Below are 67411 nucleotides of genomic sequence, written 5' to 3' on the forward strand. Positions count from 1 at the left end.
TATTCTATGTAAACAGTTTAATAATAACAAGAGAAAAAGTATATAAATCCTAATTTTTCCCTAACAGCATGTCATTCAATCAAATGCTATGTTTTCTTCAGACCCAGATTCTTTAAAAGTGATGCTTTTTCAAGATGCTTTTGAGGTAGCTAATCCTCTTGGATCTGCCAAGCAAAAGCACAAAGTTTTAGCTGTTTACTTCACTCTGGGAAATTTCCATCCACACCAACCATCAACTGTTGATCACATACAGTTGGCACTGCTCTGCATAGAGAAAGACTGTAAATATTTTGGAGTGGACAAAGTTTTCAGTGAACTTGTGTCTGACTTGTGTGAGCTGGAGGAAAAAGGCATATCCTTTGAGAATAAGACATATAGAGGTACTGTCGCATGCATAATGGGAGATAACCTGGGCTCCCACATGATTGGAGGGTTTACAGAAAAATTCAGCTTTGCTGAGTCCTTCTGCAGATACTGTCATGTCACACAACATGCATTTCAGTCCAACCCTCTTACAGTTGTCACTCAGAGAGATCCTGCCAGTTACAATGAGTCTGTGCAGTTTTTGGGGAGTCACCCTGAATTTACTATGCATCAGGGCATTAAAGGCTACAGTCTTTTCAACAAACTTCCATGTGTGTCAGCCTGGACTGCCTCCCTGTCTAGCACATGACACATTAGAGGGGGTTACAGACTATGACTTAGCAATGTGTTTGCAGTTCTTAATCAAACCAAAAAAGTGGTTTAGTTACGAGTTACTAAATAACAGACTCCGATCATTTCCTGGTGAAAGCAACAACAAACCAAACGCTGTTCCCAGCAATGGACTAAAGCTTGGGGGCCATGCAGCCCAGAACAGGCATGTTGTTCAATCTAATACTGTGTTTTCTTCAGACCCAGATTCTTTAAAAGAGCATTTTTCATTTATTTTTTTTTAAATCGACATACATCCATGCCCTGTACTTACGGGGTTAGCTTCTGTTTCGGGCAAAGGGGGGCTTCGCGTTCTCCTTTACCTTGTTATGGTAAGCTACGTTAGCCTCCTTATGCACGCTTCTCAAATGTACTTTCAAATTCGTGGGATTTTTCCCTTTAGTAAATTGTCCACATATCTTACCACCTTCCAATGCAAGGCACTTGCTTTTATCTGATACAAGTCATGTTTCCATCAACGTATTTGTTTGTGCATTTTGAAGTATCGCATCAGAAAATGTTGATGGAAAGGGGAAAATTCAAAAGTTACATCCCATGAACCAGATATGTGATATGTGTTCCTCATATCAATCATATTAAGTTTAATCTCAGACTCCGGCTGCTGCCACTCAGCGGTTAGGTGACTTTTCTAAGCATTTGATCTCGGTCCAATGGGGGCGAGAGAAGCTGCAAAGTCACATTCTGTTCTCCACCTGCTTTGTCTGACAGAAGGATGTAACTTTGGGTTAAACATTGAGATCTCCAACTATGTAGGGAGGTCCTGGAACATGTCTGCCCAAATACACTGTTCCCCATTCATCTGCTGATGGATCTATACTTCTGGCTCTGTGCCTGCTTCCTCTTATAGACACTTGATCAAATGTTGTTTTGTGTTTTGGGGAATGAGGAAACATTAAAAACAGTTGGCTTAAAATACACAGCAAGAATATCTTTACACAATGTCATGACAACCTTCAGTCTGGAATATATGTGGGGCAGATGAAAATGTCTCACAAATGAATTCACCTCTTTTGATTAATTCTATTGAATCGGTATATTCAGATTCATACCAAATTATCCTGATTCTCTCACCTGGGTGACTCCTTTTAATTTGCTGGATGGGTCAATCATTTCTCTGTAGCCTATTGGACAACCACATGAAGAACCTTTACACCATGTGTAGTGGAAGTTTCTCTTGTTGATAGCAATTAGATTAAAAACACAAATAATGAAACTAATAAAAAGTTAATGAGAATGAAACCAAAGTTTGGTCTTTGAGTATTTATTTACATTTGCAAATGCAGAGAAAACAGTTTCACAAGTACTCATGGCACATCTGAAAGGTCTTCTGACCATCTAGACAAAACATACGTCTATATAGGTAAGAACTCACTTAAACCACCCCCCTCGCTACGCAGATGAAAGAACACCATGAAAAGTTATAATGACTTTACTACTTTTCCCCTCTGACCCTGCTTCTCTAGCTAATAGCCTAAATACCTGTTTAAAGCAAGAAACAGAAGGAGGAAACAGTTCAAATGTTATGATCCCTTTCCACCCTTATCTGCCATAAAGGAGAGACTGAGTTCTAAAACAATAAATAACTTTCACAAATAATAGCTTCACCTAGACTCAAGGTTTTACGATGCCAGCTGCTTCTTCTCTTGGAGTCTGAAAGTCTATTACAAAACTAAAGATTATTAGGAAACTCCTGTAAAGTATATAAGAGAATCTTGTAAGATATCAAACTATAATGTTAAAAATAAAATTCCCACTACAATTCCTCCCTTTTGATTACAAAATAATCACACAAAATGAATTTTACTTTTAAGACTCAAACATGTTATAGGAATCAATCACATAACCTAATTTCATCTGTTAAGATTCAAACATATTATAGGAATTAATCATCAAAACAAAGTTTACTTTTTAGGATTTAAACTTATGTATTATACCTCTCTATTGCTTAAATGTTTTTTTTCCAAAAAGGTACAAAATAAAACCTTTTTTTAATAATAGCAAGCATCACATCTAAAGTAAAAGAATAAAAACAAAGTCAATCAGTTTCACACAGTATCAGAAGCATTGTCATCATCAATGTTATAATCTCCAGAAAGACGAAACAAGTCAGAGGACTCAGTGTCCTGCAGTGCTTGATACTGAACCATATTTACCATAAAAATGGAGGAAATCATTTTCTTGATTAGTGGAATGACACAGCAGATACAAATCAGGAACCCAAACAACAAGGTAATTGCTGGTGCAACAAATCTTGCTAACCAAGCCTTCCATCCCCCTTCAAAAGCCCAAGCCCACCAGTCCCATCCTGCATCCTGTTCTGGGACGTCCTGTGCTTTGAGATTAGTCAAAAGTAGGTTTAAGTGGTGAACTGTGTCGGTGATGTTCCCTTCAATGTCTGGAATGAATGTGCAGCAATGTGTTCCAATGATGTGGCAGAGCCCTCCCTGTGCAACTAACAAAAGGTCAAGTCCCATTTGATGTTGCATCAACATGTTTCTCATAGCTCTTATCGCAGGAGGCAATTCGCCAAATCCTGAAATCATTATTGCAGTCAAATCCTCCAGGCTTTCCTGAATTCGATCTATGTTGTGTGCATTGTTAACCGTTCCATACCATGGAAAAATCCCTGCTGCGAATTTGTTACCTGGGCCAGTTACCCCTCGTCTCTGTCTAACTGAATCATCAGATGTGGGCACATACATGGGGTAATGGTGTGTCGTGTGCATGAGAGACGTCATCACGGTGATTGAAGGAGTTAGATATATCACACTACACCTCCCTGCCCATAGTGGAGTCAAAATTTGATACCAATGATCTCCACAAAGCCAAACAAAATCTACCAGAGATCCCGCCCCTGAATCATCAGGCCAACGCATCATGTGAGTCAGAGATGTGTCCAGTACGGAAGCATTAAGATAACCTGGTGTGGAGTCAAGGCATGCGCTAATATCAAAATTACCTGTCGCACATGTACACTTCAGAGTCTGTTGACAACCCGTGGTTACACCCAAGTACCTAGAACCCGCACGGCGCGATCTTTCAAAGCATAGTGCATGCGATAATGTTTTCATCAAACTGTGATGAAATTGTCCAATGCTATCAGACGCTTTTTCATTCTTGGTTGTGAACATAGTACCATTTGGCGCATGCACAGAGCGACTCGCAAAACCCTCACAGGGTGAAGGTTGGTAGGAAGCCAAAAAATACTGCCCCCCCCTCTTCCCTCACATCTTTAAGAGCTGTCAAAGCACAGATAACTTCAGTTAAGTTCAATGAGTGTGGTTTTACTGGAGTAGCCTGTTTTTGTGAGTGAGGAAATAGTGAACAAACATAACAAGATTCATTATAACCCACATCACGCGTGAATTTCTTAACTATGCCAAGCCATACATTAGTAGAAAATGCATCATTTTCATCTGAAAAAGAACTCCATCTATTAGACAAGCTTTCAAAAGTCTGAGTCGCATGTGGTGTATCGTCAGATGTGGAAGGTAAAACTATTTCCAAGTAAAAAGATCCACAGGGAATTCTCCCCAAAGTCCTAATACACACAACGAAATAGCCTTGGTCTGTGTACTGAGCATCGTTCAATGTTAACAATATTGCTGTTGTGGAGTAATCTACTTTCTTTATTGATAGTCTACCAGTCAAATTTGTTTGGTCATTAGGAACCTCATAGCCCCAATTAGCTCTTCCTGTATGCCAAACAGCCTGTTTCCAAGAGGAACATACAGGTCCTCTCTGTGTCTAAAATCCATAGTCTTCTATAAAAGGAACATAGCATACATACACCTCTGCTCCTCCCATCTCCCCTTTGTCATGTCCGCACCACACATAATCACATGGTTGAAGCATAAGAGTAGTCATTGTGTTAGCTATTATAGTAACATTTGCTCTGTGGTACCTGTTGTACCCTGAACACCATCTACTCCTAGACGTGGAAGGTGTTGAACGCGTCACTCGCCGTTTCCCTCCCCCACCATGTTCCTCACTAGTTTCCCTAGTGTGTTTGTGGGTGTCAGTATCATTAGTAGAAGAGGTGTTGGGAGCAATGGTTACATCAATCAGTTGTTTATCATACTTTTCTACAATCAAAATTGTAAAAACCACAAATGCAGAAATGAAAAACATACACATTAGGAATCTGGACCCCCCGAATCTCCTCGGAGGATACCATTTCAGCCTTCTTCTATCCGGCTGCTCCATGTGTGCTTTCACAGCACACTCCTCCTGAGTGTGTGTGTGTTCTCAGAAGTCTCAGAAGAATGTCAACTGTCCTTCGTAAACAAAACAAATGTGCTCTGAGCTGAGCAGCATGTGTGTGTGCTCTTCAGGAATGTGCAGTGACACTCCTGTTGCTGCAAAGAATGTTAACAGTACAATACCAGTATTGTAGGTCTCGCGGTGCCTGTGATGTGTTGAAAGGCAGTGAGAAACTCCAGTTTCCCTGTTGGTTCAGAGATAGCACAGAAACGCCGTCTGTCAGGTTATCTCTTAATCGATTTCTGTCATAGGTGACTCAGCAGGGACCTGCTTGTCACTTGTTGTAGGTTCGGCCAGAACCTGTTCTCCCTCTGTTGGATCTGGGACTTTCCTGCAGTGTGATGCGTGTATCCAGGTAGCTCTCTCAGCTACTTTCACTGCCGTGTGTGTAACCAGGAGAACCTGGAATGGTCCACTCCATCTGCTGGATTGCCAGTTCTTCCTCCTGAAGTTCTTTACCACCATGAAATCCCCAGGTTTAAGCTTATGAAGCTGTCCTTCAGCTGGTTTAGGCAGACCTGCTGAAACCTGAGTTCTTATGGTGGAGAGAGCAGAACAAAGTTGAGTGCAGTATTTCAACATATCATGTTCACATAGGGTTGTGCTTGGGATCCCCACTTTTGGCACTTCTGTACTTACATAAGGAGGTCCTGCAAACAAAATCTCATACGGACTGAGATTGGAGCGAGACCGTGTTCGCATCCTCATGTACATCAAAACTAGAGGTAAAGCCTTTGTCCAAGGAAGGCCTGTCTCTGCGCAGCATTTAGCTAGCTTTGTTTTTAATGTTCTGTTCTCTCTCTCGATTGTCCCTGAGCTCTGCGGGCGATAAGAACAATGCGTCGTGATGTTTATTCCAATAAACAAACTTATTTGTGTTATTGCTGAGTTTACAAAATGAGCTCCATTGTCACTAGACACATGGCTCGGAATTCCCCATCTTGGAATTATCTCTGTCATTAGAGCTTTTGCCACCACTGAAGCTGTCTGTTTTGTGGCAGGAAACACCTCCACCCATTTAGAAAACATATCAACCATAACGAGGCAGTGTTTATTCCCCTCTGATGGTGTCAGCTCCACAAAATCATCAATCATCATCAAGTGTTCAAATGGTCTTGTTGGTGGCTGGTGTGCTGCCTGTTGTGTTACCTTCACTGCTTTGCCAATGTTGTGCTGTGCGCATATAATGCATGCTTTACAAAAATTTTCTGCAAATGTTGTGAAGCCCTTTGTGAACCATGTTTGCGTGATAGCTGCTAACATTCCCCCTTTTGATACATGATCTTCCGCATGTGTCAACTTTGCAAAATGTGGGAAAAAGTGTCTTGGCAAGCATGGTTTAGAATCTGGGCCAACCCAGATGCCAGCGTTAAAGGTGCACCCTATTGCTTTCCACTGTTGTTTTTCCTGTGATGTAGCATGCGTTTGCATAGCACTTACAGACTCTGGAAGTGAGATTTGTTCTGCTGCAGTGTGAGCTAAGGTGTCAAGTGATAGGGGCAAGTGTGCAGCTGCTTTAGCAGCTATGTCAGCACGTGCATTACCCCTAGAGATAGCATCTAATACTCCTGTGTGTGCAGTGCATTTACATACAGCTACCTGTGTTGGTAGTAGGATGGCAGTTAAAAGATCATTGATCAATTGATGATGTAAAATGGGCTTACCATCAGATTTCAGAAAATTTCGGTGTTTCCAGAGTGCACCAAAATCGTTCACCACCCCAAAGGCATACCTGGAGTCCGTGTAGATGGTTACAGATGAACCGTCAGCCAACTTACATGCTTCAGTGAGCGCAATCAGCTCGGCTGCCTGTGCAGAAAAATGTTTTGGGAGAGATTTAGCACTTAACGTAGCTGTGTCAGAAACTACTGCAAACCCTACCTGTCCCTGTCCTGTTTCTGGGCAGCGAGACGCTGACCCATCTACATACAAAATGAGATCTGGGTTTTCCAATGGAGTATCAGAAAGATCTGGACGAGGTGTGCATGTTTGCTCCAGTTCTGCCAGACAATTGTGTGGTTCTCCCTCGTCTGGTGTAGGCAAAAGAGAAGCTGGGTTAAGTACAGTGCAACGTTTAACTGTCACATTAGCCATATCAAGAAGACGTGTGATATCTTAGGTATCGTGCTGCAGACAAATGTGAAGCCTTTTGTTCAAGTAGGATTAGTGAGACTGCATGTGGAACTAACAAAGTGAGTGGAGCATATCCTACAATGTCCCTAGATGCAGCCAAAGCTTTTTCAGCAGCTGCTACAGCTCTGAGACAAAGTGGAAGTCCAGCTGCAACTGGGTCCAGTTTAGCTGAGAAATAGGCTACAGGTCTGAGTCTGTCTCCATGCGGCTGCAGGAGAACAGATGTCATGCATCCTAAACGCTCATCCACTGTCTGAGTGAAATGAAGATTAGAATTTGGCAAACCTAAGGTAGGCGGACTTTGAAAAGCCTTTTTGAGATCTACAAAAGCCTGCTCAGCCTCTGTCGTCCAAGTTATGGGATCGTGTGCAGTCAGATTCTTACCGTGTATTATGTCCATCAATGGTTGAACACGTTGAGCATAATTTGGGATGAAAACACGACAGTACGAACACATTCCCAAAAATGACATCCTTTGTTTTTTAGTCACAGGTTTTGGTAGGGAAACAATTGCCTCAATCCGCGAAGGAGACAAGGTTTTCCCTTTTGCTGAAATGTCATGTCCCAGGAAGTGAACCTCCTGTTTTACAAATTGCAATTTTGTCAGACTGGCTTTGTGTCCCTCAGTTGCAAGATGACACAAAAGCGCAATCGTGTCTTGCTCGCACATCTCTTTTGTGGAGCTCGCAATCAATATATCATCGACGTACTGCAACAAACTTGAACTCGGGCTGAGTGTTGGACTCTCTAGGCTGTCGCGCATTGCGTCATTGTAAATGGTTGGAGATTCAGTGTAGCCCTGACAAAGTCGTGTGAAAGTGTATGGTTTTCCATCAAACAGGAAAGCGAACCAGTACTGACTTTCTTTGTCCACCAGGACACTGAAAAATGCACAAATCGACCACCGAAAACCAGGCAGCGTCACCCCTAATCCCCTATAAAATCGTGTACGGATTCGGTACATTTGGTGCGCGTGCGTGCACAGCTGCATTTACAGCTTTCAAGTCTCGTACAAAACGCCATTCCGTCGGGAGATCTTTAGCCCATATTTTCTTTACGGGAAAAATTGGTGATACATCAGTGGGTAAACCGTCATTTTTACCGTGCAAAAAGGTGTCCGTTGTAGACACAGGTTCATTCAAAATGAGAACACTGCGAATACAAGACACACGTCGGGATAAAAGTTTTCTATAATATCCTGTTGAGGGAGAAAATGAAATACAGTTATCAGCCGTGTCAGTCCAGTCAGTCAGGTTTTCACAAGTCGTCACAAAGTGTCCGTGGTCTGTTCCCTGGTCTGTGGGAGACAAAGAGAGAAGAATGTGAGCTGTAGAGTTTGGAATTCTGAAAAACTTTTTCTGTTTATCAGTCAAGATAACAGCCACTGCACATGTGTGTGTGTGCCAGTAGGCATAAGATAACTCAAGCTCATCTCTGGACTGCTCCAAAAACTTGTCAACATATTCTTCGCCCGGATCCAGTGAGACAAAAGAAATACAATGTATTTCTTGTGGCTCCTTCAGCTTAGCCAAAGGTGACACAATCTGTTTTACTTCAGCCAGGAGATTTATGGCCTGACAAAGAGTAATGTCCCACAGAAATGTGAACGAGTATTTGCTTTTTGATTTTAACAAAAACATGTCATCAAAAGAATGATTTTTATCAAAACGCACAATTTTAAGGCCATTGGGGGTAGGAATTATTCCTATTCCAAAAAGACACATCAGATCTCTGCCCAATAAATTCACAGGACACACAGGTGAGAGCAAAAATGCGCATTTCTTTTTTTTGCAAAATGCACTCTCCTCTCTGGTTCTGGATCTTCAGGATCTGTGTGTACACAAGTCATAGGGGTTGTGGATTTTTCTGGCAGCACCATTCCACTAGCACTCCTAGAGAGAACGAGCCTACCAGAAAGCTTTTGATTTGGAAACAATGATTTTTTCAAAACTGAATTTGTAGCCCCCGAATCAACCAGAAATTCTATATCTCGTCCTTGCACTTTTAACACAGTTGTAGGCAGTTTTTTATACACATCAGACTGATACATTGAATAAGTAGGCACACTCTCTACTAATTGTTTCTTTTCAATATGCTGTATTGCGTCTAATATGATTTGCCTATCATATGGGGGAGGTGTTTGTGGCGTGCAAAAAAGCGTGTCTTCATTGCAGGCTTGAACATCTGTGTGTGTGTGTGTGTTACCCTCCTCAAATGGTGCAGTCATGGGTCCCAGTCCTTCAGTTCCACCACCATGTTCCTCCCCCGCCTCCTGTCAATCTGCATACTGATGAGGGTCACCGTGCTGTCCTTTGGACGAATTCTTTTTGGGATGTGGACAGTCATAGGACCAATGTCCTTTTTTCCCACAGTTGTAGCATGTATCTTTATCTACTGCCGGAAGGTTGTCTCGGCCTCTGCCTCTGCCTTTTCCTCTGTTCCTGCCCCGGAATCCACCTTTGTTGTCGCTTCTGGAAGCTCCTCTCCCTACCCGTGACAGTGTCGTCACTGTTTTCAGGAGAGTCAGCTGTGCATTCGGTTGCATCAGTGCGTGCAATGCCACTGTGTCGGTCGAATATTGCAGCCATCCTGTGTTGGAAATCTTCCACCCCCTCTCCTTTCATCTGCTTGGTGTTTGTCACACGTGTCATGTCGATTTTATCTGGAAACGTGGTTTCCAAGCCGGTGAAGAGTGTCTCCATCAGATCATTGTAATCGTCGTTCTGTCTGCTGGTGAGAGTTGGGTGATGGATGGCTGGATCTTGCTGCTGATTTCCAGGGATAAGAAAATGTCTGATCTTTGCATATTCCATAGGCCCCAGATTTTGCATCAAGAGGCGTCGTATCTCATTAATGGATGGCAGAAAAGTCTCAGTGAACACTCTGAGCAGTTTGGCAAAGTGTGCACCAGAATTTTTGCAGGGGGGGAGATGACTTGTAGCATTTCTAATGTCCATTTCAGTCCAGGGTCTGTACAGCACACCCACTCATATGGGTGTAGCAATCTGAATCATTGGGAATGCATCAGCTTTGCCTTCATTATCTCCCTCTGTTGCTTCTTCTCTGGGGGCCAGGAATGCTGAGAATTCATCGTCGGCAGATGCACCTTGGCTACGGTATTCTTGTTCCGTCCTGCTTCTTGTCCGTCTGTCGCTCGGCTCCGGTGCCTCCCTCGTTCTTTTTCTTGGTACCGGCGGGGATAGATATGGTGGCGGAACATCTAGATCTGGATCCACTGCTTTTAAACTCGGATAGAGAGGAGAAAATGTATCAGTAACAGTTTTCCCATTCTTTTCCTTTTTCTCTATTTTGTTATCTCTATTTTTGGATTCAGTCAAGCTTAACAGAGTTAAATGTTTCTGCAATTGTTTTCTCTCTCTGATCTCAGCTTCTTTCATCCACACATTGAAACACTCCTTGTTATCCTCAATCTGTTTTAAAACCTTTGTTTTAATATTTTTCTTTGCCTTCTGTTTTTTCTCCTCTTCTTCCAAATCTAGCTTTAGCATTCTTAGCTTATTTGTACTGCTGGAAATCCAAATTCTTTAGACCAATATAACAGACATCTCATGCAGTCCGGTCCATTTTTTCCAACCATCTCGCCCTCAATAGGCCCTGATACCTGGCACGGCTTTGAGCTTTCATTACCCATAATAACAGAAGCTAGTATACTATTTCCTTACAATGTGATCGTCACCACAAGGCTCGGTTCTTTTTTCGGCAAACCTTGTAAAAACCCGGTACAGCCTTGCAGACAAAAACCTTTCAGTAGTCAAGAACTTTTTCTTAAACTATCTTATTTCCTTCTGCAGTCTGTCTCTAAATAGACAGGGACTCCCTTGGAGTATGTTAGTCTATTTGTATTTAGGCCTTCTGCCTAATTTTAGTTAGTTTACTTCTTCTAACTCTTGATCAGCCCGACGTCTGTCCCTTCTGTTATTCCCTTGCCACGCTGTATCAGAGAACTAATCAGATATATGCCCGTTTCTGCAAGAGAATGTCACTTCTAACCCAGTTATATTTTTGTCTTTACCAAAATGATCCCAGCAATATAATATTACTCAATTTTCAAATCTCAGAATTAGTTTCACTAATTTCTTGACAACAAAAAATGATTATGATTCTTCACACAATTCGTTTAGAATGTTTGTTCAAAATCTTGACTTCACATCCAATTGAAATTATTTGATTTAGATCTTACCCGTACTATTTGAAATTTCTTCCTGTTCGTTGGATCGGAGTGGAGAAGCAGTCAAGAGTCCTCCGCGGTCTGACCCTCTTGTCTCTCTGAAAATGTCTTTAATCGAGGTTAAAGAGGCAGGCTGATCGTTGATCCCCTGGTTTGCAAGACCTCAGGCCCACGGAGGTCTCCGTCCTGTTTTCACAACCGATCCTGCCGACCAATGCCAAATTGTAGTGGAAGTTTTTCTTGTTGATAGCAGAAGGGTAGATTAAAAACACAAATAATGAAACTAATAAAAAGTTACTGAGAATGAAACCAAAGTTTGGTCTTTGAGTATTTATTTACATTTGCAAATGCAGAGAAAACAGTTTCACAAGTACTCATGGCACATCTGAAAGGTCTTCTGACCATCTAGACAAAACATACGTCTATATAGGTAAGAACTCACTTAAACCACCCCCCTCGCTACGCAGATGAAAGAACACCATGAAAAGTTATAATGACTTTACTACTTTTCCCCTCTGACCCTGCTTCTCTAGCTAATAGCCTAAACACCTGTTTAAAGCAAGAAACAGAAGGAGGAAACAGTTCAAATGTTATGACCCCTTTTCACCCTTATCTGCCATAAAGGAGAGACTGAGTTCTAAAACAATAAATAACTTTCACAAATAATAGCTTCACCTAGACTCAAGGTTTTACGATGCCAGCTGCTTCTTCTCTTGGAGTCTGAAAGTCTATTACAAAACTAAAGATTATTAGGAAACTCCTGTAAAGTATATAAGAGAATCTTGTAAGATATCAAACTATAATGTTAAAAATAAAATTCCCACTACACATGCTTCCTGGAGGACAACAATACGCACCATCGAAGGCTGCAATATTACAAGACACACTTTAACTATGTTCAGCCTGTTGAAATCTCACTTGGGTACAATGATAGAGGGCAGAAGAGGCACTATCATTATATCCCAATACTGCAAAGCCTCAAAGCTAGCCTAGTTTGGGGTCCCTACTCTGTCTCTCTTTCAGCTAAGGGGTCCTTGGCCTAAAAACATTGAAGACCTCTGCTTCAACGAATCTCAACGCTGACAGATTTTCACGACACAACTTCAAACAAATTTCTTCTCTCAAGATGAAACATTACAACTCGCACGGATGTGAATTTGCATCCAATTTGGAAGTTCGAGTCATTTCATTCTAAAACTATTTCAATGTAATTAATGTAATTAAAACATTTGGTGTTTTGGGGGGTTCTGTTCTTATAGTTATTATTAAAAGGAGAGAGGAAGAACATTAATTTAACAAATGATTCCTAACTTTTTAACAGTTTCTACACATGCATTTAAACAATCACGCTCATATTTATGGATTCACGGCTTATTATTTGTTACTTCTGGCTGTTTTTCTTTTCCCTCTACATGCAAACACACACATCTGTAACTCAGCACACTCACACATTCCTCACAGTGTTTAGTTTATGTTGCTATTCCTCTTGTTGTTGTTGTCGTCTCAGTTAAAATGTGTAAATGTTAGTTTGCATGCTCAGATTATCTAATCTAATTATTTTTTTGTATCTTTTCTTGTATGAATGAACTACACACTCAAGACAAACACAGAAGTAGTAAACAGTATGTAATGGGGACAACATCTTTATTAAATAGAGTGGAATGAAACTCAACCAGACAAACTGTGAAAATGAAGCTCCGCCCCTCACAAGACTCACCAGAGATAAAACAGGGAAGCAGGCACACACACAAACCACTACTTCTACTGAGAGAGAATAGCTACAGGAAGGAGTTCTGGGAATACTGGAATACTACACTTCAACCAGCTGCTGAATCCACAAACTGAACGTGAGTTTTATAAGAACAAACAGTCAAAGTAAAAGTAACTTTCAGGGAAAAGTTGAAGTGGCTGAGTTGTCTGTCTGCTGTGTTTCCAGCTTCCCTCAGAGACTAAATGGCTCTCTGCAGTCTGCACGCTGAGAAACTCAAACTCTTCTGTCTGGACCATCAGCAGCCGGTGTGTGTCGTTTGCAGAGATTCAGAGAAACACACCAACCACAGATTCAGACCCATCGATGAAGCTGCACGACAACACAAGAAGAAACTTCAGGAAACTCTGGAGCACTTAAAGAAGTTAAAGGTTTTTGAACAAGTTAAAGTGAAGTGTGATCAAACAGTAAATCACTTAAAGGTCCAGGCGCGACACACAGCGACGCAGATTAAGCAGCAGTTTCAGATGCTTCACCAGTTTCTAGAAAATGAAGAGGAGGCCAGGTTGGCTGCACTGTGGGAGGAACAGAAACAGAAGAGTCAGAGTATGAAGGAGAAGATGGAGGCTCTGAGCAGAAAGATAGCAGCTCTTTCAGACACAGTCAGAGCCACAGAGGAGCAGCTGAGAGCTGAAGACGTCTCATTCCTGATCAACTACAAGGCTGCAGTGGAAAGAGTCCAGCAGTGCCTGCTGCATGATCCGCTGCTCTCAGGAGCTCTGATAGATGAGGCCAAACACCTGGGCAACCTGAGCTTCAACATCTGGAACAAGATGAAGGACATGGTCTCCTACACTCCTGTGATCCTGGACCCAAACACTGCTCATCCAAACCTCATCCTGTCTGAAGATCTGACCAGTGTGAGACGAGGAGCGAGACAGCAGTTTCCTGATAATCCAGAGAGGTTTGATTATTACTACCGCTCTGTCCTGGGCTCTGAGGGCTTTAACTCAGGGACTCACAGCTGGGATGTCGAGGTTGGAAACAGTACAGACTGGGAACTAGGTGTGTTAGCAGAGTCTGTCCAGAGGAAGAAAGACATTCAGTCTGGAATATGGAGCATAGAGTTCGATAACGGTGAATACTTAGCACATTCCCCACCAGATCCAGACACTGATCTCCCATTTAAGAAACAGCTCCGGAGGGTCAGAGTGACTCTGGATTGGAACAGAGGAAAGCTGTCATTCTCTGATCCTGATACTAACACACACATACACACCTTCACACACACTTTCACTGAGAGGCTGTTTCCATTGATTGACACTAAGGAAGAACTGAAGGTTTTACCACTGAAGGGTCTGTGTGACTGTAGAACAGAAAGAGATGATAGATGATGATGATGATGATGATGATGATGATGATGATGATGATGATAATGATGAACATCAATCAGTCCATGTGTTGAATTCTGGGATAGAAAACAACTTTTTTATATTTAGATTCAAAGATTTTAATAACAGCAAATATAAATATAAACTGTCAAAAATCAGCCAAGGAGGTCATATTTTCGATTCGATCTGTTTGTTTGTTTGTCTGACATCAGAATTACAGAATAACAATTTGCCAGATGTTTATATAACTTGGTGGAAGAGTGTAGCATGGACTGATAAAAACCCATTACATTTTGATCTGAATCACAGGGCAGATACACTAAATATTTGTTCATTAACATTGTGAGCTACAGCGTTTATGTTGCATTCAAGTGGTGTAGGAATCATTGGAAAAATTTGTTCCTGACTGGGAAAATTGACACTGCATTAACATAGAGATAAAGCATTCCTTCCTTAAACTTATTAACCCTCCTGTTGTCCTCGATTCAAATATGACACATTTTCACAAAGTTTCTATTTCAGAAATGTGGTTTTCCTTCAACCAAATTTTAAAACAAAATAACGTGGAGGGTTCCCTACAACGCTCTTCACAAGTTAAATAAATGATTAGTTCACTACTTTCATTGAATTTGGGTGTTTTACTAATTTTATAGCATGTCAAGTAAAAGTAATAATAGAACGTTGAAAAACGTAGGAAAAAAATGTCAGAAACATCGGAAAAAGTGACAAAAACTTCGAAAAAAGTGACAAAAACATGGGAAAAGCTTAAAAAAAAGTCAAAAAAAGTGCAGAAAAATATGGACAGAAACTTCGAAAAAAGTGACAAAAGTGTGAAAAAAGGCAACCAAAATGTTGGATATTTTTTTAACATTTTGACCCACAAAAACAAAAAGTTGCTTGTCTGTCGACGGGGAAGGCAACTCCTGTTATGATTTCATACTATTAAATACAATTGAATTGAAAATACAGATATATTCAGTTGTACAGTTATATTCTCTTGGTTTTTATTTTCTTAATCTCTTGGCCCTTTAATGACCTGCAGTGTGTGTTGTGTTGTACTTTGTCTCAATACTTTTAATGTTGAATGTAACATAAAACATAGCATTTTAAATGGCTTTGTTGTTGAAATGTGCCTGGCCATGTTGCAGATTTTGGGTTTATTTAGTAACATGTTTCAGATATCTATTACTGATGTAACAAAATCAGAATTAATAACTCCTGTTTCTGAATAAAAAAAAAAAAACTGTAGATGAAGCTGTGATTGGTTTACCATTAGATCATTGATTATACCTTTAACCCTCTGCAGCGGCGTATTTATATCTAAAAAATAGCTAGGGCACAATTTCAAAAGATGGGCTACATAGCAGTAAAACTACTCTGTATCTCACTCTGTTAACATGTCAACAAACCGTAAGGCTCCACAAAATAGACAGCGTTGTAACGTGAACATGTGTTTTAAGAATTGTTTTGGTGCTTGAAATGAGTTTACCAAAGTCTTTAGGTTCATAAAGTAGTGTGAGTATTTGATAAAAATAGTGAATAAATGTCTGAAATGAAATGTTGTAATATCGCTTGTTGAGTAGGAGTTTTGTCAAACATCGTTTGGACGCGTTGGTGCGTTGTTCGTCGTCAGAGGATTAAAGTGATCCTGATTTGTTAATTGATTTAAATTATTTTTTATTTTATTTCTCATAGAAACCATTCAGTTTTTACTAGAAATACTCTGACTGTGTGTGTGTGTGTGTGTGTGTGTGTGTGTGTGTGTGTGTGTGTGTGTGTGTGTGTTTTTACACTAGGGTACATGTAGTTGGGGGTCCCTACTCTGTCTTTCTTTCTACCAAGGGGTCCTTGGCCTAAAGACGTTGAAGACTTCTGCTTCAACGAATCTCAACACTGATATATTTTCACGACACAACTTCAAACTAATTTCTTCTCTCAAGATGAAACATTACAACTTGCACGGATGTGAATTTGCGTCCAATTTGGAAGAATGTAAATTTGAAAGAATGTAAATTTGAAAACATTTGGTGTTTTGGGGGGTTCTGTTCAAATAGTTATTAAAAGGAGAGAGGAAGAACATCAATTTAACAAATGATTCCTAACTTTTTAACAGTTTAAAAAAAACTTTCACATGCATTTATACAATCACGCTCATATTTATGGATTCACGGCTTATTCTTTGTTACTTCTGGCTGTTTTTCTTTTCCCTCTACATGCAAACACATACATCTGCAACTCAGCACACTCACACATTCCTCACGGTGCTTAGTTTCTGTTGCTATTCTTTTTGTTGTTGTTGCCGTCTCAGTTAAAATGTGGAAATGTTAGTTTGCATGCTCAGATTACTATTTTTTGGGATCTTTTCTTGTATGAATGAACTACACACTCAAGACAAACACAGAAGTAGTAAACAGTATGTAATGGGGACAACACCTTTGTTAAATAGAGTGGAATGAAACTCAACCAGACAAACTGAAAATGAAGCTCCGCCCCTCACAAGACTCACCAGAGATAAAACAGGAAGAAGGCACACACAACCACACACACACACACACACACACACACACACACACACACACACACACACACACACTGAGAGGTGAATAGTTTCAGCTTCAGATAAAAAACACTACTTCTACTGAGAGAGAACATCTACAGGAAGGAGTTCTGGGAATACTGGAATACTACACTTCAACCAGCTGTTGAATCCACAAAGTGAACGTGAGTTTTATAAGAACAAGGACTCAAAGTGAAAGAAACTTTCAGGGAAAAGTTTAAGTGGCTGAGCTGTCTGTCTGCTGTGTTTCCGGCTTCCCTCAGAGACTAAATGGCTCTCTGCAGTCTGCACGCTGAGAAACTCAAACTCTTCTGTCTGGACCATCAGCAGCCGGTGTGTCTCGTCTGCAGAGATTCAGAGAAACACACCAACCACAGATTCAGACCCATCGATGAAGCTGCACGACAACACAAGAAGAAACTTCAGGAAACTCTGGAGCACTTAAAGAAGTTAAGGGTTTTTGAACAAGTTAAAGTGAAGTGTGATCAAACAGTGAATCACATAAAGGTCCAGGCCCGACGCACAGAGACGCAGATTAAGGATCAATTTAAGAAGCTTCACCAGTTTCTAGAACAAGAAGAGGAGGCCAGGTTGGCTGCACTGTGGGAGGAAGAGGAGCAGAAGAGTCAGAAGATGAAGGAGAAGATGGAGACTCTGAGCAGAAAGACAGCAACTCTTTCAGACACAGTCAGAGCCACAGAGGAGCAGCTGAGAGCTGAAGACGTCTCATTCCTGATCAACTACAAGGCTGCAGTGGAAAGAGTCCAGCAGTGCCTGCTGGATGATCCGCTGCTCTCAGGAGCTCTGATAGACGAGGCCAAACACCTGGGCAACCTGAGCTTCAACATCTTGAACAAGATGAAGGACATGGTCTCCTACACTCCTGTGATCCTGGACCCAAACACTGCTCATCCAAATAACATCCTTTCTGAAGATCTGACCAGTGTGAGATGGGGAGCGGAACAGCAGCTTCCTGATAATCCAGAGAGGTTGAATTATTACTGCGGTGTCCTGGGCTCTGAGGGCTTTGACTCAGGGACTCACAGCTGGGATGTCGAGGTTGGAGATAATACACTCTGGGAACTGGGTGTGTTAGCAGAGTCTGCCCAGAGGAAGGGAGACATATGGTCTGGAAGATGGAGCATAGTGTTTATTAACGGTAAATACTCAGCATGGTCACGACCAGATCCAGACACTGATCTCAAAGTGAAGAAGAAGCCCCAGAGGGTCCGAGTGACTCTGGACTGGAACGGAGGAACGCTGTCGTTCTATGATCCTGATACTAACACACACATACACACCTTCACACACACTTTCACTGAGAGACTGTTTCCATTGATTGACACTAGGAGGGAAGTGAAGGTTTTACCACTGAAGGGTCTGTGGGACTGTAGAACAGAAATAGATGATGATGATGATGATGATGATGATGATGATGATGATGATGTTGATGGTGATGATGATGATGATGATGATGATGATGATGATGATGATGATTAACATCAGTTTACGTGTTTAATTCTGGGATAAAACACAACAACTTTTTTATATTTAGAGTCAAATATTTTATTACTGCTCATGCACACGCATTCATTCTCCCTTGTGGGGGGAGGGGCTTAGGAGACCGTTCTGGACTTTGGCAGAAAGGGGGGAGGGACTGAGAAGTTGTCGATGTTCAAATTCTTTGGCTAAGTCCTGGATCTTCACAATCCTACCTACGGCACCTTTTTGAATTGAATTGAAAATAAAGATATATTCAGTTGAACAGTTATATTCTCTTGGTTTTTATTTTCTTAATCTCTTGGCCCTTTAATGACCTGCTGTGTGTGTTGTGTTGTATTTTGTCTCAATACTTTAAATTTTGAATGTAACATAAAACAGCATTTTAAATGGTCTTGTTGTTGAAATGTGCCTGGCCATGTTCCAGATTTTGGGTTTATTTAGTAACATGTTTCAGATATCTATTACCGATGTAACATAATCAGAATTAATAACTCCTGTTTCTGAATTATAATACCTGTCAATGAAGCTGTGAGCTGTGATTGGTTTACTATTAGATCATTGATTATTCCTTTAACCCTCTACAACGGCATTTTTATATCTAAAGAATTGCTACATACCAGTAAAACTACTCTGTATCTCACTCTGTTAACATGTCAACAAACTGCATGGCTCCACAAAACAGACAGCATTGTAACGTGAACATGATGTGTTGTAAGAATTGTTTTGGTGTTTGGTGTTTGGTTAAAGTGAAAGTGTTATCATGATTTGTCTGTAATTCGTCATGTGTTTCTGTGCTGCTGAGAATGAGATTAAAGCTTTTAAAGACTAAACTAAAAGAGGAGTCTTATTAGATAAATTCAGTTAGTATCATTTCTGAAAATAATTTAGTGCAAAAGAAAAAGACAGTTGTAGTTAAGTAGATACACGATTTGACAGAGCTGGAAAGTAACTTTACTTAAGTGTACTTAGTAAAATTTTTGAGGTACTTGTAGCCTACTTTATCTACTATTATGATCTGTCCGTTGTAATTCTTTGTGTTTTTCTGTGCTGCTGAGAATCAAATTAAAGCTTTTAAACTGGAACCTGGAAGAGTCTTATTGAAAATAATAAGTATTTTAAGTATTATTTCTTAAATAATTTAGTGCAGAAGAGACAGACAGTTGTAGTTAAGTAGATACATGTTTTGTCAGTTCTTGAATGTAACTGCAGCATAGCCTCAATTCTAATTAAATCTGTACTGTCAGATGAAGCCTCAGTTTTCTGATAAATATTGTATTTTTTTTTATACTCAAACAATGCTTTACTACAATGGCTACTACCATCACAAGACTAATTATTGTGCTAAATTAATTAACTAAACAGCTACAACATGATCAAATAATCCACCACTATATAAACAAAATAACATGTTTATTTATTTTACAAGAGTTCTTCCTCTTAACGAACATCTCATTACTCATTAACATGAGGTAAGTAGTGAGTTTAAAAGAGTGATTCATAAGACTTGGAACATGCCCCCCTCCCTCATAAACACACACACTAACTGACAAAACATGTATACTGATTGTAAGGACCATACAATCATATGAGCAGGAATCATTTCAATGTGTGCCTGCAAAATGTGTAGTGCAGTACGGAATATTTATTCTAAACTTGAATAAATAAACCAAATATGATCAAGAGAGCAAACATTGTGTCTACTGCTGTCAGAGATAATTCTTACTTAGAAAATACTCACATATGGAGCTAAAGCTTCAAACAGGTCTGAGGTCAGTGCATTGGAACGGAGCATTGTCAATGTTCTGGTCGTAAAACTAGTACAGCAGTATATAAAGTACACCGTTCAGCTGATCCCCATTTAATTTACAGTTTTAAAGTGTGCAATATAATACTTGAAACATCCTCCACCTCCCTTTCAGCTCGATGGTGTTTTAAGCCTCCAACGTCTCCTTCCAGGCACCGCTGCAACCGCTGACTTCAAGCCACCTAACCCTAACCTTAACCCTAACCCTAACCTGCCTGGAAGGAGACGTTGGGGGCTTAAAACACAGATGAACCCCCTTTTACAAACCCATGATACATTATCCTGTAAACACAACATATCTATGTAGAAACACAAGCTGACAAAAAGCTCAGATTAAAAGTGGAACACAACAAATTCTGTTTGAATCAAGGGGTTGTAGCTTTCAGCCCACATGTCTATTAGCATGAACACTGCATGCTGTGTGTGTGTGTGTGTGTGTGTGTGTGTGTGTGTGTGTGTGTGTGTGTGTGTATGTGTGTGTGTGTGTGTGTGTGTGTGTCTGTCTGTGTGTGTGTGTGTGTGTGTGTGTGTGTCTGTCTGTCTGTGTGTGTTTTTTGATAAGAAGCTCAAATCATCCAACGGTTCTCAAAGTTGTTAAGTTGGTACAGACACTTGAGCAGCCTTGATGTGATGTGTGGCTGCTTGGTTCCTTTCCTCTCAGCCTTTGACCCTCGTTCTGGATTTATTCCCAGGAAGACTCTTAAGGAAATACATGAGGCCCCAGGACATTTCAGTATTTTTGTGCGCTGGAGACAGGGCTGGACTGGGACAAAAAATCGGCCCTGGCATTTTTGGCCTCTTAAAATATGCATGCATTCTCTGATATGAGTTGCCTACTGTTCTGCGTTCATGTGATAGTTTGGGATCCTTCAAGAGGGTTCTCAAAAATTATCTGTTGATCTTACACTTAATGTATTAATTCTTAGAGTTATGATTTGTATATGGTATTTATTTATTTTTATTTTTGATATTGTATTGCCGTTATTGTTATTATTACTATTTTGCTTAATATTGGCTGAGCAACTTTTTAAAAACTGTTTACTGTTAATTTTAACTATTGTAAAATTCATATTTTGTCGCTTTGGACAAAAGTGTCTGCTAAATACAATAACCATAACCATAACCCTTCCCAAAAGCTACAATAACGCTGAGAGTAGTATATGCCCTGGAGAAGAGCACCAATACAAGAGAAGCAGTGTACTCACTCACTACAAACTTGGAAAAAACTCTGTAGCTAAAACCTGAACACAGGGTGAAAAGAGGAGCTGCAGCAATGAGCAGTACAACAAAAATATGGTGTTTTCTGATAATTAAACCATGTCAACCTATTCTGGTACAACCTCAAAATACAATTATGAACCTGAAATGAGGATAATATGGGCACTTTAAACTATTAATTGATGTTGATGTTACAAACATTTTATTTTGGTGCTTTAAAAAAAAATGACTGAGTGATGATGAGTGTTAATGGCTAAACCACTGAACAGATTATTTATATATGCTGCGTTGAGTCATGAGCCCTGTCATGCCTCAACAGGAGGGATAGTGTTTTAATAAATAGTGTTCACATCATAAGGATTTTCAAACTACGCTAACATTTTTTGTTTTGTTTTGTTTGACTTGCACTATTTGTGCAAAAACACAACCCTTAAGGTAATCTGAGGCCTAAAAGAGAACAATTTCCAAAACCAGCATTTCCTTTTCAGCACATTTGTATGGATTTTATAGAGTTAAACCAGCATGAGGGAAAGAAATGCTGTTTTATAATTATTGATGTTCACTAAATAAGTAGAAGTACTGTGCCAAACCAAAGAGCCAGCAGCAATGTCCACATGCCCTACCCAAAGCCTTGATGAACATTCTCTGATGAACTGATGACGCTGAAATGAGAAGGCTTCAACCATATGATCCTGAGGCCTGCTTCACCAAACAAAAAGGCACTCAATCCTATCTGGAGGTGTGGACCAACGGCCAGCAGATGGACTGAGAGAAGGAGGGGGGGAGCGAGAGACCGTCCTGATCTGACACATCTGACGCATTGTGAAGGGAAGTAGTGCACAGACTCACATTCTGAAAATACACATTTGGTCAACTGAAAAGTTTTTTTTACATGGGTTAAATTTGACCCTAAACAACAGAAACTGTTTGCAGTGTATCATTCATCTCTTCATGTCTTATAGATTCACAAACAACTGACAATGATTGAGGTCAACATCTGATTAAAAATGTTTAATGTTGATGTAAATGCTTAGTAATGTACATTATGAAAATGTAAGAGTAAGAAGAGTAATATACTGAGAAAATTGCAGAAATGTTATGTAGAATTTTAATCTGATATTCATATATTAATTTACTCATTTAATCTCATACTGCATATCCGTTTTTTCATTTAATATTTACTCTTATATTCATGTGCTTATATATATACTAATTGAAGTTACAAAACGTTTAATCATTTAATATTGTATTTTTGATGATGCAAACGTTTTTTCAGGAGGGAATGTTAGGGAAAAATTATGATTTACATACTTTTTCTCTTGTTATTATTAAACCTTTTACATAGAATAATATTACACTGATTACTCTAAACAAGATAACCATGGAGCCATCGACTGTCCTTGTGAAAGGCACAGGATGCTTCTGAGGGAAGAGCAGGCAGAGGAGATTCCCACACTGAAGATAACAACTGATGTCATTGACTCTTTATTATGACTATAGAATTTGAATCACATTCCACGTTGTATGACAAAAGCTGTTTTAAGAGAGCATTTTGATGGACATTTTCTGTACTATGCTGTAGTACTGTAAACTGGCTCCTTTTTGTGTTTGCAAGTAAAAATGAACATTGATATAACTTCAGTGGTTTCTGTCTATTCTTTGACAATGTAATTATTCTAACACATGCCCGTCAGTGAAATCACGGAGTGTGCCATCTTCAACCAGAAGTGGGTAAAACTCTGCTGAGCTGCACTTCAGCTGCGAATCAGCCGGCTACGTTGTCATGAGTGGATCTGTAGCAGACGAGCGAGTGAAGTCTCTCCTCGAGTCAGGGTAAAGCAAATCCACAACAAAAGCCATTCTTTCACTTCTGAAATAACATGCTTATAGGTTATAGGTTTGGTGTATAGATGTAGCATATCAAAATTAGGTTGATCGGTTAAAAAGAAATTCACTGTGGGCATTTCTCCGTTCCTGTTTCTATGTCTAGATTCAAAACCTATATATTGCTTAGGATACACTAAGTTAAGACAATAAATAAACAGTCTGGCTGAAAATGCTGTCTTTCCCGTGACTAGCCTAAATGGCTCTCCTGTGAGGAGCTGCATAAGGTGGCGAGTGGGTGTGCGCAGCAGGACTGAGTTTCCTTGGCGATTTAACAATACTGACTCAAGTAACTCAAGTGACTCGCACAACCCGGATCAGTTTAGTGAGTGACTCAGAATAACCCAAATCCTTAAAAGGAATTGAGTGTGCCAGGCCTAGTGTTTTTTTTCATATTTTGATTTGCGCAATTCATCTTGGGAACAAGACTCACTGCAAAGCACGAAAAAATTCACGAAGCTGTTCAAAAGTTAACTGTTTCACTGGGATTTTAGAGCAACCTTTTTTACACCTCTGTGGTAAAAATTCAGAAATATATTGTTTATGATATAGGGAATTATACGTCATCCATCTTTTGTTAACCTGTGTGTTTTTTTGGGTGTCAGGTCGAGAAGGTAACATTAACACCTAACGTTAGCTATTTTAGCCGGTTCGCCTGCTTTGTAACGTTAACGTTAGCTAGGTACAAATGGCAACGCCGTCCGTGCTACTATCACGGTTGGGCTGAATTAACCAGCTAACGTTATCACAAGCTAAAATAGGGTTGGTTGGGCCAGCTAGTAAACGTTAACCGTAATGTAACCGTCAACGTTCACAGATACTCATTTTGGCAGGTCGACAGGCTAACGCCATGTTATTATAGCCGGTTCGTCCGCTTTGTACCTAGCTAACATTACAGGCCCGTTGGCGTAAGTTGGCTAGCTAACGTTACAAATGATAACGTTAGCCCTCTGTGCCCGTCTCACGGTTGGGCCAACTATTTAGCTAGCTAACCAGATATCATAAGCTAAAATGGGGCCAGTTGGGCCGGCTAACATTAGTTAAACGGCTTTTTATGATTAACGTTACATTAATGTATTTACACGTAAAATGTTCATTTTGTGAAGCTTTGTGTGATTGACTGCTGCTCAGTAGCTAAGTTAAGCCTTGCAAGCTAACGTGTGACTGGAGGGGAGACTCACACCATGTTAACGTATTAACAGTTCAGTGTCCGTTCCCTTTTCTTTGAACAATCTGAATTTGCTTGGTGGAGGGAGGATTAACGTTAGATTACCATTATGTTGGCTGGTAGTTTGTGACTTTCAATGCGTCTCACTGACTGAATATCTAAAGCACTGCAGATCACATAGACAAGTCCACAATGTATTGTTTTTATGTGGCCATAAAGATTGTGGAAGAAGGTTTTCCTCATTCAGCTGCTTTGCTATTCATATGTCACGAACACACCCAGATCTGCGGACTAGACAAACTTGGAACCGGAGTGTGTCCGTACAGTTGAAGTGTTCATTGAACTTTTGTAGCAGAGAATATGCAGATGTTAAAGGGCTCATGTGTACAGTGGCTTAAGTGGACACATACAAGAGGGTCTAACTGTAACTTGTCCCTTTGATGGATGTAATAAGAATTTCAATGTAAAGACATCCTTTTCATCTCATATTTCCAGGAATCACAGAGGGTGGGTGTCACCCAGATAGCACCTGTTCATCTGTGCGAATTTGCAGAACAGTCTTTTTCAGGTGAGGGAACACATATTGAAGATACTGGACTTCATGTAATGGATGTGAGTGATGCAGACCAAAGTAAGGATGGTGATAATGATAAAGTGCAAGATGCCTACACAGATAATCTAGCGTTGTTTTATTTAGGTTTGCAGGCAAAGTATTTAGTCCCAGCCTTCACAATTACAGAGATAGCAAATGAAATGAAAACTCTTCAGAACTATTCAACATGAATACACAATGGATGTACTATCTGGAGACCTTGAACAGTATGGTGTTCCAACAGAGACATTAACACATCTTGGAAACAGTGCATACTAGCAGAGCTCAATGCACGAGGCCTTGCATGCAAATTGTTTATTAACTACGCACCATCGAAGGCTGCAATATTACAAGACACACTTCAACTATGTTGAAATCTCACTTGGGTACAATGATAGAGGGCAGAAGAGGCACTATCATTATATCCCAATACTGTAAAGCCTCAAAGCAATGCTAAAAGATGAAAATGCAGCCTAGCAGAGTTTTAACCCACTTCTAGTTGAAGATGGCACACTCTGTGATTTCACTGATGTCATTCAATCTAATGCTATGTTTTCTTTAGACCCAGATTCTTTAAAAGTGCATTTTTCATTTGTTTTTATTTAAATTGACATACATCCATGCCCTGTACCGGGGTTAGCTTCTGTTTCGGGCAAAGGGGGCTTTGCGTTCTCCTTTACCTTGTTATGGTAAGCTAAGTTAGCCTCCTCGTGCACGCTTCTCAAATATACTTTCAAATTCGTGGGATTTTTCCCTTTAATAAATTGTCCACATATCTTACCACCTTCCACTGCAAGGCGCTTGCTTTTATTTGACACATGTCATGTTTTCATCAATGTATTTTTATGCTCATTTCTTTGACATTGGTCCAGTTTTAAGCATTAAGAGTTTCAGAGAAAACAAAAGTACAAGTTGCATCCCATGAACCAGTTGGTTCAGTGTTGTCGTGCAACAGCATCACCTGATGTGTTCCTCATATCAATCATATCAAGTTTAATCTCAGACTCCGGCTGCTGCCACTCAGCGGTTAGGTGACTTTTCTAAGCGTTTGATCTCGGTCCAATGGGGGCGAGAGAAGCTGCAAAGTCACATTCAGTTCTCCACCTGCTTTGTCTGACAGAAGGATGCAACTTTGGGTTTAACATTGAGATCTCCAACTATGTAGGGAGGTCCCGGAACATGTCTGCCCAAATACACTGTTCCCCATTCATCTGCTGATGGGTTTGACATTCTGTTTCCTTATGCTTCTGGCTCTGTGTCTGCTTCCTCTTACAGACACTTAATCAACTGTTGTTTTGTGTTTTGGGGAATGAGGAACATAACAATGTCTTTACACAATGTCATGACAACCTTCAGTCTGGAATGTATGTGGGGCAGATGCATATGTATTTGTCAGCTGATATAAAATTCACCTCTTTTGATTAATTCTATTGAATCGGTATATTCAGATTCATACCAAATTATCCTGATTCTCTCACCTGAGTGACTCCTTTTAATTTGGTGGATGGGTCAATCATTTCTCTGTAGCCTATTGGACAACCACATGAAGAACCTTTACACAATGTTTCCTGGAGGACAACAATACGCACCATCGAAGGCTGCAATATTACAAGACACACTTTAACTATGTTCAGCCTGTTGAAATCTCACTTGGGTACAATGATAGAGGGCAGAAGAGGCACTATCATTATATCCCAATACTGCAAAGCCTCAAAGCTAGCCTAGTTTGGGGTCCCTACTCTGTCTCTCTTTCAGCTAAGGGGTCCTTGGCCTAAAAACATTGAAGACCTCTGATTCAACGAATCTCAACGCTGACAGATTGTCACGACACAACTTCAAACAAATTTCTTCTCTCAAGATGAAACATTACAACTCGCACAGATGTGAATTTGTGTCCAATTTGGAAGTTCGAGTCATTTCATTCTAAAACTATTTCAAATGTAATTAAAACATTTGGTGTTTTGGGGGGTTCTGTTCTTATAGTTATTATTAAAAGGAGAGAGGAAGAACATTAATTTAACAAATGATTCCTAACTTTTTAACAGTTTCTACACATGCATTTATACAATCACGCTCATATTTATGGATTCACGGCTTATTATTTGTTACTTCTGGCTGTTTTTCTTTTCCCTCTACATGCAAACACACACATCTGTAACTCAGCACACTCACACATTCCTCACGGTGTTTAGTTTCTGTTGCTATTCCTCTTGTTGTTGTCGTCTCAGTTAAAATGTGTAAATGTTAGTTTGCATGCTCAGATTATCTAATCTAATTATTTTTTTGTATCTTTTCTTGTATGAATGAACTACACACTCAAGACAAACACAGAAGTAGTAAACAGTATGTAATGGGGACAACATCTTTATTAAATAGAGTGGAATGAAACTCAACCAGACAAACTGTGAAAATGAAGCTCCGCCCCTCACAAGACTCACCAGAGATAAAACAGGGAAGCAGGCACACACACACACACACACACACACACACACACACACACACACACACACACACACACACACACATTCCTCATGGTGTTTAGTTTCTGTTGCTATTCCTCTTGTTGTTGTCATCCCAGTTAAATTGTGTAAATGTTAGTTTGCATGCTCAGATTATCTAATCTAACTATTGTTTTGGATCTTATCTTGTATGAATGAACTACACACTCAAGACAAACACAGAAGTAGTAAACAGTATGTAATGGGGACAACATCTTTATTAAATAGAGTGGAATGAAACTCAACCAGACAAACTGTGAAAATGAAGCTCCGCCCCTCACAAGACTCACCAGAGATAAAACAGGGAAGCAGGCGCACACACACACACACACACACACACACTGAGAGGTGAATAGTTTCAGATAAAAACCACTACTTCTACTGAGAGAGAACATCTACAGGAAGGTGTTCTGGAAATACTGGAATACTACACTTCAACCAGCTGCTGAATCCACAAACTGAACGTGAGTTTTATAAGAACAAACGTAAGTAAAAGTAACTTTCAGGGAAAAGTTGAAGTGGCTGAGCTGTCTGTCTTCTGTGTTTCCGGCTTCCCTCAGAGACTAAATGGCTCTCTGCAGTCTGCACGCTGAGAAACTCAAACTCTTCTGTCTGGACCATCAGCAGCTGGTGTGTCTCGTCTGCAGAGATTCAGAGAAACACACCAACCACAGATTCAGACCCATCGATGAAGCTGCACGACAACACAAGAAGAAACTTCAGGGAACTCTGGAGCACTTAAAGAAGTTAAGGGTTTTTGAACAAGTTAAAGTGAAGTGTGATCAAACAGCAAATCACATAAAGGTCCAGGCCCAACGCACACAGACGCAGATTAAGCAGCAGTTTCAGATGCTTCACCAGTTTCTAGAAAATGAAGAGGAGGCCAGGTTGGCTGCACTGTGGGAGGAACAGAAACAGAAGAGTCAGAAGATGAAGGAGAAGATGGAGGCTCTGAGCAGAAAGATAGCAGCTCTTTCAGAAACAGTCAGAGCCACAGAGGAGCAGCTGAGAGCTGAAGACGTCTCATTCCTGATCAACTACAAGGCTGCAGTGGAAAGAGTCCAGCAGTGCCTGCTGGATGATCCGCTGCTCTCAGGAGCTCTGATAGACGAGGCCAAACACCTGGGCAACCTGAGCTTCAACATCTGGAACAAGATGAAGGACATGGTCTCCTACACTCCTGTGATTCTGGACCCAAACACTGCTCATCCAGAACTCATCCTCTCTGAAGATCTGACCAGTGTGAGACGAGGAGCGAGACAGCAGCTTCCTGATAATCCAGAGAGGTTTGATTATTACTACCGCTCTGTCCTGGGCTCTGAGGGCTTTAACTCAGGGACTCACAGCTGGGATGCCGATGTTGGAGACAATGCACTCTGGGAACTGGGTGTGTTAGCAGAGTCTGTCCAGAGGAAGGAAGTCATGCAGTCTGGAATATGGAGCATAGAGTTCAATAACGGTAAATACTTAGCGCGGTCACGACCAGATCCAGACACTGTTCTTGTAGTGCAGAAGAAGCCCCAGAGGGTTCGAGTGACTCTGGACTGGAACAGAGGAAAGCTGTCATTCTATGATCTTGATACTAACACACATATACACACCTTCACACACACTTTCACTGAGAGACTGTTTCCATTGATTGATGCTGGGAGGGAAGTAAAGGTTTTACCACTGAAGGTCTGTGTGACTGTAGAACAGAAATAGATGATGAACATCAATCAGTTCACGTGTTTAATTCTGGGATAAAAAAACAACAACTTTTGTATAGTTAGAATCAAAGATTTTATTAACAGCAAATAGTATAAACTGTCAAAAATCAGCCAAGGAGGTCATGTTTTTGATTTGGTCTGTTTATTTGTTTGTCTGTCATCAGAATTACAGAATAACAATTGGCCCGATTTTTAAATAACTTGGTGGAAGAGTGTAGCATGGGCTGATAAAAACCCAATACATTTTGATCTGAATCACGGTGTGGATGCACAAAATATTTGTGCATTAACATTGCAAGCTACAGCGTTTGTGTTGCATTCAAGTGGTGTAGGAATTATTGGAAAAATTAGTTCCTGACTGGGAAAATTTACACTGCATTAACATTATGAGATAAAGCATTCCTTGGTGAAGGTCTGCGCTCTCTGAGTGCTATTCTAGCTAAATTAATTAATTAAAATTAATTAATTAATAACATAATATTATACTTATAATTATAATTGATAAGTAGCTTTCTTTAACCCTCCTGTTGTCCTCGGGTCAAATTTGACCCATTTTCAAAAAGTTTCTATATCAGAAATTTGGGTTTTCTTTCAACCAAATTTTAAAACAAAATAACGTAGATGGTTCTCTACAACGCTCTTCACAAGTTAAATAAATTATCAGTTCACTACTTTCATTGAATTTGGATGTTTTATTCAATTTTATAGCATGTAAAGAAAAATGTATAATAGAACATTGAAAAACGTAGGAAAAAGTGACAAAAACCTCGAAAAAAGTGACAAAAATATGGGAAAAGCTTTAAAAAAAAAATGTCGACAGGGAAGACAACACAAGGATTAATAAGTACTTTGTGTCGATTGTAAGTTATTCATCTTAGCAACATGCTGTGTGGAGTTCCCCAAGGCTCAATCCTCGGCCCTCTTTTATTTTACATTTACATGCTTCCATTAGCCCAAATTATACAAAACAACATCAACTATGCAGACGACAAATTTGGCTTTTTACGGAGGTGCGCTCTCTCTTCTAGTTTATTTAAGGTTGTTTTTGTTAATGTCAAAGTTTATTCTTTTAGACAGACCTATCAATACATTCATTGAGTTTAGAAAATATGCTTGCTTTTGGGGGAACTATTGGAATTGTTGGGTCTTTGTAAATTATAGAGTGTGGTCTCCTTTTTGGGCTTTAGCAGAAAGGGGGGAGGGACTGAGAAGAGAGTTTCTGTTCTGCTGAGAATGAGATTAAAGCTTTTAAACTGGAACCTGGAAGAGTCTTATTGAAAATAATTAGTATTTTAAGTATAATTTCTGAAATAATTTAGTGCAGAAGAAACAGACAGTTGTAGATAAGTATTTACATGTTTAGTCAGTTCTTGAATGTGCAAGTAATTGCAGCGTAGCCTCAATTCTACTAACTAACTTTATGGAGTATCAGCGGATATAATTATCTTTTTTTTATAATCAATGTTGCAGACATATGACAGTAACTGAGGTTACCTTTATTTTGCAATATTCGGTGAATTCCTCTTAAAATATGCGTGCATTCTCTGATATGAGTTGCCTAGTGTTCTGTGTTCATGTGATAGTTTTGGATCCTTCAAGAGGGGTCTCAACACTTATCTGTTGATCTTACACTGAAATAATTTATTAATTGTTAGTTATGATTTGTATATTTATGGTATTTATTTATTTTTATTATTGATATTTGATGTTGTATTGCCGTTATTGTTATTATTACTATTTTGCTCAATACTGGCTTAGCAACAGTGACAACTGTTTACTGTTCATTTTAACTATTGTAAGATTCATATTTTATCGCTTTGGACAAAAGTGTCTGCTAAATACCATAACCATAACCCTTCCCAAAAGCTACAATAAAGCTGAGAGTAGTATATGCCCTGGAGAAGAGCACCAATACAAGAGAAGCAGTGTACTCACTTTTGATTGATGACCTGAAGGCCATAGAGTACACAATGTCCAAACTCAAGTGCAAGTAATTGCCAAAGAGACAAAGTATAATTTCAAATAATTTAATAACATTTAAGTAGAGACAGCTGTATACATTGCATACATGAGCCTAGTAGAACAGGCTTCATGGCCCTCTGAACACGCTGGACCTCTTAGCATAAGTTAGGAAGGATAAGTTATGATAAATTATAGATTCAGTTGGTAACCATATTTTCTAGAAAATTTGAGAAGAGCTGAATATATTGTAAAGTCACAATGAAATGAAAAAAAATGTAAACAATGGAAGCAACAGTGGAAAGCTGCATGGCCCTCTGAACAACACTGGATTATTAATCACCAAGTGAGAGCACCTGAGAGAGAAGAACAGAGGAATAATTAGTCATGATCACATTACTTTCTGTCTATTAGATTCATTACACCACAAATAATATAACATTGATAATAGGGCTGTGTATTGGCAAGAATCTGGCGATATGATACGTATCACGATACATGGGTCACGATTCAATATATTGCAATATATTTCGATACTGTGCGTAAGGCAATATATTGGGATTTTTTTAAAGAATAATTTTAGAAAAACTAATATTTAAAAAAAGACATGATGTTCATAAAAGTCAAAGAAAATTATTTTAGGTAAACAATTCAGTACACAGAAAATCAAACTGCCAGTTTGGGATTGTGGTTCACAGGTTCTTAGTGAGCAAATTTGTATACGCTAAAGTAGGCCAAAGTTCAGCCATAGCTACGTTGTTAGCTTCTAGCTAAAAGTCAGGCACTGTTAGGCACGGTTAGGCACTGCTAGGCACTGCTAGGCACTGTTAGGCAAGGACACTAGTGGTGTGTCTCAGCATAGCCATCTAGCGGTAGGGGGTTTAAACACAACATAAATGTGAACCACTGTCTTATATGAATATTTTTTAACGTAAAAAAAAACATAAATAATCTCACCTAACAACAACAGTACTTTCTTTATTAACTTACTCTTCTCTGCAACTCTGTCAATGACAGTGTCTGTATCCAAAGCCACAAGTATGTCCTTTTCCGTTGTAATCAACATGAAGGCTTCAAGTTTGTTGGAAGTCAGGCAACTCCTCAGTCTGCTTTTTATGCATTTCATTGTTGAAAATGACCGTTCGCAGGCCACCTGGGTTATTGACAGTGTCAACAAAAACTTGTACGCAAGTCCAAGCAGGTGATATGCATCTGTGAGCAGGTTGAATCTCTGAAGAATCTGAAAGCAGCACAGGGGGCATTCTTTACAAGAAGCACAGCTTTTGTTGACAATTTCCATGTCCTCCTCCATTCCATCTGATCCATCATCCACCGTTCTGGTTACATATTCATCCAATGGTGATAGTTTCAGCCTATCCCATTGGTCTGCTAAGCTTTTCAGTTCCATCTGCAGGTTGTCAACAGTTGCCCTGCTATCAAATTTCACCAGGCACTTGCTGAGGTCTTCAAATGCTGATTTAGGGAGAGCAATGGTTTGAATAAGGTGAACGTTTTTGGGATGCAGAAATGAGGGTCCCATAGGTCAGAAATCTTCGTTGGATGGCCTCACTAGCTGTATCAAGAATTTGATTATGTACCCCAACCTCATAGGCTCTCTCTGCATCAGCCGTGGGCTCATCCTCAGCCATCTCTCCTGATATGGATTTCTTCTTGTTGACTCTTTTCTGGGGCAGTGCCGCCTCCACTTCAATATCTGTGTCCTCATCCTGCTCTTCCACTTTTGCATTTGCCCATTTGACAAAATGGTCAGCCGCATCTTTCACAACCTGGAATTCTCTTGAGATCTGTTTTAGGGCCTCTTGAGTAGTGATGACCATCCTATGGTCAGATAGGATGTCCATCCCTCCAGTCATGTGGCAGGTGCAGGTACTTTGACAGTGGAGATGTAAGCTCAAATACAGTATTCTGAGGAATAGCTGAGCTGTAAGAATTGTCTCATACCTGAGTAAGCCCTCTTTGTATCCTCTGGTGCGTACATTTCCTTTTGTTGTCTTCTGTTCCTGTATGGCTGAGAGTGAGGACACTACATCAATGTACAGACAGTCTTGGGGTTTGCCAAATGCTCAAAATACTTTCTTCATCGGGCTTCGTCCACCACCGTATCTCTCCAATTGGAGCAATGTGCCTGTGCCTCTTGTCATGACTCTCCCTCTCCCACAGGCTCACTCTTTGATATGACTCCCTGATGAACACTGCAATTGAATTAAGGTCCTGATTGCATCAATGACAGAGTTGATGGTTGTTTTGGACAGTAATGTAATAAATTAACCTCTGCCTCTTGACCATTATTGAGATGTTCTTTTAAGCACACATCGTACTTTCCAAGCAATAGTATTAGCTCCAAAAAATTGCCATGGTCTGTACTAACAATATCGAGGTTGTATGCAGCCTCACTGTCCACGTGTCTGTAACTCAGGCCTCTCTTACCTAAAACCTTGACAACCTCCACTACCCGTTCCAAAACCTGGCGCCTCTTCCTCACCTGGTTGCGGTGCACTGCCAGATATCTGCCCCCAAGCAGGTTGTTTATTTCAGCTTTAGAACAGTTTAAAAAAAATGCTTCGGCACAATTTCTATGAGTCATGCTTTGCTTGTGCTCCTCAATTCTTTGGTGCACATGCCTCCAGTCTGACATTCCACTCAGAAAAATGCTGGGGTCGGTTACCTTGTCAAAAGCCAGGCACAAAAAACAAAATAAAGAATGACACTCACTACAGTACGTCAGCCACTTCCAGGTTTTGCCTTCTCTATTAATGAAGGACTTCTTGACAACAGGGTTGCTCGTGTCTTGTTTAGGATGATAATTAAAAAATGTTTGCATGATAGCAGGATCAGGACAGGCAAAGTAGTCTATAGCCTGTTCTTCCCTGTCTGTCTCCTCGACTTCTATCTCAACAACCTGGCATGACTAGACAGACAGAGAGAGAGAGGGGTGATTGGCTGGGAAATACCACAACCAATTACTTGCAAGATATACATATACCTACAAGTTACAATTAAAACAAAACCATAATAGTAATAAGCAAACTGTTGTTTAAATCATGGAGTTTTTTCATGGTATATTATGTTAATTCTAACTTCTTATATACAATACCATACAGATAGTATTGTACCATACAGTACCTTTTGATACAATTGTACCTATGCTTAGTGGCTGCAGTGGTTAAAACAGGGTAACCTAGTAATACGGTGTCCTCCAATTTAGCTAGATAGGTAATTTATTTTATTTCTTATATAACGGCTAGCCTATAACAAATCAGTTGTGTGAGTGTGATATATGCCCATAATCTTCACCTTCAGTACTTCGTTCAGTATTATTCATGTTACTGAATTTCCCCCCACCACTAGGTGGCAGTATAGGATCAGGAATGACAGAGCCATATATTAGAGTCTACATATGGATCCAGCCTCTCACCTGGACTTATCTTTATCTGAGCTGAGTTACATGAGTTAAGTCCGAAACCTTAACCTGAGGTCTAAATAAACTGCCCTGACTCTGATAAGCCTGAAATAACTGATGTCTATCCACAAGTGACTTTCTCACATTTTGTTTTTTTTTTAAAGATTCTTTTTTTGGGCATTTTAGGCCTTTATTTGACAGGACAGCTGAAGACATGAAAGGGTAGAGAGAGATGGGGAAAGACATGCAGCAAAGGGCCACAGGTCGGAGTTGAACCGGGGCCCGCTGCGTCGAGGAGTAAACCTCCGTACATGGGCGCCTGCTCTACCAACTGAGCTATCTGGGCACCCGACTTTGTCACATTTCTGAAGATTTTACATGACCTGATGCATATTTTAAAGTAGCTATGCTTACTTTCAAAGCGCATTGTCCAAGTATGTATGAGTGGACCAAACTGTAAACTCAAGTCGGCATAGTGAAGTGGATAGTGGTGTTTAGGTCGAAGATTTACATGTGGGAATAACTCCTGCCTCATTTCCACATACTCCTCGATCAGTACCTTTATGTAAGCAATCTGAGGTTCTGAAAGGCTAGGTGCACAGACAAATGGAGCTCAGCGAAAATTCTGACAGGAAGACTTCGCTTTTGTACAATAAATCTTTGCATATCTGCAACGAAGTCTCTCCTGATTGAAATTCAGTTAGCTCCCTCAGAAGTAGTATCAGTTGCCATACAGCATTGCCAGCATCTTCAATTCTGTCATGCACTAAAATAGGCAAGAACCTCAATAGCCTCCTGTTCTGGGCTGCATGGCCCCCAGACTTTGCTCCATTACTGGGAACAGCGTTTGGTTCATTGCTGCTTTCACCAGGAAATGATCGTTGTGTGTGTAGTGAGTCTGTTATTTAGTAACTCGTAACTAAACCACTTTTTTGTTTTGATTAAGAACTGCAAACACATTGCTAAGTCATAGTATATAACCCCCTCTAATGGGTCATGTGCTAGACAGCGAGGCAGTCCAGGCTAAGACACATGGAAGTGAAACAGTTTGTTGAAAACACTGTTGCCTTTAATGCCCTGATGCATAGTAACTTCAGCTTGGCTCCGCTATCCTACGTACTTCCACTCAATTTTCATTTTCCTTCAGTACTCCGTCTGGGTTTGCAGTATATTCTTGGGTTTTCTCCGGCCAAATTTTTGGCGGTCCAATCAGCGAACAGAGGGAGTGGCTGAGAACGATGACATTGAGGCCATGCGCTAGTTTGAGTTGTAGTTCCGTAATGGCGGCGGAGAAAGATGCGAGCGAAGCCATTCGGTCCGTTGTGGCAACGCTGCTGAATATCCAGAAGTTAAAGCCCGAGGAAGAACAATCTTTGCTGAGTTGTGTTGGTGGCCATGATGTTGTGGCCCTCCTCCCCACGGGGTTCAGGAAATGTTTGATTTTCCAGCTCGCTCCGTTAGTGGTTAAGGAGTTGGCTAAGGCTAACGCTAGCGATGCTAAGCCAACGTCACGACCAAACGTTAGCGATTGGTTATGGCAGATCCAGAGTGGCTCTGGGCAGATCCAATAGTTTTAAACTTCAACAGAGTACCCGCCTTCAAGGAAGTTAACACTTGTTAATGGAGAGTGGCCAGACTCTCTGGACAAATGAAATGGACCAGAGTCTGGTAGGACCAGGCTAGTGGACCAGAGTCTGGTAGGACCAGGCTAATGGACCAGAGTCTGGTAGGACCAGGCTAATGTACCAGAGTCTGGTAGGACCAGGCTAGTGTACCAGAGTCTGGTAGGACCAGGCTAATGGACCAGAGTCTGGTAGGACCAGGCGAGTGTACCAGAGTCTGGTAGGACCAGGCTAATGGACCAGAGTCGGGTAGGACCAGGCTAGTGTACCAGAGTCTGGTAGGACCAGGCTAATGGACCAGAGTCTGGTAGGACCAGGCGAGTGTACCAGAGTCTGGTAGGACCAGGCTAATGGACCAGAGTCTGGTAGGACCAGGCTAATGGACCAGAGTCTGGTAGGACCAGGCTAGTGTACCAGAGTCTGGTAGGACCATCTCTCAGAGTCAAGCTTTGTAAATGAAAGGCAAAGAAAGGCAATTGTTATTACTTATAAGTGATACAAACACACTGTGAATTATATAAATATACACAATGAATTATTCTGAGTTATTTCTCTTTTAATTAATGCACAAACCAATGGACTGGGGAACAGACAGAGATAATAAAGCTAGATACATTATTATTATGACACTTAACGTTCACCGGGTTACATTTTGTCTGTGTACATTTGGTTATTGCACCTTATTGATCTTTATTTTTTATGAATTGTTCTTTTTCTACTTTTTACCACACTTGATGCATAACAATTTGAGAACCACTGCCCTAGGGGGTCCTCAGAGTTAGTGCAGGAGGGCCGCCGATACATTAAAATAATTCTAACATTTTAACAGCAAAGATAAATTGGCCTATTTGTGATTTTTTTTTTAAATTTAATTTACACATTGGAGATAAGCTTGGGTAAGGTAACCATACAGTTAAGCTTAAGGATTCACAGCCATTCATTGTCATCCATCCAGCCAAGTTTAATGCAACTTAATTTTTTACAGTAGGCAACATGTAGTTGGGGGTCCCTACTCTGTCTCTCTTTCAGGGGTCTGTTGAGTTAAAAAAGTTTAAACAATGCTGATTCTTGATAACCATGTATTTTTATGTTTTTATGTAGTCAACGTATGCTGCAGCTGGGTTAGGCAAAATAGGAAGATATAAATCCATATCCTGTTTCTACTCTCACTCTCTGTGCAATTCCATTAATGTGCAATACCATTACTTCACTTCACACTGCATCACACTGCATATCACACTGCATATCACACTGTACATAAAACCATATCTACCTTTATATATTTTAATATTTTGCACTACTTATTTTATTACATGTTGTTACATTTCTCTTACGCATGTTATGTTGACAGTGGAAGAGGAGTAAATTTTAATCTCGTTGTACATGTGTATAATGACAATAAAAGGCATTATATTCTACTCTCACTCTCTGTCTTTGCATAGATTAGAAATCAGACCCTTCTGTCTCCACTCTCACCCTCTGTCTCTGCATAGATCAGATCAAAATCCGACCAAGTATATACAGGAACGTAGTTATAGGAACAGTCCACTTCTAAACAGTTCTACTAACTACTCTCCCCCAAAACCATTTTTTCCCATTTGCATTCACACTGGCCAAGTGGCCATCGGAACTGACCTTTAGTTATTATAACACAGCCATCTAACCACCACTATGCAGGAAAGGGAAAAGGGAGAAGACCCTGCCCTGAAGTAGGAGCTGAAAGAGTTACAGGAACTGTGGCCAGAGGAACTTAATAATCCCCAAATTGGTCCAGTCAGAACACGAGAAAAATGTGTTCTAGGAATGTTATGTTCTAGGCACTGCAAAAATCCCTCCAGTCGGAAAGCGGCTTATAACACTGCTGAGATGTAGTGAAGAGCCGAACAAAACAAACCAAAAACAGTTAGTGCAAATCATGATCTAGTTAGTGGTGTTGATCAGTTATAACACAATATATATGAATGCTGAAATGTAGTGAAGAGTCAATATACAGTTAGTGCAGCTAGTGGTCTAGTTAGTGATATAGGTCAGTGATTACACAGTTAACCGGAATAGACAGTCTATGTAGATGTTGAATGTAGTGAAAAGTCAATATACAGTTAGTGCAAATAGTGGACTAGGTAGTGATGTAGATCAGGAATAACACGATATAAATGAGTAAACAGTTGGTAGAATAATTACATTATCAAGTAATAGACAGGAACCACTGAAGTTATAATAATGTTTAGTTTACTTGCAAGTAGGGTCAGTTTACAGCACTCACAGCATAAGTACAGGAAGTGACTCAGAATAAGCTTTCTACAACAGCTTTTGTAATACAACGTACAATGTGATAAAATCGGTAGTCATAATAAAGAGTCAATGTCGTCAGTTATCTCAGTCAAGGAGCTCCTGTTCTTTCCTCAGCATCACACCGTGCTCCAGACAAGGACAAGATACCAGATGGTGTCCGCAACAGTGTTTGGTTATAATGCAAACAGTTTTAATACTAATCAGACGAAAAAGTATGTATCGTAATTTTTCTGACAAAAGTCTATATAAATGCTGAGATGTAGTAAAGAGTCAACATACAGTTGGTGCAAAGTGTGGTCTAGATAATGATGTAGCTCAGTAATATCACATGCATTTATACAGTCACGCTCATATGGATTCACGGCTTATTCTTTGTTACTTCTGGCTGTTTTTCTTTTCCTTCTACATGCAAACACACACATCTGTAACTCAGGACACACACACACACACACACACGCACACACACATTCCTCACGGTGTTTAGTTTCTGTTGCTATTCCTCTTGTTGTTGTCGTCTCAGTTAAATTGTGTAAATGTTAGTTTGCATGCTCAGATTATCTAATCTAATTATTTTTTTGGATCTTTTCTTGTATGAATGAACTACACACTCAAGACAAACACAGAAGTAGTAAACAGTGTGTAATGGGGACAACATCTTTATTAAATAGATTGGAATGAAACTCAACCAGACAAACTGTGAAAATGAAGCTCCGCCCCTCACAAGACTCACCAGAGATAAAACAGGAAGAAGGCACACACACAACCACTACTTCTACTGAGAGAGAACAGCTACAGGAAGGAGTTCTGGGACTTCAACCAGCTGCTGAATCCACAAACTGAACGTGAGTTTTATAAGAACAAAGACCCAAAGTCAAAGTAACTTTCAGGGGAAAGTTGAAGTGGCTGAGCTGTCTGTCTGCTGTGTTTCCGGCTTCACTCAGAGACTAAATGGCTTCCAGATCAGAGGAGGATCTCTGCTGTCCGGTCTGTCAAGACATCTTTAGAGATCCTGTTGTTCTGTTGTGTAGCCACAGCTTCTGTGAAGACTGTCTGCAGGGCTGGCGGAGACAGAAACAGACACAGGAGTGTCCAGTTTGTAGGAAAAGATCCTTGTCTAAACCACATGTTAGCCTGGTGTTGAAGAACCTGTGTGAGGCCTTCTTACAGGAGAGAGATCAGAGATCTTCAGAGGCTCTCTGCAGTCTGCACTCTGAGAAACTCAAACTCTTCTGTCTGGACCATCAGCAGCCGGTGTGTGTTGTCTGCAGAGATTCAGAAACACACTCCAACCACAGATTCAGACCCATCGATGAAGCTGCACAACAACACAAGAAGGACCTTCAGGAAGCTCTGGAGCCCTTAAAGGACAAGTTAAATGTTTTTGAACGAGTAAAAGAGGAGTGTGATAAAACAGCAAAACACATAAAGGTCCAGGCCCTGCGCACAGAGACTAAGATTAAGCAGCAGTTTAAGATGCTTCACCAGTTTCTAGAAAATGAAGAGGAGGCCAGGATGGTTGCACTGAGGGAGGAAGAGGAGCAGAAGAGTCGGAGTATGAAGGAGAAGATGGAGGCTCTGAGCAGAGAGATAGCAGCTCTTTCAGACACAGAGCCACAGAGGAGCAGCTGAGAGCTGAAGACGTCTCATTCCTGATCAACTACAGGGCTGCAGTGGAAAGAGTCCAGCAGCGCCCCCTGCTGGATGATCCACAGCTGCTCTCAGGAGCTCTGATAGACGAGGCCAAACACCTGGGCAACCTGAGCTTCAACATCTGGAACAAGATGAAGGACGAGGTCTCCTACACTCCTGTGATCCTGGACCCAAACACTGCTCATCCATTACTAATCCTGTCTGAAGATCTGACCAGTGTGAGACGAGGAAAGGGATGGGGAGAGCTTCCTGATAATCCCGAGAGGTTGGATTGTGACTAAATAGGTAATTATTATTCTACACAGAAGGGGAGGAGTGTGATTGACTTAAGTGTTTAAGTCTGCCCTTTGTACCATGCCTTCATCTTCATCTGGGTGCCTTTATACATACACGTAAACTACCCTGGACTGGACTGATTGGCACTGTTTGACTCCCTTACTGGCTATATTATCCATCTGCCCATTTTGCTAGCTTGCCTGTATGGTCAATTCTTGTCTTTTTGTCTGTATGGACAGTTTTCAACTTTAACGTAAACTTTTCATCAAGTCTTTACTAGTGTCTATGTATATTTAAGTAATGATTATTCTATTTTGTATATATTGTGTTGCCTTTTGTACTTGCATAGATATAGAATTTGCAATGATACTACTTTGCACTATGATACCATTGCACTTTTTTGCATGTTTTCCACACCGCCCCTTTTAAACATGCTACAACCAAACTTTACTGTAAGGGCACACTGTTGATATCATTCTTTGTATTTTTGTAGTATGTGTGCATGGATGTCAAATCTCATATGTCTGTGTGCATATGTGTATATATATGTTGTGTAAAAGCTATTGGACACCTTAATTTCCTTCGGGATAAATAAAGTATCTCTATCTCTATCTATCTATAGGTGTCCTGGGCTCTGAGGGCTTTGACTCAAGGACTCACAGCTGGGATGTCGAGGTTGGAAACAGTACATTCTGGGAACTGGGTGTGTTGGCAGAGTCTGTCCAGAGGAAGGAAGACATTCAGTCTGGAATATGGAGCATAGTGTTCGAAGAAGGTGAATACTCAACACAGTCACTACCAGATCCAGAAACCGATCTCGAGCTGGAGACGCAGCCCCGGAGGATCCGAGTGACTCTGGACTGGAACGGAGGAAAGCTGTCATTCTATGATCTTTGTACTAACACACACATACACACCTTCACACACACTTTCACTGAGAGGCTGTTTCCATTGTTTGACAATGAGGAGAACGTGTTTGTTTTACCACTGAAGGTCTGTGTGACTGTAGAACAGATGAATGATTATGGTGGTTATAAGGATTATAATCATCACAATGATGATTATGGTGGTTATGAAGATTACGATGGTAATGAGGATGGTGATGATGATGATGATGATTATGATGATTATGATTTCATTATGGGATTTTAAAGATTATTTTTTGGGGCATTTTAGGCCTTTATTATATAGGACAGCTGAAGACATGAAAGGGGAGGAATGACCTGCAGCAAAGGGCCGCAGGTCGGAGTCGAACCTGCAGCCGCTGCGTCGAGGAGTAAAACTCTATATATGGGCGTCCGCTACACCAGGTGAGCTAACCAGGGGCCCAAAAACAACAACTTTTTTTATATTTAGAGTCAAAGATTTTATCAACAGCAAATAGTATAAACTGTCAAAAATCAGCCAAGGAGGTGATGTTTTCGATTCGGTCTGTTTATTTCTTTGTCTGACATCAGAATTACAGAATAACAATTGGTCCAATTTTTATATAACTTGGTGGAAGAGTGTAACATGGGCTGATAAAAACCCATTACATTTTGATCTGAATCACGGGGCGGATACACAAATTATTTGTCCATTAACATTGCGAGCTACAGCGTTTGTGTTGCATTCAAGTGGTGTAGGAATTATTGGAAAAATGAGTCCCTGACTGGGAAAATTGACACTGTATTAACATTATGAGATAAAGCATTCCTTGGGGAAGGTCAGCGCTCTCCGAGTGCTCTTTTAGCTAAACATATTAAGAAGTACTTTGTGTTGATTGTAAGTTATTCATCTTAGCAACATGATGTGTGGAGTTCCCCAAGGCTCAATCCTCGGCCCTCTTATTTTACATTTACATGCTTCCATTAGGCCAAATTATACAAAACATCAACTATGCAGACGACAACTTTGCCTTTTTATGGAGGTGCGCTCTCTCTTCTAGTTTGATTGTTTTCGTTAATGTCAAAAGAAAATATAAGAAGTCCTTCCTGTCACTTAGGAATCTGGTTTGATTGATGACTGACAGGTCAAGAGGTCACGACCTGTCAAAATTTTGATTGATGGTCGACAGGTGTTTCTGATGCAATATCTATTTACAGTCAGAGACAGGAAATGACGTTGTCTAGAGAAAGGGGTGTGAGAGGAAATAACGTGAATGATGGTTTTGAATGAATTAAATTAAATATCTTTATCAGTATTTGATACACGTCTCATATAACTGAGAGAACTAAAAATGGTGAATGTTTAAGATTGTTAAATCCAATTGTTACTGCATTCAATGTTTTTTAGTAATATAGGAATGAACCGCAAACAAAAAATATTAAAGCTATTAAACTATTTAACCTGACATCCCACGAAAATATTGTCCAATGGCAATATTGGCAAATGATTGCGTATTCGGTCCAACAAAGCGTGTTATCATTATATGAAATGGAACAGCTTAATAACTAATAACTTGGGTCAAATCAGGCTTTACATTTTGTAGAAAATGTTGACAGGTCTGTGCATGCATCGCTCTGGTTCATATATCTGGTTCCCAGTGTCCTCTGCCTCTCCTGCACCCTCATCTGCTCCAAGTACATTACAATATTACAATATTGCAAAGGAGAAATTATTACACCGTAAAAGTATGATTAAGGATGTTAAACCCTATATTTTCAGAACTTGTATCTGCAGCTCTTTCTGTATGAACTTTAGACTGAGTGCTCACCAAAAGCAGTTGTCTCCTGCGAGCCAGGAGACAACTCTCATTTCTGTGTCAACTGTTGTCTACTGGGCCTAAGGTCAGGGGTCAACCTCTGCTCTGATGAACATACAGTCACACACACAGTTTCTGCACCTCTACTTTAATACATTTAAACGCCTCATATAACTGAGAGAACTAGAAATGGTGAATGTTTAAGACACAGCTAACCAATGAGAGAAGGAAGGGAGAGGATTGTTATTGGATAGTGTGGGTGCATTCACATTAGTAATATAGGAATGAACCGCAAACAAAAAAACAAAAAACAAATTAAAGCTATTAAACTATTTAAGCTGACATCCCACAAAAATATTGTCCAATGGCAATATTGGCAAATGATTGCATATGAAATGGAACAGCTTAATAACTAATAACTTAGCTCAAATCAGGCTTTACATTTTGTAAAAAATGTTGATGGTCTGTCTGTCTGTGCATGCATCGCTCCGGCCCGTATGTCTGGCTCCCAATGTCCTCTGCCCTCTTGCACCATGGATTGTGACGGGGCGCATGGCTGCCGTCACGCTAGTGATGCGCTACCTATTTTTCTCTCAGAGACGGAATGTAAATGTTGCCTGTATAGGTTTATTTAGCGTGTTCATATGTTCTGTTAATTACCACACACTGTTGTCAAATAATCTGTAAACCTAGTCATTTATCAAATTCCTCAGTTATCCTGTAGCTTTCTTGTGTACACATTTAACATTTAACATCTAATACTGCAGTGATTTAAATGCTATAGCAACATCCATCAATACATCATTTTCTATTGTTTAAAACCCTACAGTTTATTTCACAAACATGTTCAGTTACAATAATCACACAACACTTGTTCCTTTTGTTAACTAGTGTCGTTTATTGAGTTTAAAAGCTAACAGAGGGTAACATGATTTGTCTTACCAGCATGTGCTCTCTTTGTTCTAAAGGAAAGTTTGCCGCAATCCTCGGGTTTAAATGGGTCTATGACTTCCGGGGTAACAGGAAGTTAACCGGCATTTTAAGTATTACAATTTGTAGCCATCAAGATGTCTTGGGGCTTTGTCTAATTTGAATGTGAATCATATAAATGATATGCTGTAAATGTCTAGCTTCTTAGATATATTCATTTTGGCTGTATGGAGCCGTTTCTGTCTATTCACCTGAGCCACCCCTGCATTGTATTGTGTTGGTATGTTCCAATTTGAGGGGTGGGGCTTCAGGCTATATAGAGTGGCAGTAGTATTTGCTCGAGAGAGCTGTTGGAACACCTGAGGGAGTAGGATGTAAGTCTGTTGCGTATCCTCAGAGTGATGACTTGAGTTAAGGTCTAATTAGTGAACAGTTGTATATTTATATTATCTTATTGTTTCGACTCCCAAGTCAATTTATTTTATTTCCTTGAAAGTATATATTTTTCTTCTTTTCTTCTTAAATTGTTTTGTTAATTTTTATTTCACGATTTTGCCTCATTTGGCCTTAATTGGGGTAAACAATAAAAATCCCATCTTGTTAACTTCATCTCCGACTCATCCTGAGTGTTTACACCTGCTCACGACTACTCATCTACATCTACCCTTGACATGGATGTATTAAGAGTCCTGCACCCTCAGTTGCTCCGTACTCATCTGGCAGTGCCTGCTTCCTTCTGGGCCCGGGGATCGGTGTTCACACCCCTTTTTCCCCACCACGCCTCTTTTTCCTACGCCCAAACCACGCCTCTGGAAATTGCGTTTTCAATTCAGATGAACAAATGAGAATGAGGGAGACAGGAAATAGATGTGACTACTTTCTTTGAATTTTGAGTGATTTATTCAACTTAGTCACACTTTTCTTCCACCATATGAAATGAATGGGAAAGAGTATAATTTTCATCCATACACACACTCCTACAACTTTCCTGTGCTTGTGTGTCATTATACACAGGAAACACACACACACACACACACAAACAGACACCGATCAGAGCAAGTATTTTAGCTAATTATATAAAATATACAAACGTTAAAAAACATGTGCTTGTGACATTTTTTGTATTAATACAGCTTTTAAAATTATATTGTATTCTTCTTGATGTACACAATGCTTATAATAGTTGTAGAAAATGTAAGATAAGATTCAAATTTGCACCCTGAACCAAATTTGTTTCTTTGTAAAACGCCAACGTTAAAAGTAAGTAGTACCCTGAAGTTATATGACTTCACCAGATGCATTTATGTTTTAGCGACATTGCGTCATAATTTCCCAATTAAGAATTACCACGTCGCCAAAAATATAAGTCTCACAGACAAGATATGGTATGTTCAACATGAATATGAATTCATGAATACAAAAATGATTTTGTATCATTTTAATGTAACTAGCATAACTACATTTGCTTAAAAGATTGGTTGTGTTTAATGTGGTGAAAGATGCCAATTTTAAAAAGATAACGTAGCAACAAGTAGTTTAGCTAATAATATTAAATATACAAACCAACGTTAAAAGTAAGTAGTACTACCTTGCATTTTACTCTGGTCTCATGTTATCTGCATTTCAACCTGAGCTCAATTATTTATAACAATAATTAATTATACAATGCAATATGCAACTGACAACTTTGTCTTAATATTTGATGGTCTGTTCAGAGAATGACCGACAAATTATATATCACTTAAGAGCAGAAACTAAGAATTTAAGACCACAATTTTTTATCCTGTAACAGTATCACTGAAAAGACCCTGAAGGGTGTTGAAACGGCAACTATGATTACATCATACTAGAAATGTAATTACTAGAAAAGAGAGGATTTAAGAAAACTATAAGAGATAGTTAAAAAGAAAAAGATATAGGAAGCTTGTCCCTCCAAGCGAACTGCTATTTTATTTATGAATTGGTATATCCAAATGTGATATTGTTCGACTTTGTATTTCTATTATTGTTATACAATGTTCTGCTAATTTTGTTTTGTTTGTTAGATTATTTTAAACTTTTTTCTATCTACAACATCTATCAATGTTGGAAGATCTCTCTTGGAGTAGACTAGTTCTCCCTTTTGAAAGAGCAAGGGCCTCTAGCATGCAGTTGTCAGCTAAGGTCAAAGGTCAACCTCTTACACACACACACACACAAACACACAGTTGTTTTATTTTCTGTTTCCTAGTCCCATTTTTTAGTCTTAAGTACTTAACACAAGAAACAAATTAACAGTTAATTATGCAACATTAGTTAGTTGCAAGGATGTATAATACAAACTGCAATGATTATCTCTCTCCTATATTGAGTAGTCAGGTCAGTCTCTACCTAAACACCTTTATGCTCTGTACAAATTTACATTAATGTAACTTTAAATAAAAGCCCCATACTACTACTTTATGAGAAATGTCCAAATAGTTTTGAGACAAACTGCAGATTCTAGTTTTAGTGATATATAATTCAGACCTGGGTAGCTTAAGTTGACTGACATTCGATAAAATTACCAACCAGTTGTTGATGGAATGCACAATGCAACAGGTAACTTTCCCTTCTGTGACATGCTGCCAGAGTGATATAGAGCCAGCGGACGGTTTGTCTAGCTTTAACTTTCACTGTTTATTTCACTGTCTAAGTGTAGACGGTGGTTTGCATTCTTAACAGGCACAGATGCATAAGCATCAGTTCTGCTGTATGAAACGAGCTGCTGTCATGCGAGCCAGAGGATGGGGCCTATAGGTAACAGTTGCCGCAACTAAGGTCAAAGGTCAACCTCTGCTCTACATACATGTATGTTGTTTTATTTTCTGTTTTTCTGTTTCCTAGTTCTGTTTTTTAGTCTTAAGTACTTAATAAAAGAAACAAAAAGGTACCTAAACACCTTTATGCTATGTACAACTTGACATTAATCTGTAACAACTACGTTTTAACCAGCTTTATCTTATTATCTTGTATGAACTTTTAGAAATAGTATATCATATATGCTGCATAAAAACGAACTGCGAGCCATAGCAAGGGGCCTCTAACCAGTTGCCATAGCTAAGGTCAAAGGTCAACCTCTGCTCTGCAGCGCTTACACACACACACACACACACACACACACACACAACAGCTGTACATTTGTCAACAGCTGTACATTTATGTCCACATACGTTCTCGCTTAGTAGTTATCTGTAGATTGGATATGTCATTAGATTAAATGCCCGTAGGAAAATAATTTCCAGACACAACCAGAACCACTCAAGCTAAAAAGCATTGAGTGTTAAATGCCACATGTCCCACTGTAGCCTTTCATCTCACTATATACACAGTTTGGTTTTATTTGTTAGCACCGTGTTAACCTTGTTAAGCTGTAAATGTAGCAATTCTTCTCTCACTTTCATAAGGAAAATTGTAGGGTATCCAATTACAAATGCAAAGCACCACTTGTTAAACAACAACAAGAAAATATATGAATGGATTTAAACACCAGTGCAGCCAAACACTATGAACAATCTTCATCTAGACAACACACACTGGCACTCAGTATATACTGAAAGTAAAAACACTAGCATCAAACACCACACCACACCACTTTACAGTTTGGATAATTTGACTGATTTCACACAAATCAATATTTTCTTTAAAGAAAAAATATGAAACACACACACACACACACAAAACTAAACATACAAGACATACTCCAAAACACAACCACACAAAACAAAGACAAAATATAATAATAATAATAATAATAATAATAATAATAACAATCCTACACTACCACAGTCTGGGGGTTATCCATTATTCAATGTGAATTCATCATTTTATAGTCTTTATATAATTCAGTACTAAGGACCATGTGGATAAGAAATCTTGCAGTCTTGAATGCCGTTTACTTGTAATTTGTTCAATGGGCAACAAGTCCATTATCTGTCCTCTGCTGTCAGGAGACAGGGTCGGGGAGTCTTTTATTTTACTGACACCGCATAGACTCCGCTACTGGGTTTATTTAAATATAGGTAAACCATGTAGGCCTAAGAGATTACAATATAAGCCTGTATATCACTATGGGGACTATTGCATACATATGTCAAGGATGTATAAATTAAATAAACTTCAGCTGGAGTCTGATTTGCTACGGCATCACTGTTCACTGCGTCAGTGATCTTTTTCCATTCCCCATTCTTTCTACAGCCTTTAATCCCAGTTTTCAGGCTGCCAAATCTACAAACGTAAATGCAAATTAACCTGAGATATCAGGGTTTCAATCTCCACCTCTGAAAAATTACGATCATTTCCAGCCGCTGCATTTATCAATGTACGACCATTCTTACGCTCTGATTGTTGTGATACGAAGGTTTCATGAATCACACGTGAAGCCTGTTGTAAGAGGATTTCTGCGCTGATATCTGCGCTGGCTTCTACGTTAGGTTGATAAATGAGGGCCATTGACCCTAATTCTTAGACAAAACGTTCACCAAAAGATACCACCCAGCAATGGAGTGGTGCAGATGGAATTTTTTGGTTAGCCTATATGTGTGTTAGTGTGTGTGTTTTATATATGTTAAATGTAGTTTAATATAAATCCTACCTGTCATGTTAGCCTGAGGGGTTGCATGAGTACTTTCTTTCTTTTTTTCTTTAAAGGACTACTATGGATAAATCAGTTAAATTAATTACATGGAATGTTAAAGGACATCCTATCAAAAGGACAAGAATACTTGCAGCTCTCAAAAAAGAGAAAGTGGGAATAGCCTTATTGCAAGAAACTCACCTTTCACCTGAAGAGCATCTTAAATTACGGAAAGACTGGGTTGGACAAATTTTCTTTTCATCTTTTAAAACAAATAGCCGAGGAGTGGCTGTTTTATTTCATAAACACTTAAGACATAAATCTTACTCTTGTTTATTTTGTTCTTCCTAAAATAATGTATGAAGCTTGTTTCATCTTGTGAAATACATGAAATTTCTATATCAGACGACGCAATGGTCTCCTTGGAAATCTCTCTAAATGAGCGTGGATTGAAGACTTTAATATTTATTATTTATCATCTGAAATAGCCCCATTCATACTTTGGGATGGAGCAAAAGCTACATTGAGAGGACACATTATATCCTACTCCTTTTATAAAAACAAAGAAAGAAAATGAATTACTGATGGAAGAATTATTATCTAGAGAAGCGTTACATAAGCAAGATCAATCTGAAGAAAATTGGAATAAATTAGTTATAGCCAGAGCAAATTTCAATTCAGACCACTCAAACTATATTAAACAAAAAAGTATGTATTTGAAATGAATTTGGGAATAGACCAGGTAAACTATTGGCACATTATTTGAAAAAGGAACAAGCTAAGAGAACAATAATGGCCATTAAAACTGAAAATGTAGTAACATACAAGCCATTACCACTTATTGTTTAATAAGTGGTGCTTTGCATTTGTAATTGGATACCCTACAATTTTCCTTATGAAAGTGAGAGAAGAATTGCTACATTTACAGCTTAACAAGGTTAACACGGTGCTAACAAATAAAACCAAACTGTGTATATAGTGAGATGAAAGGCTACAGTGGGACATGTGGCATTTAACACTCAATGCTTTTTAGCTTGAGTGGTTCTGGTTGTGTCTGGAAATTATTTTCCTACGGGCATTTAATCTAATGACATATCCAATCTAAAGATAACTACTAAGCGAGAACGTATGTGGACATAAATGTACAGCTGTTGACAAATGTACAGCTGTTTAGAGGCCCCTTGCTATGGCTCGCAGTTCGTTTTCATGCAGCATATATGATATACTATTTCTAAAAGTTCATACAAGATAATAAGATAAAGCTGGTTAAAACGTAGTTGTTACGGATTAATGTCAAGTTGTACATAGCATAAAGGTGTTTAGGTAAAGACTGACCTGACTACTCAATATAGGAGAGAGATAATCATTGCAGTAATTTGTATTATACATCCTTGCAACTAACTGATGTTGCATAATTAACTGTTAATTTGTTTCTTTTATTAAGTACTTAAGACTAAAAAACAGAACTAGGAAACAGAAAAACAGAAAATAAAACAACATACATGTATGTAGAGCAGAGGTTGACCTTTGACCTTAGTTGCGGCAACTGTTACCTATAGGCCCCATCCTCTGGCTCGCATGACAGCAGCTGGTTTCATACAGCAGAACTGATGCTTATGCATCTGTGCCTGTTAAGAATGCAAACCACCGTCTACACTTGTGTAAAATAAACAGTGAAAGTTAAAGCTAGACAACCCGTCCGCTGGCTCTATATCACTCTGGCAGCATGTCACAGAAGGGAAAGTTGCCTGTTGCATTGTGCATTCCATCAACAACTGGTTGGTAATTTTATCGAATGTCAGTCAACTTAAGCTACCCAGGTCTGAATTATATATCACTAAAACTAGAATCTGCAGTTTGTCTCAAAACTATTTGGACATTTCTCATAAAGTAGTAGTATGGGGCTTTTATTTAAAGTTACATTAATGTCAATTTGTACAGAGCATAAAGGTGTTTAGGTAGAGACTGACCTGACTACTCAATATAGGAGAGAGATAATCATTGCAGTAATTTGTATTATACATCCTTGCAACTAACTAATGTTGCATAATTAACTGTTAATTTGTTTCTTGTATTAAGTACTTAAGACTAAAAAATGGGACTAGGAAACAGAAAATAAAACAACTGTGTGTGTGTGTGTGTGTGTGTGTGTGTGTGTGTGTGTGTGTGTGTGTGTGTGTGTGTGTGTGTGTGTGTAAGAGGTTGACCTTTGACCTTAGCTGACAACTGCATGCTAGAGGCCCTTGCTCTTTCAAAAGGGAGAACTAGTCTACTCCAAGAGAGATCTTCCAACTTTAATAGATTTTGTAGATAGAAAAAAGTTTAAAATAATCTAACAAACAAAACAAAATTAGCAGAACATTGTATAACAATAATAGAAATACAAAGTCGAACAATATCACATTTGGATATACCAATTCATAAATAAAATAGCAGTTCGCTTGGAGGGACAAGCTTCCTAAATCTTTTTCTTTTTAACTATCTCTTATAGTTTTCTTAAATCCTCTCTTTTCTAGTAATTACATTTCTAGTATGATGTAATCATAGTTGCAGTTTCAACACCCTTCAGGGTCTTTTCAGTGATACTGTTACAGGATAAAAAATTGTGGTCTTAAATTCTTAGTTTCTGCTCTTAAGTGATATATAATTTGTCGGTCATTCTCTGAACAGACCATCAAATATTAAGACAAAGTTGTCAGTTGCATATTTCATTGTATAATTAATTATTATTATAAATAATTGAGCTCAGGTTGAAATGCAGATAACATGAGACCAGAGTAAAATGCAAGGTAGTACTACTTACTTTTAACGTTGGTGTTTTACAAAGAAACAAACTTGGGACAGGGTGCAAAGTTGAATCTCATCTTAGATTTTTTTTTTCTTTTCTTTTTTAACACTGATCACATAAGGTTTACATTTTTTTGATGTTTGTATATTTAATATTATTAGCTAAACTACTTGTTGCTACGTTATCTTTTTAAAATTGGCATCTTTCACCACATTAAACACAAACAATATTTTAAGCAAATGTAGTTATGCTAGTTACATTAAAATGATACAAAATCATTTTTGTATTCATGAATTCATATTCATGTTGAACATACCATATCTTGTCTTACCAGGACTCTTAATACATCCATGGTGCAAGAGGGCAGAGGACATTGGGAGCCAGACATACGGACCGGAGCGATGCATGCACAGACAGACAGACCATCAACATTTTTTACAAAATGTAAAGCCTGATTTGAGCTAAGTTATTAGTTATTAAGCTGTTCCATTTCATATAATGATAATAAGCTTTGTTGGACCAAGTATGCAATCATTTGCCAATATTGCCATTGGACAATATTTTTGTGGGATGTCAGCTTAAATAGTTTAATAGCTTTAATTTGTTTGTTTGCGGTTCATTCCTATATTACTAATGTGAATGCACCCACACTATCCAATAACAATCCTCTCCCTTCCTTCTCTCATTGGTTAGCTGTGTCTTAAACATTCACCATTTCTAGTTCTCTCAGTTATATGAGGCGTTTAAATGTATCAAAGTAGAGGTGCAGAAACTGTGTGTGTGACTGTATGTTCATCAGAGCAGAGGTTGACCCCTGACCTTAGGCCCAGTAGACAACAGTTGACACAGAAATGAGATGCCTTCCTCTGGCTCGCAGGAGACAGCTGCTTTTGGTGAGCACTCAGTCTAAAGTTCATACACAAAGAGCTGCAGAAACAAGTTCTGAAAATATAGGGTTTAACATCCTTAATCATACTTTTATGATGTAATAATTTCTCCTTTGCAATATTGTAATATTGTAATGTACTTGGAGCAGATGAGGGTGCAGGAGAGGCAGAGGACACTGGGAACCAGATATACGAACCAGAGCGATGCATGCACAGACCTGTCAACATTTTCTACAAAATGTAAAGCCTGATTTGAGCTAAGTTATTAGTTATTAAGCTGTTCCATTTCATATAATGATAATAAGCTTTGTTGGACCAAGTACGCAATCATTTGCCAATATTGCCGTTGGAAAATATTTTCGTGGGATGTCAGCTTAAATAGTTTAACAGCTTTAATATATATATATATATATATATATATATTTTTTTTTTTTTGTTCATTCCTATATTACTAAGAAACATTGAATGCAATAACAATTGGATTTAACAATCTTAAACATTCACCATTTTAGTTCTCTCAGTTATATGAGGCGTGTATCAAATACTGATAAAGATATTTAATTTAATATTTAATTCATTCAAACCAAAATGTAAAGCCTGATTTGAGCTAAGTTATTAGTTATTAAGCTGTTCCATTTCATATAATGATAATAAGCTTTGTTGGACCGAATACACAATAATTTGCCAATATTGCCGTTGGACAATATTTTCGTGGGATGTCAGCTTAAATAGTTTAATAGCTTTAATATTTTTTGTTTGCGGTTCATTCCTATATTACTAAAAAACATTGAATGCAATAACAATTGGATTTAACAATCTTAAACATTCACCATTTTTAGTTCTCTCAGTTATATGAGGCGTGTATCAAATACTGATAAAGATATTTAATTTAATTAATTCAAAACCATCATTCACGTATTTCCTCTCACACCCCTTTCTCTAGACAACGTCATTTCCTGTCTCTGACTGTAAATAGATATTGCATCAGAAACACCTGTCGAAGATCAATCAAAATTTTGACAGTAAGTGACAGAAAGGACTTCTTATATTCTCTGCTGTCGTTCTATGATCTTTGTACTAACACACACATACACACCTTCACACACACTTTCACTGAGAGGCTGTTTCCATTGTTTGACCATGAGGAGACCGTGTTTGTTTTACCACTGAAGGTCTGTGTGACTGTAGAACAGATTAATGATTATGGTGGTTATAAGGATTATAATCATCATAATGATGATTATGGTGGTTATGAAGATTATGATGGTAATGAGGATGGTGATGATGATGATGATTATGATTTCATTATGGGATTTTAAAGATTATTTTTTTGGGCATTTTAGGCCTTTATTATATTAGACAGCTGAAGACATGAAAGGGGAAAAAGAGAGGGGGAATGACCTGCAGCAAAGGGCCGCAGGTCGGAGTCGAACCTGCAGCCGCTGCGTCGAGGAGTAAACCTCTATATATGGGCGCCCGCTCCACCAGGTGAGCTAACCAGGGGCCCAAAATCAACAACTTTTTTATATTTAGAGTCAAAGATTTTATTAACAGCAAATAGTATAAACTGTCAAAAATCAGCCAAGGAGGTCATGTTTTCGATTCGGTCTGTTTGTTTGTTTGTCTGACATCAGAATTACAGAATAACAATTGGTCCAATTTTTATATAACTTGGTGGAAGAGTGTAGCATGGGCTGATAAAAACCCATTACATTTTGATCTGAATCACGGGGCGGATACACAAAATATTTGTCCATTAACATTGCGAGCTACAGCGTTTGTGTTGCATTCAAGTGGTGTAGGAATTATTGGAAAAATGAGTTCCTGACTGGGAAAATTGACACTGTATTAACATTATGAGATAAAGCATTCCTTGGGGAAGGTCAGCGCTCTCCGAGTGCTCTTTTAGCTAAACATATTAAGAAGTACTTTGTGTTGATTGTAAGTTATTCATCTTAGCAACATGCTGTGTGGAGTTCCCCAAGGCTCAATCCTCGGCCCTCTTTTATTTTACATTTACATGCTTCCATTAGGCCAAATTATACAAAACATCAACTATGCAGACGACAAATTTGCCTTTTTACGGAGGTGCGCTCTCTCTTCTAGTTTAAGATTGTTTTCGTTAATGTCAAAGTTTATTCTATTGAACAGACCTATTAGTACATTCATTGAGTTTAGAAAAAGTGCTTGCTCTTGGGGGAATTATTGGAATTGTTGGGTCTTTGTAAATGATAGAGTGTGGTCTAGACTTATTCTATCTGTAAAGTGAGAGATAACTCCTGTTATGATTTCATACTATTAAAATACAATTGAATTGAAAATAAAGATATATTCAGTTGAACAGTTATATTCTCTTGGTTTTTATTTTCTTAATCTCTTGGCCCTTTAATGACCTGCTGTGTGTGTTGTACTTTGTCTCAATACTTTTAATGTTTAATGTAACATAAAACAGCATTTTAAATTGCCTTGTTGTTGAAATGTGCCTGGCCATGTTCCAGATTTTGGGTTTATTTAGTAACATTTGGTACATACGTTTCAGATATCTATTACCGATGTAACATAATGAGAATTAATAACTCCTGTTTCTGAATTACAATACCTGTCAATGAAGCTGTGAGCTGTGATTGGTTTACCATTACATCATTGATTATAACTTTAACCTAGCCTGACGTGGTCATACTCAGATTGTAGTCAGAATATGAGTCTGATGCTGCTCCATTGGGCTGTGATTATGGTATGATAACATCTAAATAAATGTCGATAGATCTGGCGTTATAGTTTTAAAAATATAAATAGACAAAAAAGCAACCCAGCTTCCCTGGCTGATAAAGAAATAGATATAAACCATGATAAGATCTTGTGAATAAATGTTGATTAAAACAGCTGTTATTGGGCTAAAAATACCAATTATAAAACTTTCACAGATTTTGAGTTAAGGGGGGCGTGTTTTTTCTTTCGTCTATATCCGATGGTGAGGGATTAATACGAATGTCTATCTGACGGACCCCTCCATCAAAAAATAACGCAACAGGTATCCCTCTTTCATAGAAACTTAACGCCAGGGGTCCTTGGCCATGCGTCAGACATTTGACGAGTAGGGAGTGAGACTATGTTGTTCTACTAACTACTCTCCCCCAAAACCAGTTTTGCCATTTGCATTCGCACTGGCCAAATGGCCATAGGGACTGGTAGGAGGGGTAAAGGAGTTCAGACAAAGTTGTCTGAATGCCAGTGTAGACCTTTTGTGGTGATAACACAAACATTTCACAAGAATGTCAACAGGTGTGATTAGATGGCTGTGTGAACACAAAAGACCTTTTGTTATTATAACACAGCCATCTAACCACCACAATATTTTGTTATGATACCACAGCCATTTAACCTGCTGCTGCTCTTTTTAATCAAGCAGGTAGGCCTACCTTCATGTGTGCATGTACAAATAACTGTAGTAACCCACTTTTCTATTAAATATGTTATTTATATCAAAGTAAAACACAACACAGCTAACTTTAGAGTGCAAAGATAAACTTAAGACCTGTTTACAAAAGTAGACGGCATGCTAAACAGTGAAGTTAATACAATATTAAAAAGATGCGGAAAAGGGAGAAAGGGAAAAGACCCTGCCCTGAAGTAGGAGCTGAAAGAGTTACAGGAACTGTGGCCAGAGGAACTTAAAAATCCCCAAATTAGTCCAGTCGGAACACGAGAAATAAAGGGTTTTTAGGAATGTTATGTTCTAGGAACTGCAAAAATCCCTCCGGTCGGAAAGCGGCTATTGTCAGACATTTAGCATATTGAAAGAAACCTGTTGTTTCACGGCAGGAAGAGAACCTTTTGGCTCCGGCTTGAGCCAAGCCCCCTGCTGGGGCAGACGAGACTAGAACAAAGGTTGTGTGTTCCTGCAGAACGAGGGGGGGCATTAACATACACATGTTAGAACCTTTCATCTTGACGTGGAGTAACCTGAGAATTCAGAGGTGCGCCTCATCTTGGGAGGCGTCATAAGCGTGCAAGACAACATACAGTTTCACATTGAATACAATACAGGAATACAGAATGCAATAGGCTACATAAAATACAGATTAAGTATATTAAGTATTGCATTACAAAGCTGGTACAAAGTGAGGTGTAAAGCGATATGGTAATAACACAATGTACATGAATAGACATCATCTATAACGTCGATACCACTGCTGAGATGTAGTGTAGAGCCAAACAACACAAAACAAAAACAGTTAGTGCAAATTATGATCTAGTTAGTGGTGCTGATCAGTTATAACGTAATATATATGAATAGACAGTCTATATAAATGCTGAAATGTAGTGAAGAGTCAATATACAGTTGGTGCAAAGTGTGGTCTAGATAGTGATGTAGCTCAGTAATATCACATGCATTTATACAGTCACGCTCATATTTATTGATTCACGGCTTATTCTTTCTTACTTCTGGCTGTTTTTCTTTTCCCTCTACATGCAAACACACACATGTGCAACTCAGCACACACACACACACACACACACACACACACACACATTCCTCACGGTGTTTAGTTTCTGTTGCTTTTCCTCTTGTTGTTGTCGTCTCAGTTAAAATGTGTAAATGTTAGTTTGCATGCTCAGATTATCTAATCTAACTATTTTTTTGGATCTTTTCTTTTATGAATGAACTACACACTCAAGACAAACACAGAAGTAGTAAACAGTATGTAATGGGGACAACATCTTTATTAAATAGAGTGGAATGAAACTCAACCAGACAAACTGTGAAAATGAAGCTCCGCCCCTCACAAGACTCACCAGAGATAAAACAGGAGGCAGGCACACACACAACCACTACTTCTACTGAGAGAGAACAGCTACAGGAAGGAATACTACACTTCAACCAGCTGTTGAATCCACAAACTGAACGTGAGTTTTATAAGAACAAAGACTCCAAGTGAAACTAACTTTCAGGGAAAAGTTTCTGTGGCTGAGCTGTCTGTCTGCTGTGTTTCCGGCTTCACTCAGAGACTAAATGGCTTCCAGATCAGAGGAGGATCTCTGCTGTCCGGTCTGTCAAGACATTTTCAGAGATCCTGTCGTTCTGTTGTGTAGCCACAGCTTCTGTAAAGACTGTCTGGAGAGCTGCTGGAGAGAGAAACCAGTGAAAAAGTGTCCAGTTTGTAGGAAAAGATCTTTGTCTAAACCACATGTTAGCCTGGTGATGAAGAACCTGTGTGAGGCCTTCATACAGCAGAGAGATCAGAGATCTTCAGAGGGTCTCTGCAGTCTGCACTCTGAGAAACTCAAACTCTTCTGTCTGGACCATCAGCAGCCGGTGTGTCTCGTCTGCAGAGATTCAGAAACACACTCCAACCACAGATTCAGACCCATCGATGAAGCTGCACGACAAGACAAGAAGGACCTTGAGGAAACTCTGGAGCCCTTAAAGAAGAAGTTAAATGTTTTTGAACAAGTTAAAGAGGAGTGTGATAAAACAGCAATACTCATAAAGGTCCAGGTGCAACGCACAGAGACGGAGATTAAGGATCAGTTTAAGAAGCTTCACCAGTTTCTAGAACATGAAGAGGTGGTCAGGTTGGCTGCACTGAGGGAGGAAGAGGAGCAGAAGAGTCGGAGGATGAAGGAGAAGATGGAGGCTCTGAGCAGAGAGATAGCAACTCTTTCAGACACAGTCAGAGCCACAGAGGAGCAGCTGAGAGCTGAAGACGACTCATTCCTGATCAACTACACGGCTGCAGTGGAAAGAGGCCAGCAGCGCCCCCTGCTGGATGATCCACAGCTGCTCTCAGGAGCTCTGATAGACGAGGCCAAACACCTGGGCAACCTGAGCTTCAACATCTGGAACAAAATGAAGAACGAGGTCTCCTACAGTCCTGTGATCCTGGACCCAAATACTGCTGATGCAAACTTCGTCCTGTCTGATGAGCTGACCTGTGTGAGACAAGCAAACAGATGGGGAGAGCAACTGCAGCTTCCTGATAATCCCGAGAGGTTGGATTGTGACTACATGGGTAATTATCATTCTACACAGAAGGGGAGGAGTGTGATTTATTTAAGTGTTTAAGTCTGCCCTTTGTACCATGCCTTCATCTTCATCTGGGTGCCTTCATACACCGTGGTAAAGTTGGTTTTATATTGGACATTGGATATTCGACACATTTGAAAAATATATTATGCGGCTTGCCATTTTGACCTATATAGACATACTTCTGATGAACTCAGCTAACCCCCCTACACATAACACGAAAGCTTCTTTTTTCAAAATAAACATCCTTTGATTTTTTAAATATTTTTTAATGTAAATAAATGCTATAAATCTATTATGTTGCTTGCCCTTTTGACCAATCAATGGCAATATACTTCTGGTGAACTCAGCTAACTCCCCTACACATAACACAAAGCTTCTTTTCTCAAAAAACCCATCCTTTAATTTTATAGGGTTTTTATTAGACAAAAATTGCGCAAATTACGCACAAACAAATTTGTGTAGGTAACTATGAAAACACCAACTTTGACATATCTCAACCAAAATAAATGCTACCAACACGGAACTTTAGATCCTAGTTTGCTATGACCCTCTGGGGGTCCCCCACACATTTTAAGAAGATCGGCCATTAAGGGGCGCTGTAGCCAATGTAGACCAGTTTCGGCCCTTCTACTCAATCAATGTTAATGGGATATTTGCAACGGCAACGTACCACAGACCTTGTGGCTCACACATGTCGATATTTACTGACGTTTGCCTCCTCACCGTTATGCTTTGGGTCCCACTTTCGCACGCTCCCCAGGTCGTCGGGGGCGACTCACGACCCCGTCATAACTGCTTGCAGTTCTAGTTATTTATTGTTTTTCACACAGTGTACATTGAAACAATTCTTCTGGAACATGTACCATTTTGGTTGCTGGAGTGCAGAGATCTTGGAACCATCTTCTGCATGAGTCAAATTGGGTCTACAAAGATAAACTAAAATAATAAAAATAATAAAAAAATATTTTAAAAAATCAAAGGATGGTTTTTTGAGAAAAGAAGCTTTGTGTTATGTGTAGGGGGGTTAGCTGAGTTCATCAGAAGTATTTTGACATGAATAGGTCAAAATGGCAAGCCGCATAATAGATTTTTCGAATGTGTTGAATATCCAATGTCCAATATAAAACCAACTTTAACACGGTCCTTTATACATACACGTAAACTATCCTGGAATGGACTGATTGGCACAGTTTGACTCCCTTACCGGCTATATTAGCCATCTGCCCATTTTGCTAGCTTGCCTGTTTGCTAGCTTGTCTTTTTGTCTGTATGGACAGTTTTCAACTTTAACTTAAACTTTTCATCAAGTCTTTACTAGTGTCTATGTATATTTAAGTAATGATTATTCTATTTTGTATATATTGTGTTGCCTTTTGTACTTGCATAGATATAGAATTTGCACTGACACTATCTTGCACTATGATACCATTGCACCTTTCTGCATGTTTTCCACACCGCCCCTTTTAAACATGCTACAATCCAACTTTACTGTAAGGGCACACTTACAGTAAACACGTGTGCATGGATGTCAAATCTCATATGTCTGTGTGCATATGTGTATATATGTTGTGTAAAAGCTATTGGACCCCTTAATTCCCTTCGGGATAAATAAACTATCTCTATCTATCTATAGGTGTCCTGGGCTCTGAGGGCTTTGACTCAGGGACTCACAGCTGGGATGTCGAGGTTGGAAACAGTACATTCTGGGAACTGGGTGTGTTGGCAGAGTCTGTCCAGAGGAAGGAAGACATTCAGTCTGGAATATGGAGCATAGTGTTCGAAGAAGGTGAATACTCAGCACGGTCACCACCAGATCCAGTCAATGATCTTGAGCTGAAGAAGCAGCCCCGGAGGGTCCGAGTGACTCTGGACTGGGATGGAGGAAAGCTGTCGTTCTATGATCTTTGTACTAACACACACATACACACCTTCACACACACTTTCACTGAGAGGCTGTTTCCATTGTTTGACCATGAGGAGACCATGTTTGTTTTACCACTGAAGGTCTGTGTGACTGTAGAACAGACGAATGATTATGGTGTTTATATGGCTCATAATGATGATGATTATGGTGGTTATGAAGATTATGATGGTAATGAGGATGATGATGATGATTATGATGATTATGATTTCATTATGGGATTTTAAAGATTATTTTTTGGGGCATTTTTATGCCTTTTATTATATAGGACAGCTGAAGGGGCCCAAAAACAACAACTTTTTAATAGTCAAAGATTTTATTAACAGCAAATAGTGTAAACTGTCAAAAATCAGCCAAGGAGGTCATGTTTTCTATTCGGTCTGTTTGTTTGTTTGTCTGACATCAGAATTACAGAATAACAATTGGCCAGATGTTTATATAACTTGGTGTAAGAGTGTAACATGGGCTGATAAAAAGCCATTACATTTTGATCTGAATCACGGGGCGGATACACAAATTATTTGTCCATTAAAATTGCGAGCGACAGCGTTTGTGTTGCATTCAAGTGGTGTAGAAATTATTGGAAAAATGAGTTCCTGGCTGGGAAAATTAACACTGCATTAACATTATGAGATAAAGCATTCCTTCCTTAAACTTATTAACCCAAAGAATAAGCCGTGAATCCATAAATATGAGCGTGATTGTATAAATGCATGTGATATTACGGATCTACATCACTATCTAGACCACACTTTGAGACTCTTTACTACATCTCAGCATTTATATAGACTGTTGTCAGAATAATTATGATACATACTTTTTCGTCTGATTAGTATTAAAACTGTTTGCATTATAACCAAACACTGTTGCGGACACCATCTGGTATCTTGTCCTTGTCTGGAGCACAGTGTGATGCTGAGGAAAGAACAGGAGCTCCTTGACTGAGATAACTGACGACATCGACTCTTTATTATGACTACAGATTTTATCACATTGTACGTTGTATTACAAAAGCTGTTGTAGAAAGCTTATTCTGAGTCACTTCCTGTACTTATGCTGTGAGTGCTGTAAACTGACCCTACTTGCAAGTAAACTAAACATTATTATAACTTCAGTGGTTCCTGTCTATTACTTGATAATGTAATTATTCTAACAACTGTCTACTCATTTATATTGTGTTATTCCTGATCTACATCACTACCTAGTCCACTATTTGCACTAACTGTATATTGACTTTTCACTACATTCAACATCTACATAGACTGTGTATTCCGGTTAACTGTGTAATCACTGACCTATATCACTAACCAGACCAGTGGTGTAGTCCAGGGTATACGCTGGTATACGGCGTATACCTACTTATTTTTCAGTCAGCATTGCGTATACCCACTTCTAAATCCCCCCTGATGCGCACCATTCAGTAATATCTGTGAGCCAGATTGCCCATTTTTTCCTCAAGGATAGTGAAGCCATGACCCACCCTCCTCTGCCTCTAATTGGCTGGTACTCGCTGCTTTCACTGATTAGATTGGTTAACTTTAGGCATGAGGACTGATGAGCCAATCAGAGGCAGAGTAGGGCGGGTCATGCCGAGGAAAATATCGCTAATACCTCAGGTGCCAGTGAAAAAAAACCAAAAAAAACCTCAGGTGCCGGTGCCACTTGACTACGATAACGGCAGCAGACCAAACAACAGATGAAGAAATAACACAAGCGGCGGTGTGCCACCCCAGTTGATGGAAGACATAATTCTGAGGTAAGTTTTAAGGTGGTTTCCAAATGAATCATTATTTTAAACTACTGGCAAATTGCCAGTGGCAATATGACTGCACATTTAGAGGAGAAGAGATAACACCATGTTTGCCTCATGATAAATACATTTTACATTCATCCAGGCTGCTTGTGTGACCAGTAGTAACTACAAACTGCTCCTAATCAAGTCATGATCATTTTATAATAGTGAGCAAGTAGAAATGACAGATTTTTGGGTAAACTAAATCATAGTCTTACATGTCACTGTTTCTAAAACAGGGCTTTTTTCTGGACTACTTTAAAAAAAAAAAAAGGTGAAAACTGAGAGTATACCCACTTCTCCAGGGACCACTACACCACTGAACCAGACCACTAGCTGCACTAACTGTATATTGACTCTTCACTACATTTCAGCATTTATATAGACTGTCTATTCATATATATTGCGTTATAACTGATCAACACCACTAACTAGATCATAATTTGCACAAACTGTTTTTGTTTTGTGTTGTTCGGCTCTTCACTACATCTCAGCAGTGTTATAAGCCGCTTGTAGGCCGACCAGAGGGATTTCAATCAGGAGAGACTTCTTTTGCAGATGTGCAAAAATATTTATTGTACAACTGCATGATAAAGTCTTTTGGAGATTAGACTCCATCGAATTAATAATATTTTTAAAGGGGTAGAGAACAGGAACATAACCCCCCGATGGAGTCCAGACACTGGTGGCGGCGGAGAAAGAGACCGGGGACCAGACCGAAGAGGCAACGGAGCGGTCAGCCGGGAGAAACACGATGACCGGAGGTGGCAGGGGAGGTGGAGGTTTGAGCGCTTTGCCTGAAACGACAGCTGACAGCACAGGGAGAGAACAGATTTAAAGCAGAGTTGTAATGCTGTGATTGGCTCTTGAATTTCGTGGCAAAGTCTGATTGGTTTAACTGAAAGTATCGCTTCTAAACAGCTGATTTGATTTAAGAAGAAAGAGTAGTGATTGGGTCTTTCAACCATGTGTGTGTGTGTCTCTCTGTGTGTGTGTGTGTGTGTGTGTGTGTGTCTCTGTGTGTGTGTGTCTCTGTGTGTGTGTGTGTGTGTCTCTCTCTGTGTGTGTGTGTGTGTGTATGTGTGTGTGTGTGTGTGTGTCTCTCTGTGTGTGTGTGTCTGTGTGTGTGTCTCTGTGTGTGTGTCTCTCTGTGTGTGTGTGTGTGTGTGTGTGTGTGTGTGTGTGTGTGTCTGTGTGTGTGTGTGTGTGTGTGTGTGTGTGTGTGTCTGTGTTCTCAGAAGGTGAAGCACTGCTACTTCTGCTCCTCAGGTGCTGCGAGCATATCACTCCGCAGAAGTAGCAGAGTTTCACCTTCTGAGAATATAGTTCCCAGTTTATATACGGTTAGAAGATGGCTGTGTGTCATGTGACCTTGTTATTTGTACACGCTGTAACTATACAAATCACAACATGTAAATAGGAACAGGAGCAGTAGGCTAGATGGAGCCGGTTACCTCCAGGATCTGTGCTAAGCTAGGCTAGATGGAGCCGGTTACCTCCAGGATCTGTGCTAAGCTAGGCTAGATGGAGCCGGTTACCTCCAGGATCTGTGCTAAGCTAGGCTAGATGGAGCCGGTTACCTCCAGGATCTGTGCTAAGCTAGGCTAGATGGAGAAAGTTACCTCCAGGATCTGTGCTAAGCTAGGCTAGATGGAGCCGGTTACCTCCAGGATGTGTGCTAAGCTAGGCTAGATGGAGCCGGTTACCTCCAGGATCTGTGCTAAGCTAGGCTAGATGGAGCCGGTTACCTCCAGGATCTGTGCTAAGCTAGGCTGTCTCTTGCAACTTTATTGCAACAAACATACAAAAGACATCGCAACTTTTATCGCAATATTTTACAAAAGCTCCCACAAAATCAGGCATTTTGTGTGTCTGCGTGTGTGTGTGTTTATGTGTGTCCGCGCGTGTGTGTTTGTGTTTTCAGTGTTTGTGTGTGTGTGTGTGTGTGTGTGTGTGTGTCTGCGCATGCGTGTGTGTCTGCGCATGTGTGTGTGTGCGTGTTTGTGTGTGTCCGCGCGTGTGTGTGTCTGCGCGTGTGTGTCTGCGTGTGTTTGTGTTTTCAGTGTTTGTGTGTGTGTGTGTGTCTGCGCGTGCGTGTGTGTCTGCGCATGTGTGTGTGTGTGTGTGTGTGTGTCTGCGTGTGTGTGTGTGTGTGTGTCTGCGTGTGTGTGTGTCTGCGTGTGTGTGTCTGCGTGTGTGTGTGTGTGTGTGTGTGTGTGTGTGTGTGTGTGTGTATGTGTAAACTGCCAGCGTTTATTTCTTTTTCTTGACGTTTTTGTTGCCTTCTTATTTTGGTTACTCTTTATCTCCCCTCTCTCAACAATCTCAAAAAAAGGCCACAAAATCCTGGAGGGACTGTCATTTTCTAGCGTGGCCCTCTGGGAAGTTGAGTTTGACACCCCTGATCTAAAATCTAACTTCTGACACAGTCACCCACATGATAATAAAGAGCACGTTATGTATTTATTTATTCAACAACAACTTTATCAAACACAGGTTTCCATCACAGCAGCGTCTACTGTTTCTTCTTCACTACGTGACCACAGTCATATTTCCCTCGGACCACTTTGAGTTTGACTCCGGGCAGGTCCTGCGTCCGGCCCCCCTCCACCAGCACCACGTTGTGCTCCTGCAGGTTGTGTCCCTCCCCGGGGATGAACACCACCGCCTCCTTCCCGTTAGACAGACGCACGCGAGCGCACTTCCTGTTGGCGGAGTTGGGCTTCTTGGGCTTCCGGATCATGGTCTTCAGGACCACCGCCTTCAGCTGGGGGCGGCCGAACGTGGCGCCCACAGATTTAGGAGGCGCTTTGGGTTTCCCCTGGCGGTGCATCTGGTTGAGAGTGGCCATCGTCCTGGAGAGGATGGGACCGGTCCAGCCAGAGGTCCAGCCAGAGGCATGCTGGGACGCTGCACAGAGGGAACAGGAGGTTACACGTATGTAAGAGCACCTTAAAGCCTAAAGACCGCGTCACAGCTCATTACCATAAAGTTGACCTACTTTCAACTTTCTGATTGACGCTCTGGTCGCTCAAAACGCTCAAAACGCCCAAAACGCGACGGCGACAGATTTTCCGCTCCTTGCAGCTGAGAGAAGCAGCTTCCATTGAAGATGAATGACTTCCTGTATCTTTAGAAGATCAAGTCGGCGGCGGTGTGGACAGACAGATATGCTTCTGCGTAGAATCAACGGCGTGCCCCCGCAGACCCCTCTGCGTCTACACCGGACCCTATACGCTGTAGCCTGATGTCACCTCTCGAAAAATGTAACTACACGTCGCTGCCACGCAGTGAAACACAATATTGACCTCTTAGTTGAAAAAGGAGCCTCATATAAGAATGACATTTCCTCCTATGGAGTCCGTTCATTCACATTCGGTGTGAAAACAACCTAAAAACGGTTATTATTGGCGGTTAGAGCAGTGGTTCTCAAATGGGGGTCCGTGTCCCCCTAGGGGTACTCTGGAGGACTGCAGGGGGTACGTGTCCCCCTAGGGGTACTTTGGAGGACTGCAGGGGGTACGTGTCCCCCTAGGGGTACTCTGGAGGACTGCAGGGGGTACGTGAGATATTTAACAAAATGTTTAATAGTAACAAGGCTGTTGTCCAGAACATTGTTCCTCTTTATGTAGACTTTTTTTTTCCTACCACAAATGTGACATTTGTGTCTCCTTCTTTGGACCTAATCTATCCTTCCTTCCTTCTACTTTTTACAAGTTTCTCACTTTTTTTCAAAGTTATGTCAGTGTTTTTGAAGTTTTTGATACTATTTTGACCTATTTTTACCTTACTTCCTTCCTTCTACCATCTTTTTTCCAACGTTTTGTCTTTTTTACAGTTTGTCTCCTTTTCTCATCAGCATTTAAATGTTTTTTTTTCAGTTACAAGTCTGTTGTTTAGTAAATCTATCGCTGACAGCGCTGTACTGTTCTTCTTCATAGAGACTTTCTACCAAAAATTAGCGCTGGTCAGGGGGTACTTGGTTTAAAGAAACAATTCAACAGGGGTACATTTTTGAAAAACGTTAGAGAACCAGTGTGTTAGAGAGTAGGGGATGGACACCTCGGTCACATCAGCGCGATAAGACATTAACATTTTAAATTTAAAACAGCTTATTATGTAGGTGTGCGCCTGTGTTAACGTGCGCTTGTTTCCCCGTGTGAGCTGATGACCTCATCTGTTGACATTTCTGAATGCCTTCCTACAGCTGCTTAATAAAAGATTTCCACACAAACAAACGTACATGTGTTATCAGTATGAGAAAAAAATTAGATTTTAACTGTGTCGGGCTCGGACATAAATATAGAATTCCGGTCGATTCCAACCCGTAGCTCTGCTGTTTTTAAATGTGGAGTGCTGTCAGTAGCGAGAAAAACTAAACCAATCAGGCTGCCTACACCGTGTTATCCCCCTGCTAGCGTTAGCACCCAACAAGCTCAAAGGGGGCAAGTTTTAAACATGTTTTAAGCCTCTAAACATGCTCGAAATGTCATTACAAGTGACTACCCATGTGCAGTGATTCCTTCCGAGTGAACACAGGGAATCTGACTGGGATATTGGATTGTAGAGGTGCAACGATGAATCGATTAGTTGTCAACTATTAAATTAATCGCAGACTATTTTGATAATCGATTAATCGTTTGAGTCATTTTTTTATTAAAAACAAAATCAGATTTCTCTGATTCCAGCTTGTTAAATGTGAATATCTTCTAGTGTCTTCTCTCCTCTGTGACAGTAAACTGAATATCTTTGAGTTTTGGACAGAACAAGACATTTGAGGACGTCCTCTTAGGCTTTGGGAAACACCGCGGCCGACTTGATCTTCTAAAGATACGTCGCGTTTTGGGCGTTTTGAGCGACCAGAGCGTCAATCAGAAAGTTGAAAGTAGGTCAACTTTATGGTAATGAGCTATGACGCGGTTCAGCGGCAACCAATCAGAATATAGACGTCCTTCACGCTGGCTGATTCCAGAGAAACATACGATGTAAACTTTGGTTCCTACCAAAACATTAGTTCAGAGAAAAAGGAGGAGAAGCTCATCATGGCCGTTGCTGGGTTCCCTATCATTTATGATATTTGCGTATAGGGACCAGTTAACGTTACCTGCCGGTCACATGGTCTCTAAACAGTCCGCTCACGGTGAAGTCCTGCACGCATCAACAGCTGGCGGCTGCTCGCTCTGCCTGCACGCTGCTGCGGTTCAGCGGCTAACGAGCGAGCTAACTGCTAACAG

At 39.8% G+C, this 67411-nt stretch overlaps 3 protein-coding genes across 3 annotated transcripts in view; 2 read left to right on the forward strand and 1 right to left on the reverse strand.

Moving 5' to 3' along the window:
* The first annotated feature begins 27990 nt into the window (after window positions 1-27990).
* On the forward strand, window positions 27991-41703 carry LOC118496094 (zinc-binding protein A33-like). The gene is made up of 3 exons (XM_036006338.1): window positions 27991-28086; window positions 39567-40177; window positions 41174-41703. Exons 2-3 carry the CDS (start codon window positions 39574-39576, stop codon window positions 41701-41703), a joined length of 1134 nt encoding a protein of 377 aa, XP_035862231.1. The 5' UTR covers window positions 27991-28086; window positions 39567-39573.
* A 16511-nt stretch (window positions 41704-58214) lies between these two features.
* On the forward strand, window positions 58215-60612 carry LOC116051215 (nuclear factor 7, ovary-like). Its single transcript, XM_031301461.1, has 2 exons — window positions 58215-58447; window positions 60098-60612. Exons 1-2 carry the CDS (start codon window positions 58285-58287, stop codon window positions 60610-60612), a joined length of 678 nt encoding a protein of 225 aa, XP_031157321.1. The 5' UTR covers window positions 58215-58284.
* A 4014-nt stretch (window positions 60613-64626) lies between these two features.
* mrps12 (mitochondrial ribosomal protein S12) overlaps window positions 64627-67411 on the reverse strand; it is a 5035-nt gene continuing 2250 nt past the window's right edge. Inside the window, exon 3 of the mRNA XM_031301456.2 lies at window positions 64627-65087. Coding sequence (XP_031157316.1) covers window positions 64693-65087 — 395 coding nt within the window. The 3' untranslated portion in view covers window positions 64627-64692. The remainder of the gene's footprint in view (window positions 65088-67411) is intronic.

The sequence above is a fragment of the Sander lucioperca genome, chromosome 10 (assembly GCF_008315115.2).
Source record: "Sander lucioperca isolate FBNREF2018 chromosome 10, SLUC_FBN_1.2, whole genome shotgun sequence".
NCBI lineage: Eukaryota > Metazoa > Chordata > Actinopteri > Perciformes > Percidae > Sander > Sander lucioperca.

Excerpts from the sequence above, each read along its gene's own strand:
- LOC116051215 (XM_031301461.1), top strand. The coding sequence starts at position 58,285 with ATGAAGAACGAGGTCTCCTACAGTCCTGTGATCCTGGACCCAAATACT. Across the intron at positions 58,448-60,097 it reads GTTGGATTGTGACTACATGG|GTGTCCTGGGCTCTGAGGGC; the intron begins GTAATTATCATT and ends ATCTATCTATAG.
- LOC118496094 (XM_036006338.1), top strand. The coding sequence starts at position 39,574 with ATGGCTTCCAGATCAGAGGAGGATCTCTGCTGTCCGGTCTGTCAAGAC. Across the intron at positions 40,178-41,173 it reads AGAGGAGCAGAAGAGTCGGA|GTGTCCTGGGCTCTGAGGGC; the intron begins GTATGAAGGAGA and ends ATCTATCTATAG.